This window comes from Sphaerodactylus townsendi, linkage group LG03 (genome assembly GCF_021028975.2).
Source record: "Sphaerodactylus townsendi isolate TG3544 linkage group LG03, MPM_Stown_v2.3, whole genome shotgun sequence".
NCBI classification, from domain to species: domain Eukaryota; kingdom Metazoa; phylum Chordata; class Lepidosauria; order Squamata; family Sphaerodactylidae; genus Sphaerodactylus; species Sphaerodactylus townsendi.
The window spans coordinates 15,511,946-15,583,727 of NC_059427.1; the positions used below are offsets into that span (position 1 = coordinate 15,511,946).

Sequence of the window (71,782 nt, forward strand, 5' to 3'; positions counted from 1 at the left end):
GAGCTGGTTCTTATACCCTGCTTTTCTGTACCTTTAGGAAGTCTCAAAGCAGCATACAGCTACCTTCCTTTCCCTTCTATGCAACAGACATCTTGTGAGGTAGGTGGGTGAGGCTGAGAAAGTTGACAGAACTGAGATTGATTCAAGATCACCCAGCAGGCTTCATGTGGAAGAGCAGGGAAAACAAGCCCAGTTCACCAGACTAGAGTCTGCCATTCGTATGGAACAGGGGTAGGGAACCTGCGGCTCTCCAGATGTTCAGGAACTACAATTCCAATCAGCCCCTGTCAGCATGTCCAATTGGCCATGCTGGCAGGGGCTGATGGGAATTGTAGTTCCTGAACATCTGGAGAGCCGCAGGTTCCCTACCCCTGGTATGGAAGTACGGGTGGGTAGGGTGGTGGCCAAATTTGCAGATGATACCAAATTATGTAGGGTGGTGAGAACCACAAAGGATTCTGAAGAGCTCCAAAGCCGGACCTTGATAAATTAGGTGAGTGGGCTAAGAAATGGCAAATGCAGTTCAATGTAGCAAAATGCAAAGTGATGCACATAGGGGCAAAAATTCCAAACTTCACATACACGCTACAGGGGTCAGTGCTATCAGTCACAGACCAGGAAGGGATTTAGGCGTCTTAGTTGATAGTTCCATGGGAATGTCAACTCAATGCATGGCAGCTGTGAAAAAGGCAAACTCTATGCTGAGGATAATTAGGAAAGGAGTTGATAATAAAACTGCAAGGATTGTCATGCCCTTATATAAAGCTGTGGTGCGACCGCACTTGGAGTACTGTGTTCAGTTCTGGTCGCCACATCTCAAAAAGGATATTGAAGAGATAGAAAAAGTGCAGAGAAGGGCAACGAGGATGATTGAAGGATTAGAGCACCTTCCCTATGAGGAGAGGCTGCAGCGTTTGGGACTCTTTAGTTTGGAGAGGAGACGTCTGAGGGGGGATATGATTGATGTCTATAAAATTATGCCTGGGGTAGAAAATGTTGACAGAGAGAAATTTATCTCTCTTTCTCACAATATTAGAACCAGGGGGCATTCATTGAAAATGCTGGGGGGAAGAATTAGGACTAATAAAAGGAAACACTTCTTCACGCAACTGGTGTGATTGGTGTTTGGAATATGCTGCCACAGGAGGTGGTGATGGCCACTAACCTGGATAGCTTTAAAAAGGGCTTGGACAGATTTATAGAGGAGAAGTCGATCTATGGCTACCAATTTTGATCCTCCTTGATCTCAGATTGCAAATGCCTTAGCAGACCAGGTGCTCAGGAGAAACAGCCGCAGCAGAAGGCCATTGCTTTCACCTCCTGCATGTGAGCTCCCAAAGGCACCTGGTGGGCCACTGCAAGTAGCAGAGAGCTGGACTAGATGGACTCTGGCCTGATCCAGCAGGCTAGTTCTTATGTTCTTATATGCAGGAGTGGGGAATCAATGTGTAACTGAAACTACTAAACTATGGGCACAACACGTAACACCAGTAATTGAATAGGAAATATATCCAAAACAGGAAACAATGTGCAAACACAATAAGATGCCCAGGGTTGCCAAGTCCCTCCTGACAACTGGCAGAAGATCTGGGGGAGTTGGTACAGGGGGCAGCGATCAGCACACGCATGATGACGTCACTTCCAACGTGATGCAGAAGTGCCAAGGCGGAGGGGGAGACACACTCTAGCACCGTGGTGGCGAACCTATGGCACTTCAGATGTTCATGGACTACAATTCCCATCAGCCCCTGCCAGCATGGCCAATTGACCGTGCTGGCAGGGGCTGATGGGAATTGTAGTTCATGAACATCTGGAGTGCCATAGGTTCGCCACCACTGCTCTAGCACTTGTCCCCCAAAACTCTATGATTTCCATCACTGTGTGCGCTGATCACTTCTCCTCTTTCAGCCTGCCTGCTTCTGCCTGTCAATCAGGTGAGTGTTGGTGGACAGCAGCAGGAATCAGTGGCCAATAATCTGCCATGAGTGGGAACCTGGGAATGCTAAAAAAAAAATAACACACAATGCCATGTAAAATAGAACAGAATGCCAGATTTGTTTTGGCACAAGGTCTTCATCACTGGCTTATAACCAGTATATCAAACACATCCCATGAAGAACATAACAAATCACAAAACCCAGCAAAATTCAACTATGAAGAAGAAGAAGAGTTTGGATTTATATCCCCCCTTTTTCTCCTGCAGGAGACTCAAAAGGGCTTAAAATCTCCTTGCCCTTCCCCCCTCACAACAAACACCCGGTGAGGTGGGTGGGGCTGAGAGAACGCCGAGAAGCTGTGACCTTAAAGGTCACCCAGCTGGCGTGTGTGGGAGTGTACAGGCTAATCTGAATTCCCAGATAAGCCTCCACAGCTCGAAGCGGCAGAGCTGGGAATCAAACCCGGTTCCTCCAGATTAGATACACGAGCTCTTAACCTCCTTCGCCACTGCTGCTATTTTTAAATTATGGTTTTTATGTGATCATTTGGCAGCCCAATCTAGAGGGCTGCTGAATCCTGCTCCGGAGGCAGCGCGCCTTGTGCTGGTGTAGCTGCCCATTCATGAGCACAAGGCAAATGTGCGGCTGCTACTTCAGTGGCCAGACAGGTGCCACATGGCTCTGCGCCCAACCTGGAAGCTGCCATCCTCGCACAGGCCCACTGGGGCACAAAGCTGTGCTGGCGGCAGGCCCAGGGCATTCTAGGGGTGGCTCAGAGATGGCCACGCTTTTAGTGGCATATCTCCATATTTCCCTATGGGGGATTGTCAGCAGGACAGGAGGTCTGGGCTTCCTGCACCTCAGGGAAGCCCTTTGGAGTGGGCTGGGCAGCACTGGAACAGTGCTGTCCCCATCTGCCAGTCAGTGTAACCCCCATGCTCAGAATGGGTTGACCCAGAAAGGGGTGGAGACTCAAAGCAGCAGAAGGCTGCAGAGCTCATGTAGTTTGGAGGAGACAAGGCTACCAGACTCGGACCTTTATTTGCATAAGCCATTAACACCTTGTTAAGGTAACTGCAATGTTGTTGGGAACTACTGGGAAGATAGTTATTTATTTTTGCTATGTTGTAAATGTTGGAGTTTATTGTTTCAGGTTTCTTTTTATGTTTGTAATGGGTGAGAGTTCTCCTGGAAACCTTCATCATGTTGAATCCTGTTCACCAAGCCCTTGGAGTCTACAGGAGCCAAACCACTTGCAAAGAAGAATCGGACTTGGCAGTATCAGAAGACTGTAAATACAAGGACTTGAAAATGCAACCCGAACAGGACCTTGAAGTGTGATGTTAAATGTTGATGTTTGATGTTACATGTTAAGAAAGTAAACCATTTTGTTTTTTTAAAATTTGTTGTTGCAAACTCATTCCAAGTTGTGCCCCACAGAACCCACAGATTACATCAGCTCTGGATTTAGTTTGAGTATGTTTCTTCTCTTTTTTTCTGTGTTTCATTTGGTGGTGGTTCTTGTGATTTGTTTTGCTCTTCATGGGGTGAGTTAGATACGATTGTGCTAATTACACTTATAAGCCGCTGATGAAGGCCTTGTCCTGAAATTCGTTTGGCAGCCCGTTTTATTTTATCCAGCCTTGTGTGTTATTTTGTTGTTGGTGCACAATTTGTTCATGGTTTTGATTTGTTTACATATTAGACTATTGGTGTTGTTTTGTGCACACAACTGAGTTGGTTCGTTTATAGATTGCATCGCACTACTTTTTCTGTTGCGTGTGTGCATGTGTTCTACCTTTGGGCTTACCCTTTTTTTTTTGGCTGAGTATTTTTGTGGTGGGAAGAGTGTTAGGCAAGGGGAAGGGGAGGCTCAGGTTCAGTCTGCCACTTGGCATGGAACTGATTGGATGACTTGGACCGGCCACTTTGTCTCAGTCTAACCTACCTCATAATGTTGCTGTGACGGAAAAAATGGAGGAAGCGAGAACAATTTATGCTTCCCTGCAATCCTTGGTGGAAGGGCAAGGGATAAAATGCAATAAGTAAAGACAATTGGAGGACGAATATTTACAAAATGCCTTCCCTAGGAACACTCCCAGGTCCACAAGGCCTATAATCCTCTGTCACCCCACTTCCATTGCTGACTGATTCCTGTTCAAGGTCTGCCCAGCCTGGCTTGGCACCTTGAAGACTCTAACGTTCACAAACCATTGTGGTCCCAACATGGCCTCGACCCAGGCCAGGACCTTTACGGCCCTGGCCCCTGCCTGGCGGAATGCTCTACCTCCAGCTGTCCGGGCCCTGCGGGACCTTGGTGAGTTCCGCAGGGCCTGTAAGACAGAGCTACTCCACCGGGCCTTTGGGGGGGCTGGCCGCGGTTTTACCGCCCCCCACTGAGACTGAGGCTGCCTGCTTTCCATCTTGGTTGGGCCCTGATTCCATCTTGGGTCCTACCTACCCCCTCCCTCTGTTGGCCTTTAGATCGGGCGCCTGTTTTTAGCAACTTTTGTTGTTTTAATCTGTATTTGTTCTCATAACTGCTGCTTAAGTGTTTAATGGGTTTTAAGTTATATTTTTGTATTGATTTGCTGTCTTAGAGAACAGCCATATTGTGAGCCGCCTCGAGCCCTTCGGGGGTGAGGCAGCTTATAAATAAATAAATAAATAAAGTAAGTAAGTAAGTAAGTAAGTAAGTAAGTAAGTAAGTAAGTAAGTAAGTAAGTTTCCCCTACTTGGGAGTAGAAGTGACTCAGTGATGGCTTTTTTTCCCCAGTGAGTAAAGGGCAGGGAAGGAAAAGGTTAATGTTTTCCCTTTCTCCTTACACCATTTTTCTGTTTGATAAAGCAATCCATTCATTTCCAAAAAGAAAGTTCAATCTATCAACAGTAATTAAGCTGGCAGGTGATATAAAACAAGCATATTTTTTCCTCTGGAAATTGCTATTCCTATTTACTCATACCAATAAAAAGAGCCCCTTTTAAGGTTTCGTAACTTTTATTGAAAGTAGAGTCCTTTTATTTTAAAAAAAATCAAGCAAGCAGTGACCAGGGAGTCAAAAATTCAAACATTCACAAACTATTATGGTCCCCACACTATCTAAGAATGGATGTTACACAGCTGGTGATAATGCTAAGGGTGTAGCCAATGAAATCTTAAGTTTCTGCTTACCAAACTAGCCCGCTACATGCCCCAGCCTTAACTGGCAGAAAAAAAACACCCTTGATTTTCTCTTAGTTTATCTTTCTTCCATCTTCAAAATCCTACCAGAATTAGGAACAGAACCCCAAAGCCCGGCTTCCTTTTATTTGGCTGGATTTCCTCATACAGATGACATGTCAGATTGAGGAAATTGAACTCATAGCAAGTGTCATCCTAGATAAAGGTTACGCTGTGGGAAAGCAGTGTGTTTTTTAAAAAGCATTTGAGGTGTGCTTTTTTTTATACCTCTGAATGACTCCAAACATAAGCAATTCCCAGGAGTCGTCTAAAATACAGAGGGACAACGCCCCTCCCCCATCCTAACTGCCACCCTTCAGAGAAGAGTCCCCATTTAAAAATCTGTCTCTAAATCCTCATCAGAATTGGAGTCGTCTGGGGAATTTATTGTTATGGGGGGTTTATAAGTGGGTATTTTGGGTTTTGTTACGGTTACAGGAGGCACGGTTACAGTTGGAACAATATTCGTCATGTAATGTGGGGGAGAGGAGGGAAGGATCTCAGGTTCAGGTAGCTGTGCAGAGGCAGGAGGTACTTGCAGAGAAGGGTCTGAAATAACGGGGAGGCTGGACCTTCTTCCTGGTTGAGCAGCACTGTTGGTTGCCTCAGTTTCGCTAGGCTTGCTGGGCTTAAACAGGTCCTTCAGGCTCGGAAACCAGGACAAGAAATCGGCTTTCTTGGGAGCTTCCGAACCTGACGCATCTGAAAAAGCATCTATCAAGGGCTTGAAGAGTTTGGGCAAATCAGAAATTGAAAATGTATCTTCATCGACTGACTCTGTTTCCGATTTGCCTTCATTGCTGTCATTTATGGCCTCTTCCTCATCTTCCTCAATAGCTCTCTTGACGATGAGGCTGAAGAGGGCAAGAGCATCGGCCTCATCAACTGTATCATTTGCTCTGGTTCCTTCACTAACTACTGCAGGTCCTTCCAAGTTGGTCGTTTCGGTCTCATTGGTGTCATTCGCCGCCTCAATATCATCATCTTCCAGGGTACCATCAGGCTCAGATATGTCCTCCTCTTCGGAACCGGGTTCAAACTCGAATTTATTAAGGACAGACTCTTCTTCAAGGTCTCCAAGCTTTGACCCAGTTGTCACGCTGACGGACGTTGTAGCCGTCGTGGTGATGGATCGAGATGTCGCCCCTGAAAGGTCCATCAAAGAGAGATAGGGTGAAGCAGCAGATTTATAAGCCAAAGTACCCGGACCTCATCATGGGCTTTAAAAAGCAAGTATCCAATTATCCCCCAACCACACAAGAGCCTGAATTGCCACAGATCACTGCTATATCGGAGTCAAGATACCATATTTCTCATTGAGTGTATTCAGCGGTGGGATCCAAAAATGTTAGTAACAGGTTCCCATGGTGGTGGGATTCAAACTGTGGCATAGCGCCAATGGGGTGGGGCGGGGCACGACGGGGGCATGGCTGGGCATTCCGAGGGCGGGGCATTGCTGGGCGGGCTTTGTGGCAAGGGCGCGGCCTGCGCCCGATCGCGGAAGGAAGCGAATGCACGAGGCGGAGGCTGCGCCGGTGCACCTCCTGCTAGACTGCTTCAAGTTCTGCGTGCTACTGCTGAGAGGAGGGGCGTAACCAAGGTAAAAATCACGTGGCAAAATCACTAATTAGTAACCCCCTCTTGGCACACGCAAATAATTAGTAACCTACTCTCGGGAACCTGTGAGAACCTGCTGGATCCTATCACTGAGTGTATTTTATCCTACTTTTCCTCCAAAGGCTGCCAAATGGCCTAGAGAAACGTGATCTGTCCCTGTAATATTGTACCTATTGTAGTTTTATCCTGTCTTTCTTCCTAAAAGCTGAAGACAGCAGAGTGGATGGGCTTTGCCTCCTCCCACACCCCCATTTTCTCTGCCCAACAGTGCACTGAGGGTAGATAGTCTGAGAGTGAAAGGAAGTCATTTCCTCAGATCTGTTGCAGTAGAAGTGCATTCAGACACTCAGTCTCCCGCCTCTATACTTCAGTGGTAGGAGGCCCAGGAGGACTGTGCTACGACATTTCTCCACATAGGCAATTTGCTGTCTATTGCTCCATCTAAGGTGTTGCTCTTGTTGATGCTGCAGGCAGTAGCTCCTACACCTACGAATTACTCCCAAATTATAATCTGTTTAGGTGTCAACCTCGCCCTATTACGAGGAACCAGGTGACATCACTTCCATATCCATGCAGTGACACAACATCTGATAGGGCATGCTGTTCCCATTTAACAGATGGGAAACAAAGGCCAGCTGTCTGCCTACCCCACCCACCATCTCTCACCAAATCCTTCGCTTAGATTCCTACTGCGTTTGCCCTAAACCCAGTGTTCACACGCAGCCCTTTTGCTAACATTTAGAATCAATGGGATTACTCATAAACAGGTGGGTTGAGGTTACATTCTTCATTTATTGAATCCCTGGTTGGGAGGAATCTCATTTGCTGATTTCTTCATCCAGAAACAAGTTTAGAAAAGCAGAACGGATAAAGAGAGCTTTCCCCACTTCTTAAAGTCAATCTATCACCCACGTTGTTTTCTCTGAGTAAAAGCATTGTATAATCCCCAAGTAAGAAGTTTTGGCAGGACTTTTACAAACAGTCAACAGGTACAGCTTTCACCATCACGAGAATTCCATGCTGGGGAGGGGGGGAAGGGGCCCAGCATCTGGTCATGGCCCACCCACCCTGGGAGGAAAGGGGAGGGGGAGGGGGAGGAAGGGGAGAGGGCCAGCATCTGGTCAAGGCTCTTCCTCCCTCCCTCCCTCCCTCCTCCTCTCCATACCCCTTCCCCCCAGGATGGGCAGGCCACAAGATGATAAGGCCCCCGCCCTCCCCCCAGGGTAAATGAGCTGTGACCTGATGATGGCCCCCTTCCCCCTCCCCGGGGTGGGGCACAAACAGATGGGCCAGGGGCAGCACCCCTTTCTCCGTGGAGGGAGACTGTTGTGCTGTTCTCACCATGTATTTTTAAAAGATGCTATAGCAGTGTTTCCCAACCTTTTCGAGGTCAGGGTACCCTTCACCTCACTCTTCATATCTCACGGTACCCCTGCCGCCACCCTCCACCTTCCCCTCCCATTGCCCCTGCTTGCCACACACCCCACCTTCCCCTCCCAGGGTGAAGGGTAGCACTGGGGTGGTGGTGGCTGCTGACCTTGTGGCAGGCCCTGCCCCATGGGCCAGCTCCATGTCCTTGCTGGCACCGGTGGGAGACACCACAAAAATGGGGGGGGGGGCAGTAGTGTTGCCACGGTACCCCTGGGACATGCTCATGGCACCCCAGGGTACCAGGGAACCCTGGTTGAGAATGGCTGCGCTATAGGGTTTAACTAGGAACTAGTTTATTCACAAAACTAGCATGTTGTGGTGGTTAACAGCATGTGGACTCTAATCTGGAGATCCGGGTTTGATTCCCATTCCTCTGCATGAACAGCGGACTCTTATCCGGTGAACTGGATTTGTTTCCAAACTCCTGCACCTGAAGCCTTCTGGGTGACCTGAGGCTAGCCATAGTTCTCTCAGAACTCTCTCAGCTCCACCTACCTCACAAGGTGTCAATTGTGGGGAGAAGAAGGGAAGGAGTTTGTAAGCACTTTTAAGTCTCACAGAACAGAAAGGGGAGTATAAATCCAAAACTCCTTCTCCTCCTAGCTGGAAAATTCCCAGCAAAACTTACGTACTTTTGTAATTTATTTACACCACAGGTGTCAAACTTGCGGCCCTCCAGATGTCATGGACTACAGTTCCCATCATCCCCTGCCAGCATGATGCTGGCAGGGGATGATGGGAACTGTAGTCCATGACATCTGGAGGGCCGTGAGTTTGACACCTATGATTTACACAGTATACTTAAGATCAGCTTATCATTTGGGGCCTAGTTCATCCTATTTCCTTTATATGAAAATAGCGAACTGGCTATGACTTAAAAGCAATCTCTCCGTTGATAGCCCAAAATGCTAAAAAGCATACTGCTGGGAAAAACACATCAAGATACAACAGAGGGCAGCTTTGTCCCTGAAGTACTGCCTCCTACAACGCTGCTTTTACTTAACACATAAGTATACATAAGGCATAAGCAATCTGTCTGAGTTTTCATAGATCAAAGCCGTCATGAGTTTCAGAGTATATTAGACTTCTAACAGAGACTCACAAGAATTTTTAAGACTTGGCTCTGTATTACTTCAAGGGAATCCTGATTTAAAAAAAACACAATGTTGCTCTGTACATAAATTACCTTCCCTGTGATTGCAATTGTAAATTTCATTTATAGAGCCAATAGGCTCCACCTTGAAACCAATTAAATTGCTTGTCACCTGTAGCTCATCTTCAAAGGATTCAAACAGGCCTTGACCCCAAGAATCCTTAGGAATTAGCCTCTTCAGAATGCAGATGGAATACGGCATTAAAAAAATATATATCTTCTCCTTGTGTTGAAAAAGTCACCTCCATTAAAAAAACAACAACAACCTGGGATTGAAAAAAGATAAACGTATAACTCGGCTTTGTCCCCAATGAGCCAGTGTGGGACACAGACTGCAGAGCTTGTGAAGGATAGGGCAAAGCTCCGGGTAGCAGGGCAGCACAACTCACTGGAACTCAGTAGGAACTCAAACGCACACAGCAGCTCAGCTTCACAGAAGCGGTCCAACTTTTATTGTTCACCAAGTTGTTTGCACAGACAAAGTGCTCCGCCAGGCAGTGCGAAGACAAGTGTCTCTCAGAGCTACGTACAGTTCAGCCTTATATACATTATACTGTCCAATCATAATGCAGCATCAATTAAGCTCAGAATGAGGCTAGGTCATACGATAACTGTCAACTAGATTTTGCTGATCAGGCACCTGTTTGACAGTACTCTGACAGGGCTGATGACTCAGGGGTGGGATTCAAACATTTTAACAACAGGTTCCGATGGTGGTGGGATTCAAATAATGACTGTTAAAAAGTATCTTTAAAAATATTTTTCATATCACTTTTTTATTTTAAGTATTAAAAATATTAATATTAATAAAAATATTTTAAGTATTAAAAAAGTGAAAAAGGAAATTTTAACAACAGGTTCTACAGAACCTTCAGAACCCCCTGAATCCCACCTCTGGCTGATGTACATCCAGGAAGACCTCGATTCAGAGGCGTAGCTAGACCATAGTGCACCAGGTGCACACTCTGGCTTTTGCGCCCCCCCCCCCACGCACCACACCCCACTTACTTTTAGGAAAGGAGCAGGCCGGAGAAGAAGGCCGGAAGCCTGCCTGTGTTGCCTGGGCCTGGTGGAACTACCCCAGGTTCCCCACAAGAATGTAGTTCCCATGCCTGGCTGAAACTTCTGGCCCTCCATTCCTAAAAAGTAAGTGGGGTATTCGCATGAAGGAAAGGGCACCGCGTAAGGGTGCCATGGGGGGGGGGGCATGGGGGAGGGAGGGATTTCTGCTGTTATGACTAGAAATGGTGCTCGGTGCATAAGCAACCCCTGTCCCTGGTGGCCATCACTTCCTTGATTCAAAACCCTCTGTATCCGTATCCAGATGAAACAAACAAGCATTACACAGGAACATGGATGCTTTTTGCTGGGTAGGTTTGTGCCTCATTATTTTCTCTTCTAGCTTGTGATGAAGGAATTCTGATTAGAAGTTATCTATGATTACCCACGATATACTAATGGTGGTTTGAGAGTCAACCAGAGTTGGAGTCCCACTTTGAGGTGTGGGACTAAACTACTGTTTAATTTGGTTTAGAATCTCAGTTGTGGTGGTGGGGGGGACTAACTCTGCTTAACTCATGTACCAGTACTCAAGAGTCACGGGTATCTAGGACAACTTCATCATACTGCCAGGGAAGGAGTGTAGCTGGGATTCAAACCCAGCAACAAGCCATAAATTCCAGCTAGGGGGTTGGCTTGTTGTGACATCTGAATGCCAATTTGGGCAAGCTTCATCTGCCTCCCAGTTTCACTTGCCTCACAGAGGTGTTGTAAGATCAAAATGCTGCAGTGGAGCATGCCCAGAGTTCCTTGGAGGAAGGGTGGGATTTTTAAAAATCTAGTTTAATATATAAATATGAGGGATGGGGGGTTTCCTACAGAGAATGTCATTTCCAATATCCAACATGTCTGATCAGGAGCTAGCATGACCCATATTTCTATCTAAGTGAACTTTGAATCATAAAAGCTTATAACCTTGAAAATTTTGTTGGTCTTTAAGGCGTTCTTGGACTCAAATAACATGATTCATTTTGATTTTGGATGTCAATATCAGCTTTCCCACGAAGTTCACCAGACTTCTTTGGGGAAATCACCTCTACCAACACCAACACCGAAGAACTAACTGCAGCAGGGGGAGTGGAGCTTTCTGTACATGTTCAGGAGCATTCTGAATATACATTAGATGCCAGCTTTAATTCTATAAATTTGTGGGAGATATGTTTAAGGAGGGATGGAGAATTTTCACATACAAGTCTTCAATTTTTTAACTAAATTAGAGATAAGGTTACAATATAGTTATATCTGCACTTTGCTATTTTTTTAGAAATTGAATTTGGTTTAAAGTACTTACTAAGATTTTAAAGCTTTCCGGGTTTTGATATCAAGGAAAAGTTTATTATATTATGGATAACTTCAACGGCAGGTAATGGGCGGAAGTCCAAATAGTTATTTGTAGTTTTTCACCTCTGTTGTCTTTCTAGCTTAGAGTGATTGGATCACTAAAGTGTAATTTTTCCTATCAGTTTTGTTGTAGTTGTTATAAAATCTATCTATCTATCTATCTATCTATCTATCTATCTATCTATCTATCTATCTATCTATCTATCTATCTATCTATCTATCTATCTATCTATCTATCTATTATTGCTAAGGACGAATTAGGAACGTTAGGGAAGCCACACTTCACTTACTTACTTACTTACTTACTTACTTACTTACTTACTTACTTACTTACTTACTTGCCTTGCTTGCCTTGCCTTGCTTGCGCTAGCACTTACTTACTTACTTACTTACATTTGTAGCCCACCCCTTCCCAACCTGGGTCGGGGTCAGGGCAGTGCGTATACATTTTAAAAGCAATTTTACTTGTATATAACATTCACTGGCATCTATCATTTAAAACTCAAAGATGGTAGAGGTGTTTGAACAGGCCTCATGGAAGGCAAAGCCCAACCCGAACTTCTGGATATGAGCCCTCATTAAAAGAGCTGTTCAAGCTTAAGTGGCAGAGTCAAGGGGAACAGCGCCAGAGATGTCAACGCTTTGATTATTGTCCAGGAGGCCAGGCAGATGACAATACGGACATAACTGGAGTGGCCTCAAGCAAAGGCCCGGTGGAACATCTTGTGAAGCGTTTCCCCACTTACCCACTTTGACCCCACTTACTCAGATGCTTGGCAGCTGCTCTCAGAAACGCCGTTTCAGCGTTATCGTGCATTTGGCTGGCAGCGTGCCGGGCTTCCCCATCCAAAGGCGCTGTTTGGAAGAGCACCAGGAATGGCGCCTGACGCTTGAGAGGCGTGACAGCGGCAGCGCCAAGCGAGGCTGACTGCATTAAGCGCCCACCCCCCCTGTAGTAGAGAGTGCGGGGGGACCCAGCGTACCTTGCCCATACAGTAGCGGCGGGGCGGAAAGGTCAGTGGAAAATGCCCGCAATGATGCCTTTACAGGGCCTGCGGAAAGTTTATTGCTGGGATTTGGGGAAAGTGCCAGTCACGCACAATCCAGTAATGAAGAGGAGTTAACTGTTGCATGCTAATTGGATTAGTGAGGTCAGAAGTCAGTGACCAAGGTAAAGGGTCGAAGTACCTATTGGTTAAGCAGACTGGCATCAGTTAACATGCAGTCTCACACGTAGGCATTAGATCTATATTCTTTCTTACACTTTGCACGTGTTCAGTAGCTTGTTAGCCATGTGATAGTCAAGTAGCAAGCTGGTCGAAGGAGCTTGCTAGTTGGAGATATGTTTACTTGTTTTCTATCCAAGTTACCCTTTCCCATTTTAGTAGCTAGTAAACTTTATTTTCAGTAAGCAACTGTCTCTGCATTTTTTTATTGCGCGTACCACAGTTTGCAACAGGAGGCAGGATGTAGGTGGTTCTGATTGACTGGCAGGCCGTGGTATCGTCAAGAAATTCAGTAATCTCACTTTCCAAGCTACTAAAAATTTCCTTTAAGAAAGCAGTCTCCAATCCCAATCTGGCCAGGAGAACCAGCTCCAAGATCGCCAGACCAGGCACCCACCCACCCCACCCTGCAGCCAAGGTAGCTACCTCCAGTGCCGCTCTGGACTGGAGAAGCTGTTGTAGGCTTACTAGTTCAAGCAGCTGCCACCCGCACTGTCAATCTGGCCCAAGGTCACCCAGCCGGCTACATCTGGATGAGTGGGGAATCGAACCTGCTTCTCCCGAATTAGAATCTGCCACTCTTTAACCACTACACCACGCTGGATACATAGATAGATAAATGAGATAGATAATATAATCCACCTTTCTTAAAAAGGCTTAAGGTGGTGATCCGCAATGGCTTTTCTTAAATCTCATCTCAATCAAACAGCAGTGGGAAAAATTCAATTATCAGCACAGTGCTTCACAAATAAACAGCAATCTCATCCACTTCTGCTCAAAGATACGTAGCGCAAGCTCTTTGAAACAAAATGGATTTGTGGACCCTCCAAAAAAGCCAAAAGGGAAGAAGCTTGACACACATCCAAAGGTGGGATCCAGCAGGTTCTCACCAGTTCCCGAGAGCGGGTTACTAATTATTTGTGTGTGCCGAGAGGGGATTACTAATTGGGTCCGATTTTCCATCTCCACGCCCCTACAGCCTCCTCGAGAGGTATGGAGCTGCCCCAGAGCGTGAAGGTTCCATATAGCAATTCGCGACTAATACTGCTTAACTCCCTGAACTGGGTTAATCCCGCTTTTCAGGTACTGCAATTCATGGATTCTCAGCCTTTCGTACCTTTTCTCTCACCAGTTTCTATCAAAGAACCTGTGTGTTTCACCATTGCTGTGTTCAGATTTGTGAGTTGGGGCATTTTCTATAATGGGATGATGATTTAGAAATGACCTGGTGCAAAAAAAAATTGGGGGGTTGTGGTGGGGAATTTGGCTGCCTGTGGGGGGATCCAACTCAGGTTTTGCCCAGGGCTCAGGTTTGCCTAGGTACGCCTCTGCCCCCTTTGCTGAGGGGGGGCTGGCGAGGGAACCTGTTACTAAAAATTTTGGATCCCACCACTGCACACATCCTTTAGAAATCTGTTCCGTAACATATGAGTGAAGTTGGAAAGGCCAGATTCCTCGTAGAGGATGGTCATAAAAGCCGCAATGGTGAAGAGTTAACAAGGAGTTTTGGGTGGATCTCAGTGGATGCACAGATGCATGCAGACTGGCCAAAACAAAGTGAACTGTCTAGCATCTGCTACTTGCTCTATGATCAGTGATATCCAAAATTTACAAGGCTAATTCAGACAGGTTATTTTTCCCACACTGATGCTGCACGGGCTGGATATTTCGCCATCACTGCAGTATAATCACCATTCACAGCTGAATCAGCTTGTTCATACAAGAAAATCTATGTGTGAATTGTTGTTGTGGGCACATCAATTCTGCAATATTCACCAATATGCGATAGAAAAGTCATGAAGAGAAAAAGGGGGATAGAAACGCCATCTCTTCTGAAATGTGGTCCCAAATGTTGAACTCTTGATTTGGTGGCATGGCCTTGATCAGGGAAAATAAAATGGTACCTGACGACGTTAACATACAGCTAGATATGTGACAAAACACATAAAAGGCTGTAACATTGCCATCAATTTGAGTCTGAGGCACAGGTCACTTCACACAAGTGACATGTTTCAAGTGTGTGATGATTTGCTGAAACAGGTTAGCTTGTGTAGCATGAAGTGTGCTTTGTGAGAGGATCAGTACAAAAGCATCTAAATTACACGTTTTCACTCTCTGAACTAGTAATGTCCATCCATGGGAGAAGGAACAGCTGGAATCTCCCAAACTGTCCCAGAATGCATCAGACCAGAACTAGCAAAAAATTGTGCAAAAAAATATAGTAGGCTCTAGAAAACTAATCCTCCCGAGGCGAGAGATGTGGATGGAGCATATCAACAGGACACGGTATCCAACACTCTCCATCCTGCCACCCCTTCTCTTAAGGAGCAGCAGTGGCGTAGTGTTTAAGAGCGGATGCATTATCATCTGGAGGTACTGGGTTTGATTCCCCGCTCTGCCGCCTGAGCTGTGGAGGCTTATCTGGGGAATTCAGATTAGTCTGTGCACTCCCACACATGCCAGCTGGGTGACCTTGGTCTAGTCCAGTGGTGGCTAACCTTTGGCACTCCAGATGTTATGGACTACAATTCCCATCAGCCCCTGCCACCACGGGTCTAGTCAAAGCTTTTCAGAGCTCTCTCAGTTCCACCCACCTCAAGGGGTGTTTGTTGTGAGGGGGAAGGGCAAGGAGATTATAAGCCCCTTAGAGTCTCCTACAGGAGAGAAAGGAGGGATATAAATCCAAACTCTTCTTCTTCTTCTTAATCTTCTCTACCCCAACTCTCTTTCTGGCCCCCTACTCCAGCTCTCTCTTTCTGCCCCACGAGCCTTTCTCCTCCTCCCCAAACATCCTAGGTTGTGGTGGCCTGTTCAATCTTGGCCACTGGCATTGGGCTTGTTATTGATTTACTCAAGAGTTGGCTCAGGCAAGGAGTAGGACAGCCCTGCAAGGACCCCAGACCTTCAAGAAGTGTAACGGCTGAGGAGGAGTTTGGGAATTGTAGTCCTTGTCAGCAACTCTGACATGAGAAATGGCACCCTCTGGACTACATCTCCCAGAGCCGTTCACGTTTTCTGGTACGCTGTTGGGAACGTGCTGCTCAATTATATAGTAAGATTAGGCAGAATTGGAGGGAAACAAGACTGTGTCACCTTGCAGTTCTGTGCTGAAGCAGCTGTGTGACACACGGTTGATATACAATGCTTCCAAGGCAACTGATTGTTAAACATGGTACACACTGGCTCACATAGCAGCTGACATTTGTTCACAGTGAGATCCATTAGGGTGTAGTGGTTGAAATCAGATTGTAGAGGCTGAGGAACAAACCCATCTTCAGTCAGAAAAATTAACTGCGACTTGACAACATTTTACACGCACAGACACACACACAGTTTCTCAATGTAATCTACCTCTGAGGGTTGTTGCAAGAGCAAAATAGAAGAGGCAGCTGTGTAAACTACCTTGGAGAAAAGGTGAGATAAAAATACTAGAGTGCTTCAAGGCAAATCTCACAGCTTGGGTGCCCTGACTGAGCACTCTTCCTCTCCTCTCTTGGTACAGGAAGCATTCTTGAAATCCCCCAGGTTAAGGAAGCCCTCAATCAGACTGTAGTTTGTCACAATGCCCGTATACAAATGCCTGGGCAAATTGGAGTCCCCCCTTCCAAAGTGGGACACTAAGGCATTTTTATTACGTTTCCACAAACATTTGCTATGATTCCTTCAGCAATGTGGCACAAGAATGAGGCAAATTTTCCAGCTCAGCATGTCAGCAGCTATTAGATGTAACTGCTAGCCCCTGTGTACAAGGTATCTCAAAATCTTAACCTGATGGAAGCTGGGAGTGGTGAGAAGGAATGGGGTACTCAGCTCTGTTTAGCGTTACCATGAGTGTCCAGACTTGGCAGTTGTCGGACAGGTGTCTGGAGGGCTCAGTGGTAAACACCTGTCCTGCATGAAGGCAGTTTCCAGACTCAATTCCTGGCTTCTCCACTTATAGGCTTTCGGCAAGCAGGTGTTGGGAGAAAGCTCTGCTCTTATGGAGCCCCTGAAGAGCAGCTGCCAGTCAGACAAGGCAGCACTGGGCAGGCTGGGAGAGTAGTCTGAATCCACGATGGTTGTTCTGGGGCACAGGTGTCAAACTCGCGGCCCTCCAGATGTTATGGACTACAGTTCCCATCATCCCCTGCCAGCATCATGCTGGCAGGGGATGATGGGAACAGCGAATCCAGCATCTGGAGGAGCAGTGAACATATGTTCTGAACATTTGAAGCCAGTCATACCTTGAGAGTCGAGTCTGTCCCACAGGGCACATCCTCACCGACCGTATTTCCCAAGCTACCCATTTCCATTGCGTCTGAATCTTGTTTACATTCCCTTTTTTTTTGGAATTGCCCCTTTTGTTGACCTACCTGGCAGAAGCAAAGTCACCGCCAGGATGAAGGCAAACGTCACCTCCATGGGCCTGGCGCCCAGGATGCACTTCATCCTTCTGTCTTCAGGGAGATCAGGCCCGCGTTCCAATTGCCAGGACAGCCTCGGCACCCAGATAAATTGCTCCAGACACTCTCAAAGGGACAGTTTATATCCTTGCTGCTGGTGAGAAAAAAAAAGGGCTCGGTTTCCCAGGGCGGGGAACAATGCAATTACCTGCAGTGGGAGTGCCTGACTGTTTCAACAGGGCTGATGTTGCTCACGACGGCCTCCAGTTGGAAGTTTGGCACAGCAAGATGGGAATGAGAAAAAGGGTCTAACCAGTGGACTCTCTGTTCCCTTGCTAATTGAGAGAATATTTTTCCAGCACCCCATGTTCTGTCCTAGAAGACGCCGCCACACCAATCCCAAGTCATCCATCTCTCCTCCCAACAACTATACTTGGCTCACCCGAAGGGAGAAAACAAGACAACCGGGCTCCTTTCACCTTGAGTTGTTACAACATTTTTACTCTGAAGAGCTTTGAGGGAATAAAAAGAGTGTTCACTTAAAGAGCATTATGGGATGTTATGGGGATGTTTGTTTAAATCATGAGATGTCCACACTTTTAAGGTTTTTCCCTTTTCTTCAGCCTAGAGCAGGGGTCTGCAACCTGCGGCTCATGGACTACAATTCCCATCAGCCCCTGCCACCATGGCCAATTGGCAGGGGTCTGCAACCTGTGGCTCTCCAAATGAACATTTGGAGAGCCACAGGTGGGCATATGGTGTGAATCCACTCTGTTGTGGAGAATCCACAGGTTGCAGACCCCTGCCAATTGGCCATGGTGGCAGGGGCTGATGGGAATTGTAGTCCATGAACATTTGGAGAGCCACAGGTTGCAGGCCCCTGCCAATTGGCCATGGTGGCAGGGGCTGATGGGAATTGTACTCCATAAACATTTGGAGAGCCACAGGTTGCAGACCCCTGTCAATTGGCCATGGTGGCAGGGGCTGATAGGAATTGTAGTCCATGAAGATCTGGAGAGCTGCAGGTTGCAGACCCCTGGCTAGAGGATGCTGAAACAGTTCACATGTAAAGTGTTCTGAATATTTATGATACACAGGGAGGTAATGGTGGAGAGAGGGTGAATCCTGTCTCTATCCTATTACTCTGCTGAGCAAGATTGGAAGTCTTCCTAGAGCCCTAGAGGAAACTTCTTCTAGCTTAAGTGCCTTTTCTGCTGAAGGAAGAGTCACTCGAGTTGAAGGAGGTCTCCTTGCAGGATACCTGGGTCCACCCTATTAATGTGAGAGTAGTGTTGATCACCAAACTTCTTATAGAAGAAAGCAAAAGTTTGCCCCCTACAGTTCCAGAGGACAAGACTAGATCTAACAAGTTCGAAGTGCGGCAAAGCCATTTTAGGTTAAACATTAAGGTAATATTCTTAATGGTAAGAAGAACAGTTTGACTAACAGTTATCTGACCATGGATTTTTCCATCACTGGAGGTCATCGAGTGGAAGTTGGACAGCCAGATGGATGGAATGTTTGTGTTTCCTGAATTGAGAAGGAGGTTGGTCAAGATAGTCTGTAAGGCCCCTTCTAGTTCTAGTAATCCTATTTCATTGTCACTACATCCAGACACATGAACACACCAACAGCAGCTGGCACTTTTCAAGTGACTGGGCAGCAGGACACAGGCCAGGAGGTGCTGTCGCATTGACAGTGTGATATCATTTCTAGGGTACATTGACTGATATCATTTCTAGGATGATCCTGGGAGTGATATCACAGTATCAGTGCAATGCTCTAGGAATTCCCCGGAAACACTATGGTTACCATAAAGTTTCCTTTGGATCCTGAAGTAGAGGAGGAGGAGGAGGAGGAGGAGGAGGAGGAGGAGGAGGAGGAGGAGGAGGAGGAGTTTGGATTTATATCCCCCCCTTTCTCTCCTGCAGGAGACTCAAAGGGGCTTACAATCTCCTTGCCCTTCCCCCCTCACAACAAACACCCTGTGAGGTAGGTGGGGCTGAGAGAGCTCCGAGAAGCTGTGACTAGCCCAAGGTCACCCAGCTGGCATGTGTGGGAGTGCACAGGCTAATCTGAATTCCCCAGATAAGCCTCCACAGCTCAGGTGGCAGAGCTGGGAATCAAACCTGGTTCCTCCAGATTAGATACACATGCTCTTAACCTCCTACGCCACTGCTGCTCCAAAAAGGGTTCTGGGTTGCCACTGGGAAGTAATCCACTATAACAGGAGACATGGCAGTCCTACTGAAAAATGATTAAGAGGAAGGAGAACCTACCATCTGTATGACGTGGAATCACAGGGAACGCCAATTCAGCAGCATGCCTGCACATAGCTGCTGAGCGGGTCACAGCATCCAGCATGGACTGCTGGTATCAAGGCTGGAGAGTACTAGTCTCTAAGTCATCACCCTAGAAATGATACCCACACTGGGGAGTACAAGTCTCTAAGGTCGATTCCGCACTTGGGTTATCGACCTAAGTTCGAGCTGCGTTCGACCTAAGTGCTCTGCACAACCACTGGGATCGACGTGGTTTTGTATCAGCTTCGCCCCGTGTAACGGTCAAATTTCCGACTGCAGTTGGGAACTACTACTTTTTCAGGGAACCACGCTCGAACTCAGCTCGATTCCAGTAAAGTGTGAAATCTCTGTTGCCAGGAGTCCCCCATTCAGCCAATCACAGCTGAGTGTTTCGGGCATGCGTACAGCTGGCCAATCAAAAAACGCCACCTTCGTCCCTCCATTCCTGTGGCAGTTTTTTGTATAACGTGTGTGGGGATAGATGGAACATGGCCGTAGAACAGTAGCCAATCGGAATGGAGCGGCGAAGAGGCACAGGATGATCCCGCCCTCCGAGCTGGGATCAAGCTGGTTGCAGTGGGGAACAACAATGGCTTCGACCTAGGTTAGTGCCCTTCTCAGGGAATTGGGTCGAACCTATTTTACTCGTGTGCGGAATCGCCCTAAGAAGTCACACATCCTCAAGCAATCCTCCAGAAACAGCAATAAGTTCCCCATCTCTTTTCATCACCGCTTGGAAGCAGAAGCCTCTTACCCTTGACCGAACAGCTGCTGGGCTAAAAAGCTGATTCTGCAGCTGACAGGAACAACTGTAATGTGGTCAACGTCACCAGCTGAGTGGTGCCTTCACTTCTCCCTCACAAACCTGCTGGGTTACAAACCTGTTCTTTGCTAGGGAGGAACCATAGCTGAAAGGTAGCCTTTGGGCTTTGTGCCAGCACTATCTTTGGCATCTGCATTTATTTAGAAGACTCACCTCAGACTGGAAAGCTGTTTTCATCCACAGAATTAGACTTCCCCCCACCCCTAGATCTGACAAGAGCTTTGTTGGCAAGGGGTGGTCAAACAGGTGGGTCAAGGACCACCGGCGAGTTTGTGGTGGATCACCGAATTCTTCCGAGTTGCTGGGATCCTTGCAAAGTATGCTGGACTATATTTAAAAGGAAGTGCCCTTTTCCATCAGTTGCACAGGCTAACTTTTCTAGGGCCATTTGCTCCCAAGATGAGGATCAGGCCCACAGGACAGTCTTTTATTTATTTTTATTTTTATTTATTATTAAACTTGTATACCGCCCTCCCCCGGAGGGCTCAGGGTGGTTCACAACAGGTAAATAAAATAAGCAGCTAAATAAATAAACAAATTCCATACATTTAGTACTGGTTCTTATTAAAATACAGCGTTCAAATTATAACATACCATTACAAAAGCAACAGATGTCATCCAACAGCTTAAACTTCTCTGGGGGGGGGGGGACAGCAGGGCCCCTGCTGTTAAAGAGGGGGGCGCACATCAGCGGCTGGCTTCCCCCAAAGCCCGGTGGAATAGCTCAGTCTTGCAAGCCCTGCGGAACTCATTAAGGTCCCGCAGGGCCCGGACAGCTGGAGGGAGAGCGTTCCACCAGGCAGGGGCCAGGGCCGTAAAAGCCGCATCATGGAAGGGCCGGGGACCACTAGCAGATTGGCCTCTGCCGAATGCAGAGGCCGAATTGGGACATATGGGGCCATACGTTCCCGTAAGTACAAGGGTCCCAGACCGCGTAAGGCCTTAAAGGTTAACACCAATACCTTGAAAACGATTCGGAACTCAATGTTCCCAAGCATTAGGATGCTGTTAGAGTATTACTAGTGTGCTACAGGTAGTGAAATCGCTAAAACATTTAAGGTTCCTGTATGCACAATATATTTCATAAAGGAGGCTGCTTGTTGCATTTCTGCATGAGTCGCTGCTCTGCTTTCCTTCCTTTCAATTGGGAGGCATGCTAATATAGAACAGCAGCTCATACAGAAATACAAGGAGGGCTAGTCTGAAGCAGATCATTCTTACTCTTCTACTCCACATGATAGAAGTGAAGGCTTTTGAGAGCATTTGAGTGCTGTTCTAAAGTGGGTCTTCAATTTAATTGGCTGACCCCAAGTTTTGGAGCTTCCAGAGAGAGGGGAAAGGTTTTCTCTCTTCAGTTTCTCTGTACCTTGCATCTTTTATCATATAGGGTGGGGGTGGGGTGGAGTGGGGGGGTGTAGTATGAAAGATCAGCAGTATTCAACTTGGGGTGGATGCTTAGATGGAATGCATAGACCCAGGTGCTGGACTGAGGAGTCCTGTAGAACCAACATTTTATTTTTGAAAGGTCCTACAAGAGTTCCATGTAGGGGTACCGGGTCTCCTGCTAAGGTGGGAGACCTCCTAGGCGTATACTGCTGCTTGGTGGAACAGCAGGAGCAAAATAAGGTTGGGAGAGGCAGCAGCATTGCACAACATACCTTACGTACCCCCAGAGGAGACATCACAGAGTTGCAATGATGCTCTAAGAATTTTCACGATCTCTGGGATTTTACACCAGAGATCTGCCGTGACATCACTTCTTGGTACTTAACTGGAAGTGATGTCACAGCATTGTGCACCGCAACATCCCTGTGCTCCACACCCAAACGTTTCTGGAAATTGCCAGCCAATCATAACCTAATTGTCTTTGCATACATCCTGAAAGGGGTTGTTGAATAATACCACTTGTCAATGCAGAATATTTCAAGGGCCCCTTCCGCACACGCAAAATAATGCATTTTGAAACCACTTTCACAATTGTTTGCAAGTGGATTTTGCCATTCCGCACAGCTTCAAAGAGCACTGAAAGCAGTTTCAAAGTGCATTATTCTGCATGTGCGGAATGAGCCCATGCCCCCACTCCAAGTTCTCCCTTGAATTTTCTCTCTTCCCTCCGTAGCTGAGCCTGTCTATATCACTTCCCTGACAGTCAATCTTTCAATGCTCCATCAATGCTCACAGGGTGAAATTTCCTACTATCATAACACCTCCTCTTCCTGTGATGTGTAGTCTACCTTGAGTCCCTAGGAGAAAGGTGGACTATAAATAATGTACATAAACACATAGTGCTAGAACTCAGTCATGCCAAGAAATTGGCGGCGTATTCAGGGCAGCCAAGAGCAAACTTCATCCAATGTGTACTTAATGTACAGCAGCCACTGCTAAATAACGATGTGGTAATAGCCATCAGCCAAGATGACTTCAAAAGAGGATTAGACAAATCCGTGGAGGACAAACCCAAGTAGCTATGAATTATGAAAGCTTACTGGAATTTCCATGTCCTGAGCTGATTGCCACTCAGTACTAGTTGCTGAGAACAACCGCAGATGAGAGCTGTTATTGTCTTGCTGTGAACTTGGACTTTGCACTTGGACTTTGTGAACTTGGACTTTGTTATTGTCTTGCTGTGAACTTGGAACCATAACCTGCAGGCCAAACTACAAGCAACCTGCAGGTCAAACTACATAGTGGGCCTTTCCCCACTTACCTTAAGCCCCGCGCTACTCTCCTCAAGTAGCATGGGGTCCCCAGGCACTCCCCACGACAGGGGCGGCGACAGCGCAGCCGCCCCGACACTGCCGCTGTTGCACCCCCTCAGCACGCGGCATCCCTGGCACTGGAGAAAATGGCGCCTTTTGATGACCCCGCGTCGGGGGTATAGGGGAGAGTGGGGAAACGCCCACAGATTGTGCATATAAAGTCACAAAGCAGGACACCCTGCTCCTCTTTTGAGAGTGGGAGAGAAGAATGAAGTCCTTTCCTCACCTTTATCATGCTCTGGATGTTACCCCCCTGATATCATGTCTGTCTGCAAAAGGTGAGGTTGCGGGAACTGACTTCTCACACCATGGGTAACTTGTCCCTGAGGCGGATTCCGCATGGGCTAAAAACAGCGGCGTGAAAACAGTGTGAAAATGATGTAAACCCTTTTACACCGTTTTAAGCCATTTTACACCATTTTCACACCGGTTTCACACCGCTGTTTTTGGCCCATGCAGAATCTGCCTGAGAGCAAACAGGGTGAGATAAGCCTTTGGCTTAATTCGAGAAGGGCTCATCTAATGAATGTCTAAGAGGATTTATCTTTGAAGGCCAAGCAGGTAGCAGAACTTCCCATACCAGCTTTACTGCCCACATAGCATAACCAGAATGCCCTAAAGGAATGCGAGAAGGCTACAGCGTGTCCGGGATGACTTATGTCTGAAATGCTTTCTGCATCCTTTGGCCAAGCAGGTTTCCTGATTAACAGGAGGATATTAGGCAGTGTTGGCAGTTATCTTCCACATTCCCTCAAATCCATGAGCATTCCTGAATTGGCCCCATGAAAAAAGGCTTTATACAGAGAAAGACAATGAACAGATAGAAATGCCCTCCATTGCAAAAATAAGAAGACTTAAGCGCAATGTTTTTGAACATTTCTCTAAAGTATATGATAACCTTAGCCTGTACACTCCCACACACGCCAGCTGGGTGACCTTGGGCTAGTCACAGCTTCTCGGAGCTCTCTCAGCCCCACCTACCTCACAGGGTGTTTGTTGTGAGGGGGGAAGGGCAGGGAGGTTGTAAGCCCCTTTGAGTCTCCTGCAGGAGAGAAAGGGGGGATATAAATCCAAACTCTTCTTCTTCTTCTTCTTCTTCTTCTTCTTCTTCTTCTTCTTCTTCTTCTTCTTCTTCTTCTTCTTCTTCTTCTTCTTCCACAAATTAGCCATCCAGGGGGAAAGTCGTTCTAGAGAAATACTAGGGAATCGGGGAGAAAGGGGGCGTCTTTTCCAACTTGTCTCTCTGTGTGTGGGTTTTCCTTGTATGCTTCCAAATTTTCAGACAGTCTGGTGCTTGGATGTTCAATATGGGAAATCAAACTGCGGGAGCAGGGCCAAGCTTTGTTTTCCCCGAGTTAAAAAAGAAATTAAACATTTCAACAATAAACCCTTCATAACTGACGATAGGGAAACCATGTTTATGTTCAAGTTTTTTAACATGCCCTAGGTTGTCAATATATTTTCAGGTTCAGGGAGTTTCTATGGGGCAATAATTCCACTCATCTGATAGAAACCTCGCTGTGATTAATGCAGATTAAATCAAGTTCTGATCACCAAAGTCAATCATCCAAGAGGACTTAGCTGCAAATAACATCTATGACTGGAATGCTGTAATTAGACAAAGGAGTGCAAATCAGATTCTTGGCTCCCATGAACTGAAGCAAAGCAGCCAGATTTTAAGGCAAAGGTTTTAAGACCCATGTGAGATTGGTATGGTATGGTATGGTATGGTATGGTATGGTATGGTATGGTATGGTATGGTATGGTATGGTATGGTATGGTATGGTATGGTATGGTATGGTATGGTATGGTATGGTATGGTATGGTATGGTATGGTATGGTATGGTATGGTATGGTATGGTATGGTATGGTATGGTACGGTACAGCTTGATCTTGTTAGATCTCAAAAGCTAAGCCAGGTCAGTACTTGGAAGGGAGATCACCGAGGAAGTCTTTACAAAGCATGGCAATGGGAAACCACCTCCCTCGCTTTGAAAGCCCCTTGCCCCTTGGTAGCACATAAATGCATGCTTGTCAATACAGCCAGAAACTAAAGCTCATTCCGCACATGCAGAATAATGCACTTTCAAACTGCTTTCAGTGCTCTTTGAAGCTGTGCGGAATGGCAAAATCCACTTGCAAATAGTTGTGAAAGTGGTTTGAAAACGCATTATTTTGCATGTGCATAAGGGCCCAACTGTTTTGTTCAACGTACAGTAAAGTGTTCATCTTAAATGTTCAGCTCGTTCAGATAGTGTAGTGGTTAACAGTGTTGAATTATGCCCCAGGAGACTCGAGTTCAAACTCCCACTTAATGAGCAAGCCTCGATAAGTCTATTCAAAAGTAAGTCCCAGTTTATTCAGTGGGGCTGACTCCCAGGAAAGTGTCAGTCAAAAAGCTCTCGTCCAAAAGCTCACTGAATGATCTTGGACAAGATACTCTCTGCAGCAGAAACTGTTGCGTACAGCACTGGTTGGGTGGGAAGCAGCCTTTTTTCTCCCCAGAATACTTTAAACATTTTTTTAAAAATAGGGGGGGGGGATTTCTTTTCAATTGAACGAATAAGAACTTTCAGGGCAGCACCAAGCATGAACATGTGCTTGGTCAGGGTGGAAAATTTAGTTGTTGTCGCACATATCTGCAAAGTGGAAAAACACAGTTTTGGGGAGGGTCAGGACAAAAGGCAGTGACTAATGTACTCCCCCCCCCTTTCCAGAGAACCAGCATGGTGTAGGGGTTAAGAGTGATGGAGTCTAATCTGGAGAACTGGATTTGATTCCCCACTCCTCCACACGAGCAGCGGACACTTGTCTGCTGAACTGGATTTGTCTCCCTGCTCCTACACATGAAGCCTTCGGGGAGACCAGCTGCTGATGTGGGTGCCCATAACAAACGTGCTGTGAAACATTCTAGACCCACTGTCCCTCCCTTAAGAGGAGTTTAATAGTCGGATGCCATCTATTTTAAACTTAAACTTAAATCGGGTTTGATAGCTGAAAGCTGCTGCATTTTAAGTCTTAATTCAACTTTATTTGTTTTATTGTCTGTCTGTTAGTGTTGTACACCGCCCTGAGCCCTCTGGGGGAGGGCGGTATAAAAATACAATAATAAACAAACAAACAAACAAACAAATAAATACAGCATTATTGGTAATTTTTAAAGTGCCCATGGCATGAAGGAGTCCATCCCCCCAAAAAAACTGCATACCTTCTCTTTCAGAGGTACTATAACCCCATCTAGAACAATTTCTACCCCTCTTCTTCCATCAGCTGTATTTCCAGCCCGCAACAGTTCCCATATGGCTCGATTAGATTTCATTTTTCCCCTCATCCATCTTTTCACTACCTCCCAATCTTGCTTTAGTATTTTCCCCACCTTCCTGAATTTAGATAGAAAGGAGAGATAGAGCTTCATGTCACCCTTACATAGATGATGTTGTGCTTCAAAACTCAGGGTGATCTCTTCCTGTAGCTTTGCATGGGTGTTATTATAGCATACGAGCAACAGTGAGAATTTCCAGGAGAAGCACTTATGTGGGTGGGTTCCCTTTGGAGGAGAGAGTACTGGAACGTTCTGATATTATTGTACTATTTCCTTTGCTGACAAATGTACAGGTGGAGGCACAGGGGCATTCCTGCAGGGCAGCAAACCTACTGCAACACCTCACATCTCCAGAGAGAGAGATGTTACAAGGTGCTTTAGCCAACTCACAAAATCGTCCGTCACTTCCTGGTGATTTAATATTAGCTAAACTAAAACTCAAACTACTGTAATCCTAAGAAACTTATTCTATTAACACAATAAAAAAGAAATAAAAAGAAACATTTCTACTTGACTCCTTGTTTTCTATCTTAGGCCCCTTCCGCACACACAAAATAATGCATTTTCAACCACTTTCACAACTGTTTGCAAGTGGATTTTGCCGTTCCGCACAGTTTCAAAGAGCACTGAAAGCAGTTTGAAAGTGCATTATTTTGCATGTGCGGAATGAGCCTTAATGTAGCCCTAAAGAATCTCTTACTCTTATAGCAATATAATCACATATTGGGAAGGACAATACCAATTATACATTTGTACTACATAACCACGTGGTTAACATCACTGGCAAAGCAATATTAATGTAATACCAAGGAATCTACAGTGTGTCTAAAGGTATACATATATCAAAATTAAAGACAAGAAAGGAGTTGAGTAATATCCTTATTTCTATGCCTACTTCCTTAAAGGTTTACACAATTGCATTCTTCCAGGCCAAGGCTTGGTTTGGCTTTGGGGGGCTTAAAGGCATAAACAAATCATTTATTAATACACATATAAGGTCAGGGTTCAACAGGATATATTTCTAATACATTCTGGGGGTCCACCAGTAACAATCTTGGGGAGAAAAAATCAGCAGCAGCTGAATATGAATGACCTGTGCATCCGCCTTCACCCTGGAATTATTGCCCAATAATACCACCCAAATGCATTCAGAAGAAAGCTACTTCCAAACAGGGCTTCAGGCCTGGTTGTACAAACCAGGCAGGAGCACAGTTGTTGTTGTTGTTTGACTGACCATACTATGTTCTCCAATAATGCTCCAATCATTATTTTCCTATTTTCAATACGCTCTTGTCCAAACCTCCTTTAGTATAATCTGTCCAGAAAGACTGAAATTCAAGTGGGCTTGCCTACCATGTGCACTGAAAGGTCCATATTTCCAAACCTCCACCTATACTGGTATCGTTTTCCCTTTCTATCCCCTCATGCCTCCCTCCCAAACGGGCTTCTGGGTGTCTTGAAAAGCATTGGCAGTTGCTAATGTCTCTGCAGCAAAAGGTAGGGTTGCTAGCTCCAGGTTGGAAAGTACCTGGAGATGCCCTTATTTAGAACATTTTAATTTGAAGACACTTTTTACTGCACAGCCCGTCCATTTCCTTTGGCCGTTTCCGCACGGCCACGCTGGGGGTTGGGTACATGACGCCAACCCAAACACACACACCCCAGGACCGTTCGCACAAACGGTCCCGGTTGCGGTGGGGAAGAAGGCGCAGCCTCCGCACAGATTGCGCCGTCCACCAAACGCCTTACTGTGTCCACAGCTCGGAAGTCGCAGGGCAGGGGGGCGTGTCCCCTGGCCTGTGTGACGCGCCGGAGGCCGGAGGACACGGTTAGGCGTTTGGGAAGGGGGGATGGCACCTTCCAGCCGCTGCCATTTGCATGGCAGCGGTTGGAAGCCGCTGTTTCCCAAAAACCTCACTCGGGGAACGAGGTTGGGAAACAGCGGCTTCGCGCCGCTGGGGGGGAGCGAGGGCGACGTGGCTGCGATGCAACTGCGTCCCCCATGCAAACAGCTCCCTAGGGACAGCGTTTTTGCCGTCCCTAGGGCACTGTTATTGGCCCATGCAGAAAGGGCCTCTGTTTCAAAACACCTAGCAATTATTTGTTGCTATTGATAGGTACTTCACCCCCACTATTTTCCATGATCCACGTCCCCACCCATTTTAGCACTGCTTCGTTATCTTCATATCTCATTGGCAAATGCAGTGGGAAACAAATGTTAATTACTGAACTCTCCAGGATGGTTAATGGAAATCAAATAATTGATTTAGTATGAATGCCTGTCTGCCCACGCCTGGAAAGGAGCACCGAAGAAAAGTGAAGACATCATCATAACAGAATAGGGTTGCCAGCCCTCCAGGTTGGGAAATACCTGGAGATTTTGGAGGTGGAGCCTGAGGAAGGCAAGGCTCATTCCGCACATGCAGAATAATGCACTTTCAAACTGCTTTCAATGCTCTTTGAAGCTGTGCGGAATGGCAAAATCCACTTACAAACAGTTGTGAAAGTGGTTTGAAAACGCATTATTTTGCGTGTGCGGAAGGGGCCCAAGACATGGGGAGGGGAAGAATTTGGGGGGCAATGCCATACAGTCTACTTTCCAAAGAAACCATTTTGTCCAGGTGAACTGATCTCCATTGCCCGAAGATCAGTTGAAATTGTGAGAGATCTCCAGCCATAACCTCGAGGTTGGCAACTGTATATCAGGAAGGGGCTGCCAGCCAGGTGCAACAGGTTTATGTTTGGGAACTTGTCCTCCTGAACAAAAAAATATATGATATTTTCTTTTTCCTTCCTAGAAAGTGTTTATAATAATGGTTTCAACAAGCTGTGTTTAGGTGTAAGGGTTCAAACCTCTCTCTGTGCCCAGTCCTAATCCAAACTGAGAGGTCACACAGCGGTAATTTCGCCTTTACAGAATTTTTGAAGACTTAAGTTCTTAAGAACAGTCATGTTGAATGGGACCAATAACCCCAATTCCACCCACAGCCCAACAGAGGAGTGGAAGGAAAGAGGAAGACGGCTCACTCCAGCCCTACCTCCTGATGTCCACCATTATCAAAGTGGGGGGGGGAGGTGCACCAATACATGAAACAATAAATATAACACTGCACCAATTACCAGTATGCTTAAAGTACTATTGTACCATATATTTATTAACATTAAAGATGCTTTGTCTAAATCATTGGCCCCTTCCGCACACACAAAATAATGTGTTTTCAAATCACTTTCACAACTGTTTACAAGTGGATTTTGCCATTCCGCACAGCTTCAAAGAACACTGAAAGCAGTTTGAAAGTGCATTATTCTGCGTGTGCGGAAGGAGCCATTGTTTCAGTCTTTTTTTATCTCATTTATAAATGTATTGTTGGGCACACATAAATTGGATGACCACACTACTTAACATTCGCTTACATAAAAACAAATTAAGATATATACTCTACTTTGCATACATGTTGTACAAACTTAGTACTCCATTTCATGGAAGAATCCAACTCACATAGCAACGATGAAATGCGTATGAAATGATAGCCATTTGGGCTCTAAACGTTGCTTTAGGGACCGCACTCTATTCAGTGAGCTGCAGAATAACAAGCCCTATATTCTGGGCGTTTTTGTGCACTATCACAGGGCCTTTCCCCACTCAAAGGGATCCCCCCCCATGCCGCGCGCTGCTCTCAGCGCGCAGCATCCCTAGTGCGCGCCCCGGCATCCCCACGACCTCTGCGCGGGGTCATCAACAGGCGCCATTTTTTCCAGCGCCAGGGATGCCGCGCACTGAGGGGGCGCGACCACGGCAGCATCAGGGCGGCTTTGCTGTGGCCGCCCCTGTTGTGGGGAGTGCCCAAGGACTTGAAGAGAGTAGCGCGGGGCTTAAGGTAAGTGGGGAAAGGCCCACGGACAATTTTTTCTGGCCTGATTGGCTACATATTATTTATTTGTTTGTTTGTTTATTGGTTCAATTTGACAAACCGCCCACCCTCACAAGGCTCTGGACTATTAAACAATAGTAAATAAATATTTTTGATTACGGTAATTCTTTATTCAAGTACAAGACTATTACATAAAATTTATCATTGTGATCTTCATGAATTACATACAAAATATTAGTCCTTATGCATACTTAGTTACAACTCCCAAATTGTATATTTCTTCTTATAATAACTGAGTACTTGACCAATTCTTATGTTTATCTTACGCATTCTCATAACTTTCTTAATTAAGATGTGAGATACTTAAAGGTAATTAGCATTCATCCCGTTCAAGAGGAAGAAATAAAAAAAGAACATGTCCTGAGGAAGAAATATATATATATGTGCACGTTTTATTGATATTCTCAATTTTCCTGTTATTTTCTTTGAAGTCAATGTAAAAACAAAATAAAGAAGGAAAATTAGAACAATCCATAGTAGGGGTAGTTTGCTGAGGAAAGAGAGAACAATTTAGCTACTTATTACCATAGGTAAGTATTTAAATCATCTTGTTTTTTAAAAAAATTAGGAATGGTTCCCAAGTATGTAGAAATTCACTTAAATTATGCTATTCCAGTAAATTAGATATTTTATCAATTTCCAGATAATCAATTTCAGCAAGAATTCTTTGTTTCACAGAATATTGTCCATTTTCCACCTTTTTACATAATATAATCTAGCAGCCGAGACCATATAAAGAATTAATTTCACATGCTTTTTGCTTTTTAGGAAATTAGTTATATTCAAAAGAAAAATTTCTGGTAAATACTTAAATTGAAAATCCAGCATTTTACCCATAAATTGGTAGATGCCTCTCCAATAAGTTTGTGCTAAATTACATTGCCACCACATATGGAAGTATGTGCCTAGCTCGGTTTGACACTTCCATCATAATCCAGTTTCATTTTTATTCATTTTGGCCAATCTTTGAGGATTAATATGTTACCTAAAGTACATTTTGTAGAAGTTTTCTCTTAAATGTTGACAATTGATAAACTTTATATTTTCTTTCCAAATATTAGTCAGACATAAGAACATGGGTAGTGAGCCAACGGCTTCTAAGAAGAAGTCAGTTTCAAAACTGAATGTCTGTTCTCACCTTTGTGCATGCATACCAGCAATCATTCCCTTGTGTCTTTTTTTCCACGTCAGGAATGGGAACATCCTCTCTTGCTCATGTGTTGCATCAGTGTGCTGTTCTGACATTGCACAAGTGTACAATAGTACAACTATTCTTAGGGATTATAAAAATAAAGGTGGGTCTGGATGGAGAGGGACTGACACATAACCCAACTGTTTAGTTCCTGAGTAAGGAGCAAGAACATGATAGAGGCCTAGGAAAGAAAGGACACAACACATGAGCTCTTCAAGAACATTTGTAAGCGGAACACTAAAAATCCCAGCTAATTTTTCTCAACATGTCTTTCTTAAGAAGAAGAAGAAGAAGAAGAGGAGGAGGAGGAGGAGGAGGAGGAGGAGGAGGAGGAGGAGGAGGAGTTTGGATTTATATCCCCCCTTTCTCTCCTGCAGGAGACTCAAAGGGGCTTACAATCTCCTTGCCCTTCCCCCTCTCACAACAAACACCCTGTGAGGTAGGTGGGACTGAGAGAGCTCCGAGAAGCTGTGACTAGCCCAAGGTCACCCAGCTGGCATGTGTGGGAGTGTACAGGCTAATCTGAATTCCCCAGATAAGCCTCCACAGCTCAGGCAGCAGAGCTGGGAATCAAACCCAGTTCCTCCAGATTAGATACAGGAGCTCTTAACCTCCTACGCCACTGCTGCTCCTTTAGAAATGATTCTATCATAATCTTTAGCAACAGAGTAATCCCACAGTGATCTTTTATTACACACAATCTCTGAGTTTCTCACAGCTGCCAAAGAAGAAGTGAAGGCAGAGGGCAGGTCAATCCTTCCACCCTGAAGCACACCAATGAGAACATTGGAGTCTTCCAGAGAGAGATGTTCGTAGTATTGAATTTGTTGACGCAGAACTATAGAGGAAGAACAAACTAAAACAATGCTTCGTTCTGGGGTGAAGGGTGACTCCAGGAGGTGACTTGGGATGGCTGTTGAGCTTTAGAATGCCCTGTGGACAGAAAATAGGCCCTGAGAGGAAAGGATACAAGTCAGAAGTGTCAGGAACGCAGTAGAGTTGCCACTACCCCTGGATTGCACCACAGAACTTCCAGCAATTTTTAGAGAGGCATAACAAAACTCTCCAGTTTTCTCCAGAAGTGTCATAACTCAGTCACCAAAAGCAGCCTTCCGTTTCTACATCAACTGTCTATCCTGGGATATTACCCCTCGCTTGATCAGCAGCAATACTTGCTGCAAACAGTACCAATGCTCCCACTCCCTGTCAGTTATCTCCATGTAGGGCTCACGTGTTTCAATTTCAATTTTTTACCATATTTTTTAATCCATCACTCCCTTGCTGATACCTGGGCAGGAGTATTTATTTATTATTTTATAGGTTGACATTTTATAGCAAATTCAAGGTAAATAATTACACTGTTCATTCCATTATTATTGTTGTATGTGTAAAGCGAGGTCAAGTCATCGCTGACTTATAGCGACACCAGAAAAAGGTTTTTAAGGCCAGTGAGAAGCAGAGGTGGTTTTCTGTTGCCTTCCTCTTCAAGAACCTTCCTCAATGGTCTCCCTTCCAAATACCAACCCAGCTTAACTTCCAAGAATTGATGAAATCAAGCTATCTCGTGCCACCTTTCCTCCCCTGTAATTATTACAGCAATCAAATTGGTGTCAGTGCAATCACATAAAATTAACATATAATGCACACGTGGTCACAGTTGCAATATATTTGGCTGTACTTTCTATAAATGTTCTTGGGTTCATAGGGGTCAGATGGGAAGATAATTATTTCATTCCTAAAATATTTTTAGCTTGACGAGGAGGATAAAACATAGGTTGTTGTTCTCCTTCACATTCATGGCCATATCCACAACACAGCCATAAATTCAGAGCTTAACTTTACATTAACTGTTCCTCAAGGACATCCCCAAGTCAGCTGGAGAGGTCCATTCTGAAGTTCTGTGCTTATATGTGTCAGCCTGATTCAGTGCACACACGGTTTATTCTTGATTTAATATATGAGGTTGTCACGGTTTCTGCCTTTTTTCGCACACACTTGAGCCGTAATGTGGCCCGACCCCTAATCTGTCGCTCATTTCAGCCTTTGTCTCACATTTTTCCTGTGCCTCGATAATTGTGCAACTTTCTTGGATAAAACGGATTCCGCCCCCACAATCTGGTGCCTAGGTGCAAAACGCAACTGGAACAAGCGACTGTGAGGGATCACGCCCACTTTGTGATGCGATTTCCTCCAACCAATCAGGATGCGGTAGAGCTTGCCAGTTGCGCGCACACATTTCACTGTTTCGTTTCCGTCTCACTCTCCTCCCGCCCCTCCTTGCGGTTGCTCATGCAGTGCATTGTTTCCAACGCCTCCCCGATATCTCGAGATAGCGAGTTCTCAACGCAGTGGTACACTGAGATAGTGAAATCACGCTGACTCGTTAGCCCGTTAGCTTGTGATGACGGGGGCCAAGCGTCACACGGAACACACCCTTGGACGGCACAACAGCCAATCGGAACTCTTGTTTGTACCTCAGTCCAGGGCAATGCAAAACCAAGGGGTTTCTGAAGCAACAAGAACATCCACAACAACCTGGTGATGTGTGAATGGTCTCGAGCGACAAAACAGCAACAAAAAGGTCAGGATGTCGATGCGGATTGCCTTAATTCAAGAACAAACCGTGTGTGCGAAAAAGCCCAGAAAGTACTTAAGATTCACTTTCCTGACCTGGGATGTACTGATGAGCTTCATGTTACTTTTCATCAATGGGGCAAATAGCATCCCTGCAGCCATTTCAGGTTGGGGAAAAGGCATGAAGGTAAGGTCTTCGCCTCTTCTCTTTGTGCATTGATCTGAATTGGGTCTGCGCAAGCACACAGTTTCAGAACATTCCTCTCACCCATTCAAACAAGGAGGCACACAGATACTCCCTGTTTGAAGAGAATTGTCACGCCCCAAACTATTCAATAACAAGGCTCTGTTTTCAGTTGATTTCTTTATTATGAAACAGTTTCAGGAATAAGCATTTAGACTTCTATTGCCAGAACTAAGCATAGCCAATAGTGCAATCACCATTTTACCCCATATCACCCCACCCCAAACCAACTCCTTCCCAAGAAGGGATGGCACCTCTCCAGTCCCATGATCTGTTGGAAAAAGAAACCACCGACCTGCCCCACCGGGGTCAAAACAACCTACATTCCACACCACTGACAGAACTACAATAGCAGGTGGCTAATGAACTGATAATGAATCTGAGAAAAAGCCAAGTGGTGTAACTGAAGCAGAGCAAGGCTGGGGAATGAGCACAAACAGGTTCCCAGATCCCGCCCAGGAGCTTTAAAAAGGCAGGATCAAACAGAGGCTGATCATGACAGGAATCTGGGGAACTAAGAATGGAGAAAGGAATCTTTCCAGAGAATTCTCAGCAGGCTTCACCAAACGACAATCTCCAAGCGTCACTGGAAGAACCTGCAGCAGATCAAAGGGGAAAGAACCAATATATGCTTCCAAAGTAAACATATACATAAACATAAGCACATACAATCCAACTTGCAGACGGCATATCATGCTGTTGTCTCCGAAAAGTTCTAATTACCAGAACCAGGAAGGACATGAGGAAAATGTCATGAGTATTTAGGCCAGTGATGGCGAACCTTTTTGAGACCGCGTGCCCAAATTGCCACCCAAACCCCACTTATTTATCGCAAAGTGCCAACCCGGCAATTTAACCTGAATGCTGAGGTTTTAGTTTAGAAAAAACTGGTTGGCTCCCTCTCCCTCCGCCCCTCCTGCTCGAGAAGGGGTCAGCCAGCTGTAGCCTCCAGTAAGTCCCGCACACACCGCTCTGTGCCTCTCTAGCATCTCTGCCTCCTCTACCCCCCACCCCCGGGCACCAGCCACCCGGAGCACAGGCACCAGGCCCGCCAGCCAAGTCCTCCCTACCCACTGCGATGCGTGCACATCGTGCTCAGTGGCCCAGGCCAGCCAAGATGTGTGTGTGTGGGGGGGGGGGTTGATTTTCCACCCCCCACATGATGAACTCTGTGGGTGAGTGCCCACAGAGAGGGCTCCGAGTGCCACCTCTGGCACCCGTGCCATAGGTTCGCCATCACTGATTTAGGCCCTCAATATGTGGGGGGAAGACAGAAATGTCAGCTTCTGGGATTCTGTCTCATGTTGAATCTCAGGATTGAAAGTTCATTCTCAGGACAGCAGGCTGAATTTTCAGAGGGCCACAGTGTTGCCCACACCAGGGGATATAGTCTAGTAGGGAAGGCAGGTTTGGGGAGGGCAGAGGCCTAAAGAGGTATAATGTCATACATTTCTCCCCCCCATCCCCCAAAGTAGCCATTTTCTCCTGGGAAACTGGTATCTGCCTTCTGGAGATCAGTTATAATTCTGGCTTCTGGTGATCAGTTATAATTCAGCAAGGCGGATTCCGCATGGGCCAAAAACAGTGGTGTGAAAGCAGTGTAAACCCTTTTACACTGTTTTAAACCCTTTTAAACCGTTTTCACACCGTTTTCACACTGCTGCTTTTGGCCCAAGCGGAATCTGCCCTAGAGAGCCTCCTAGCATTCCCTCATTACCTGCTGGCACCTCGGGCACTAGCAAGAGTAAACGGGGGGGAATGAATCCACACCAGCATCGCACTGGCACACTTATGTCACTTCTGGTAAAAATGAGAAATAACATAGGGGACTCTTTAGTATTTTGCAGAAACTCTAGGTCCTAGCTCCATCAGCTAACTCACCCCCTTGATAGTTTCTTCTAAGATTTCTGTGCATGTCTGCTGTCTTCTGTTACCTGCTGAATGTAAATTAGAAAAGGGTGGCAATAATCTACCACCCTTTTCTAATTTACATTCAGCAGGTAACAGAAGACAGCAGACATCTATCTAGTACCGGTTTTTCTCACCCGTTCTCCAAGGACCTCGGAGTGGAGGAAGCGGTCCCCGCCTTCCTCATTCCATATACACAATAACAGTATGAGGTTATTCAGGTTGAAAAAAGACTGGCCCAAGATCACCCAGAAAGCTTCAAGGAAGAATGGGGATTTGAACCCGGGTCCCAGAATCCTCTAATCACTGCACCCAACTGGCTCTGACAAATTGCTGACATGTACAAACGGCATTGGATTTAAAGAAAACACACACTGAGAAAACTCCCTTCTCTTTCTCCCAGAAAACTGGAAGCCAAGTTGGATAACAATAATAAAAACAACGCGCCGTAAAAACATCAGTGAATAACCATTAAAATAATCAGCAGTGACAAATTAAAAATTTAGCACATCATTAATTTATATTCAGCACATAGCTAATCCTGCACTATCAAGCCCGCCACTTCCAGCCCCACACTCTGTGCCCCTGCCTGCTGAGGTAGGTAGCGGTGAAAGGTAGAGTCTTTTCAGAGCTGGCATCTAATCTTTGAAATGCCCTCCCGCTTGAGGCTCACCTCATGAGTTTACTTATCTGCCACAATATTTATTTTTACCTAGGTTTTTAATTGAAAAGGTCTATCATTTTAAGCTGTTGTTATGGTCTGCTTCTAGACTGAGGGCCACTTTTGGATGTTGTTTCATGCTGCGGTTTTTATCACCTTTTCTTTTCTTTTGCAGCTTGTTTTAATGCTTCCATGAGTGTGTTTTTTTTAATTTGTGTGGTGAACATCTTCTCAAAGCCGCATGATTATGGGGCTTTCCCCACTTACCATTTGCTGCGCGCTACTCCGGGAAAGTAGCGCGGGGTCCAGCGGCACTCCCCACTTGCAAGGGCGGCAACCACGCAGCCGCCCCGACGCTGTCGCTCTCCCGCCCCTTCAGCGCGCGTCATTTCTGGCGCTGAAGGAATGGCACCCTCTGCGCGGGGCAATGGGAAAAGCAACCCCGCGGCATAAATCACTCGTGCTGGGAGCGTGCTGGAAGTAGCGTGCCGCAAATGGTAAGTGGGGAAAGCCCCTATGACCGTGGTCGTGAACCTTTGGCACTCCAGATGTTATGGACTACAATTCCCATCAGCCCCTGCCAGCATGGCCAATTGACCATTCTGGCAGGGGCTGATGGGAATTGTAGTCCAAAACATCTGGAGTGCCAAAGGTTCGCCACCACTGCCCTATGACTATGCGCATTCAATGATATCATTCGGGACAGTACCTAGCAGTATTCAGAAGTGCTGTCATTAGTGCTGCTGTTCAATGTGACGTTGCTAGACACCATCCCATGAGTCTCAGGGTTTGGAAGTGGGCCCCTGGCAACCTTACCTCATACTCTGGTCTGATCTAGATGAAGATCTTTTGGATAGGACTGCCAGGCAAATGCCTGGAACACCCAAGGGACTTTGAAGGGTGGAGCACTGGGAATAAAGACATTGATGTATCAACAACACTCTGTGTTAAAATCATAGAGTTAAGGAAAACCCTATAGAGCACAGGTGTCAAACTCACGGCCCTCCAGATATTATGGACTACAGTTCCCATCATCCCCTGCCAGCATGATGGGAACTGTAGTCCATGACATCTGGAGGGCCGCAAGTTTGACACCTATGCTTAGAGTGCAGGTAATGCCAAACCCAGAAGTGATGTTGACACCTATGCTTAGAGTGTAGGTAATGCCAAACCCAGAAGTGATGTTTATTGGGATATTTGGTTAATACAACTATTTGGTTAATACCCAGTCATAGAAGCATGATGTTGAATGCAGTAAATAAATTTTCCAAAGAAGTATATTGTAAAAAGAAAAACGTATATTCACATTTAGGCTGAGATGTGAGATGAAAGAAAGAGAACTCTAATCTACAGAGTACTTTCCCTATTGCAACTATACTTTCCCTATTGCCTATTCTCTATTACAACTATGAGGACATTGTTGCTACAGGACAGACCTGTAGATATGCATGACTCCATAAAAAGCCATCTGGAGAGTGGAAGGAATAATGGACACAAACAGAGAGGAGGGGTCAGAGGGCAGCTCCCAGGTTAAGACAAAGAGACAGACATCCCATTCAAACAGATAATACCTGTACACACTTAATGTGAAGTAGAGCCCCAGTGTCCAGGCATTCAGAGTGGCTGTCTCCAACAATATTGACCCCTTCCGCACACACAAAATAATGCATTTTCAAACCACTTTCACAACTGTTTGCAAGTGGATTTTGCCATTCCGCACAGCTTCAAAGAGCACTGAAAGCAGTTTGAAAGTACATTATTCTGCATGTGTGGAATGAGCCATTGACTCTTCAAGGATGTTTCCCACTTTCTCCTTCTCCTGCCACTCAGTTGAACAGAGATGGGAGATCACCCACCATAGCAGGTAAGTTGGCAATTCTACTTCGGAAATGGTATTTACAATGGAAAAACGTGCAGAAGTCTCATCTCAAATCTTCCAGCATATTATCTGGTAAAGTTCCAAATACTGCCCAGACAAATGCTGTAAAATTAAATTGGAGCATCACTGTGATTTTTCTCCCAAAACTTCAGTTTCTCAATGGTGGGACATCTGATCTGGTGGCAAGAAATTCCGCACCGGAACCTGGCATCTGGGAAACCTACTACTTGGTTAGGCTTTTAAATGTGCTGGAAAGTTCAATGCCAGCACTAATGAAGAAAGACCCAGAATAGAGGGCATTTGCAATCACTCCTCAGCTCTTCTTCAGGTCCATGTCAGAGACAGCAAGAAGTGATGACTCACAGGTTATGTGCAGGCGAAAAGCCCACACACGACTGAAGGTGCTGGTTCAACCGGTTAGGCTAAGTGTAGCTAAACTTTCCATGAGCCAAATGACCGGGCAGGTGGGAGGGTTAGAAAACTGGTGGGGGGAGGTTGTGATAGGCACAAGGGCAAAGGCCCTGTTCACAGAGCAAAAGCTCTGACCGGTTACAAAAATAACCATCCAAAAGCTTCTTCAGTGTTCAGAGATTTATTGTTTTCTTTCAATTCTGCGCAGAAGAGGGAACTCTCCTCTGTTAGCAACAGGGAGGAGGTTCAAAGGGGCTGTTGCTTGCGTAACATAATTTATACCCTCTTACAAACATCCCTCCTTGTCTTCTCACCATTGACTAGATTTGGAACACAAACACATTGCCATTTGAATCTCCACTCCTCTCCAAAGCCCACCTTGCTTTCCACAATTGGGTGTGTATTCTCTATGTCATCTTGCCCCGTTCAAAGATCTTGGTTGCTATATCAACCAAGTTTTACTTCGCCCTTATTTGTGTTTTTCTGTACACTTTGTCTCCTTTATCGTTCTGGTGAGAGGCCGTACCCAAATTCCACAACATATGTATCAGACTTTACTGAAAAGTACAGAAATCTCCACCCCCCCTTCTTCCAAGCAAAGCCTCTCTACTAATTAAATTACAGTTCTTTGTTTAACTAACAGCATCCTACTGATCTTTTATAAATTACCTCTAATATACTTTATATGATTAAATACATGGCTTAAAACATTATAAACTATATGTTCATATCAGTTGGCATAGATGCCATTGTGCCTTGGGAACAATAAACTAATTCCTCTTAAAAACAACAACTACACACAATGTGGCCATCATTCCAGGTGGGTAGCCATGTTAACTAGCAGCCACAAAATAAATCAGGAATCCACTGGCCCTTTAGAAGAAGAAGAAGAGTTTGGATTTATATCCCCCCTTTCTCTCCTGCAGGAGACTCAAAGGGGCTTACAATCTCCTTGCCCTTCCCCCCTCACAACAAACACCCTGTGAGGTAGGTGGGGCTGAGAGAGCTCCAAGAAGCTGTGACTAGCCCAAGGTCATCCAGCTGGCGTGTGTGGGAGTGTACAGGCTAATCTGAATTCCCCAGATAAGCCTCCACAGCTCAGGTAGCAGAGCGGGGAATCAAACCCAGTTCCTCCAGATTAGATACACGAGCTCTTAACCTCCTACGCCACTGCTGCTCCTAACCTCCTACGCCACTGCTGCTCCTAGAGAAGAACAATATCTATTTCAGTATAAATTTTGAGAATCAGAGCGGGGCTGGCTCTAGGAGGCAAGAGGGGTTGGTGCCCCGGGTGGTGGACAGAGAGGGGGTGGTAACAGGAGGTGAGGGGGCTCCATCGCCTGGAAGAAATGGTTCATTCTGCAGCATACACCCCTCTTTCCCTCTCCTCTGTCTTGTGCTCTGCTGAGGTGCTGCAAACCCTAAAGCAACCCTGGAATCGAGTAGGGCAAAGGCACTTTTAAAATATTATCGTTTTATTTTATCATATATATATATATATAACTATCAATATTAATACGTATCAATATCTTATAAACAGAGGTGGGATCCAGCAGGTTCTCACAGGTTCTCGAGAGTAGGTTACTAATTATTTGTGTGTGCCGAGAGGGGGTTACTAATTGGTGATTTTGCCACGTGATTTTTGCCTTAGTTACGCCCCTCCTCTCAGCGGTAGCGCGCAGAACTTGAAGCAGTCTAGCAGGAGGTGCACCGGCGTGCGTGGCAGCCTGCGCCTGCATGCATTCATTTCCCGCCCAAGGACCGGCGTAGCGGCTGTGTCCTTGCCAAAGCCCCGCCCAGGAATGCCCCGCCCCAGAATGCCCGGCCATGCCCCTGTCTTGCCCCGCCCAGCCCCATTGGCGTTACGCCACAGTTTGAATCCCACCACCATGGGAACCTGTTACTAAAATGTTTGGATCCCACCACTGCTTATAAACCTAACTCAGACTAAAAGGGGGCTCCCATACTCAATTTTTTTCCATCTTTCGCATTGGTAAAATCAGTACATTGCAGCAGAAGACAAAAAAACCCTAATATGACAACAATCAGATGCCTAAAAGAGACCGACAGAGTGATCGGGAGTCCAAGGAAGAGTTCCGTTAAGAGAGGCAGCCGTTGCGTAACACTTTCACTGCCATCAACCATGAGCCTGGCAGAACATCTCCGTCCTACAAGCCCAGAAGAACTGGACTGAGTCCCACACGGCTTGAGTCTCATTGGACAGAATTCCCCAAGATAGGGGCCACTGCCGAAAGGTCCTGGCCCTTGTTGAAGACAGCTGAATAATCTTCAAGCCAAGGACCACCAGGGAGATCTGAGACCATTATCTGCTCTTGACTAGCAGCAAAAGCTCTCTGACATCTCAGGCAGAAACTCTTCCTGGCCCTAATACTGTAACCTCTGCTTGTGGGTTCTATGGGGCAGAACGTGGAATGAGTTTGCAACAACAAATTTTTAAAAACAAAATGGTTTACTTTCTTAACGTATAACATATAACATCAACATTTAACATCACATTTCAAGTCCTTATATTTACAGTCTACTGATATTGCCAAGTCTAATTCTTCTTTGCAAGTGGGTTGGCTCCTGAAGACTCCAAGGGCTTGATGAACAGGATTCAACATGATGAAGGTTTCCAGGAGAACTCTCACCCATTACAACCACAAAAAGAAACCCTGAAACAATAAACTCCAACATTTACAACATAGCAAAAACAAACAACTACCTTCCCAGTAGTTCCCAACAACATTGCAGTTACCTTAACAAGGTGTTAAGGGCTTATAGAAATCAAGGTCCGAGTCTGGTAGCCTTGTCTCCTCCAAACTACATGAGGTCTGCTGCCTCTTGCTGCTCTGAATCTCCACCCCTTACTGGGTCAACCCATTCTGAGCATGGGGGTTACAATACCACTGATTATTTTGATTGGAAATGATGGGCATTAACTGCGTTAATGGTTGGAACTGCTGCTTACAGGACCCCCACAACTGACCCCACCCATGCCGTGATTTCAACCATTACCACAATGGCACGTGACAAGGAGCTATTGTTGCATTAATGAACAAAGGGCTACTGGATTACTCTCTTCAGTCGGCAAACATGAAACATACATTCAATAATCCTGGAGACTTTTTAAAAAAAAGACCACATCCCCATTTTTGCAAAGTTGGCATGCCTTCAAAGGAAGGGATTTTCCCATCTCTCCCACCAATAGCCTCTCCTGCAGGAAGTGAACAGATCACTATGAGTTCCTGTGGGATTTTAGGAGGACCGCATCATTGGAAGAAATGCTGCTGGATACGGTTTATACGATTAGGTGATACGCCCTGAAATGATGGAGGATTTTGTGTCAGCCCTGACATTTGATCTTGCACAGGTAACTGTTGCAATCTCCTCTGAGCTGGCAGCTGTGACATTTGCTGCTTACACAAGTAGGCAACTAGTGTGTTGTCATACTTCACCTTGGGATTTCAGGTTCTGAGTGGGAAGGCAATTAATAACTTTTAAAAAAATAAGCCATAAAGAAAATGTGAAGCAAAGACTGATTGTGGAAACTGACTCTCAAATTATCACTGTGTACCAGTTAGGTTTTGTGATGGTCCAAGCCAAAGATTCCCAGATCCCCTACAGGATTCCCAATCCCAGAAGAAGGTATTGCTCAACAGTGGTCTTGTTACCCAGGATAGAGATGTGGTCTCTCAATACTGTGGGGACAATTAGCCCAGAGCAGACTGCTTATTAACATTGCAAGAGGCTGGGTAGGGAATCTTTACTACCAGTGAATACAAAGATAAACTCTTAGAAGAAAATCCACAAAGAGGAATATAATGCAAATTTGACAGTCTTTACTGTAGGGATAAGAGGTTCACAAGCACTTGATTCTATGCAATAAACACACACACATACAGAGTTCCTGAGATATAAATAGGTTTAGAACAGAAAGGGTGTGTGTGTGGGTGTGGGTGTGAGTGTGAGTGTGAGTGCGAGTGAGTGTGTGTGTGTACATTGACATCTTTCCGTTGTCACTGTGCCCAACGTGTTGCCCCCTAGAACCAGACACTGTCTGTTTGGTTCTGAACCCCGGATCTTCTTTACATTGCGATCAGGTCGTATTACCCATTTACAGGAGAGAAAGGGGGGATATAAATCCAACTCTTCTTCTTCTTCAACAGAAGTATTAGAAATGACGACCAAATAAGAGGTTTGAATGTGGGTAAACAATCCTATAAACTGAGAGCCTTTGCAGATGATCTAGTATTAACATTAGAAGATCCACAAGAATTTGGTGATCTGGCAGGGTTCAAGTTAAACAAGAGTAAAACAAAAATCTAAAACAAAAAAAATATGTCCCAAGAATTATAAAACAAATTATCCCAGCTGTCGGGATTCACAATAGTAAAAAAGTTAAATATTTTGGAGTGTGGTTGACTAATAAAAATTGTTTACTATTTCAAAAAACCTATGTAAAAGTATGGAATGAAGTAAAGAAAGATTTGTTAAGATGGAACAGAATGAATTTATCTTTGTCAAGGAGAGTATCTGTGATAAAGATGAATGTGCTTCTAAGAATGCTATTTCTCTCCCAGGTGTTGCCAATAATTAATACCATAATATATTTTACCCAATGGCAAAAAAGATATCAACAATTTTATTTGGCAAGGCAAGAAACCAAGAATAGAATATAAGAATTTACGAGATGCAAAAGAGAAAGGAGATTTAGCTCTGCCAAATCTAAAACTGTATTTTGATGCACCTGTATTGGTGTGGATCAGAGAATGGGTGATGTTGAAGACTACTAGAGGGTCTGCAACCTGCGGCTCTCCAATTGGCCATGCTGGCAGGGGCTGATGGGAATTGTAGTCCATGAACATCTGGAGAGCCTCAGGTTGCAGACCCCTGGCTGACCTGGAGGAGGTTGATAGAAGATTTGGGTGACATGGTTACTTGTGGTACAATAAAGCAAAGATTCATAAAGAATTTACAAATCATTAAGTTAGAAGGAATCTGCTCTGGGTATGGTTGAGATAGAAAAGATTTATTGCAAGTGTAACTCCCTTACGGTTGTCCCCAATTGAAGCATTTTCAAGAAAAGAAGTGAATATGCAGGAGAAATTGCTTACTTACAGAGAATTGTGGTCTTACCAGAATAAGAAATGGAAGCTTAAAACCACCCAATGAATTAAAAGATACTAGTTAAAAATTGATTTCATTATTATCAGTTACTAGAAACATTCAAAGCGGACAACACAAATACAGGTTTTGCCACACAGATGGCAGAATTTGAAAGTTACCTATGTATAAGTGATGATGAATTGATTACTAAAATGTACAAGATGTTATTAAAGTGGGATACTGAGGAAGAGGGAGTAAAATCAGTGATGGTAAAATTAGCTGCAAATGTGCAGAGAAGCATACAAATGGAACAATGGGAAAGGTTATGGGAGAAGGTCCATCATCTGGTTGTGGCCCACCTACCCTGGAGAGGAGGTGTTATAGAGAGGGGAGGGAAAGGGTTAGGGAGGGTTGCTGGCATCTAGTTGTGGCCCGCCCACCCTGGAGGGAGAGGGGGAGAGGGTCTAGCATCTGGTTGAGGTCCATCCCCTACTCGGGGGGAAGGGGGAGGAGGGGGAGGGGGAGGAATAGCCTGGCAGAATAGCTTTGTCTTGCAGGCCCTGCGGAACTATACCTGAAGGCCTTGGTCTCATTTGACAGAGCATTCCACCAGGTTGGACCGCTTTTGGGTCAGAGATCAACAGTAAGTTATTGTTTGCTAAGCATAAAGCTCTTTGGGAAATGTATTTGGAGAGGCAGTCCTGCACATAGGAAAGCCCCAGATCACGTAGAAGTTCCCAGAAAACGCAGGAGCGTGCTGCTCATGGGGAAAAGCAGTCACATTTTATTTTGTCCTATGGGGCAGTAACTATACCATTTGATGGGCTGGAAATGGAATGAAAGAATCACGTCTCCAATTTTCTTGTCCATTTCATGCATTTCTAAATACCTTCAAAGCCATTTTTTTCTACATTCTGTTTCCAGGGCTGATAGCTTAAAATTTTCTTTCAAGCGAAGGCTCTGATTAATATGTGACCATCGGTCAGCGCATCAAACTAGAGCTACTGTTCATATAGAGACACATTATGTGATTCATTTGCTTGGTGTACGGCTGCAATTTGCAGGTAATCCTTGAACTTAATACTTTAATTCACTGCTCTAAGATATTGACTCATTTGCCTGCAAAAAATATAGAAGGTTGAATGTAGGCAGATCACAAGCTATACCATAAACAAGATTCAAGAGTATCTCACATCAAGATGTTATTCAACAACCGGTTTGGGGACGTGACACAAATATGGTGAATCAGAAGAAAACAGGCCTTACACTTTTTATTCCTCCCAACTTCGGCATCATGTCTGTAGAAGCTTTAAGAGAAGTTACGGTAATGATGTACAAAGATGTACTTCAACGCTTAGCATTCCCTTATCAGGCATTCTGTTCCCCAAAGACCAGCATACTGTTTCTCTGCATCCTAACATCCATAAAGTCACCCCATGATCTGATTTCCATTGCTGGCAAGTCTATGACAACAAAATCCCATGTCTGTGTAACCTCAGCTTGTGGGTTCTGTGGGGCAGAACTTGGAATGAGTTTGCAACAACAATTTTTAAAGACAAAATGGTTTACTTTCTTAACATATAACATATAACATCAACATTTACATCACACTTCAAGGTCCTCTTCAGGTTGCATTTTCAAGTCCTTATATTTACAGTCTACTGATACTGCCAAGTTCAATTCTTCTTTGCAAGTGGGTTGGCTCCTGAAGACTCCAAGGGCTTGATGAACAGGATTCAACATGATGAAGGTTTCCAGGAGAACTCTCACCCATTACAACCACAAAAAGAAACCCTGAAACAATAAACTCCAACATTTACAACATAGCAAAAACAAACAACTACCTTCCCAGTAGTTCCCAACAACATTGCAGTTACCTTAACAAGGTGTTAAGGGCTTATAGAAATCAAGGTCCGAGTCTGGTAGCCTTGTCTCCTCCAAACTACATGAGGTCTGCTGCAGCCTCTTGCTGCTTTGAGTCTCCACCCCTTACTGGGTCAACCCATTCTGAGCATGGGGGTTACATCTGCACAAAAATACCTTTCTTCAACTAAGATTTGAATTGTTGCATCCTCCCCCTTTATTTCACTTTTTCATTCTCCTTTTCCATCTTCTTTTTTAAGGAGTCATACACTAAAAAATTGCAGAGAAACAATCTGTGTATGTAATATCCTTTAGAACCAAGGGAGATGTCATGAAACAGTCAGCAAGCTTACAGATTCCACAGAACTCTTGACTAGATGGACCACTGGTCTGATCCAGTAGAGATCTTCTTCTTTATTTTTTTTATGTTATTTATAGTCTGTCTTTCACACTGTCTTTCATACTGAGGTATATTACATGCCATATGCCAATGCAATTAACAAGATGGAGCATAAAATAAGCAATGCAATAGGATTTGGATTGTAAAAAACTGAAACCCTGCAGAAATTTTAAATAGAACTGAAACAAAACATCAGCATTAACACATTAAACAATGCAGAAACTGCATAGTAGGATCATACTTTACAACAACGCACAGCGTATCAGTGTTGTTGAAGGTTTTCTCGGCCAGAATCAACTGATTGTTTTAGGTTTTGTCAATGGTGATATGAGTTTCTCTCAGTGGCACAGCACATATTATACATAGCAGTACAGTCCACAGTCTCTGTCTCTGTACCAATACATTTTTCTGAAATATGTCACTCTTATAGTTCAATTTATTTATTGCTCTTGAGTGTCTGCTGACTTAGGGCAACCGTGCAGGATTTTCAATGCAAGAGACCTTCAAAGGTAGTTTGCCATTGCCTGACTCCACATCCTGACCCTGGTATTTCTTGGAAGTCTCTCTTCCAAATACTAGCCAAGGTCAGAGCTGAGAGTGTGGGAATAGCCCAAGGTCACCCAGCAAGCTTCCATGACGTGGGTAGGGATTTGAACTTGTCCTATGTCCTAACCTGACACCTTAACCCACAGGTGTCAAACTCGTGGCCCTCCAGATGTTATGGATTACAGTTCCCATCATCCCCTGCCAGGATGATGCTGGCAGAGGATGCTGGGAACTGTAGTCCATAACATCTGGAGGGCCACAAGTTTGACACCTATGCCTTAACCACTCCATCATGCTGTTAGAACGCTGCTTTTAATGGGGTTGGTTTTAATGACGTAGAGCCATTATTTAATGTTTATCTAAATTTGGTTTTATTGATTTTAATGTGCTCTACCTATTTGTCTGTACCTTTAATGTGCTCTACCTATTTGTCTGAGCCCTCCGGGGGAGGGCGGTTTATAAATACAACCATAAATAAATAAATAAATAAATAAATAAATAAATAAATAAATAAATAAATGAATGAATGAATGAATGAATGAATGAATCAATCAATCAATCAATCAATCAATCAATCAATCAATCAATCAATCAATCAATCAATCAATCAATCAATCAATCATGTTGGCTCTCGGTGTCCTATTACCTATGTTTAAAAAGCCCTCTTTAATTCAGTTTTGCACAATTCATTGCATGCCAGGAGCCTTGTCAGGTAGGCCATTCTACAAGGAACAGAACAAAGAATGCATTTCATGGGCAGCTGTGTTTTGCCTGTTTTTCAGGGGGGCACTTGAAGATGGCATGGCTCAAATGAGTAAAGATATCATTACAGGACACAGGAAGAGAGACAGTCCTGCAGATACGAGGGACCAAGGCCATTTATGTGATAGTCAATACGTTAAAATTAACCTGATAACTGATGGGCAGCCATGGAAAGACTGCAGAAAGGGAGTGATAGGCATACTCCACCTGAGACGTCAAATCACAGCTAACTTATGGCGACCCTGTAGGGTTTCAAGGCAAGAGACGTTCAGAGGTGGTTTGCTACTGCCTGCCTGTGCGGGCTCTGAGAGAACTGTGTCTGACGTTTTGCCTAGCTCCTGATAAACACCAAGCTGTGGCATTCCTATGTTGTCATGGATTCGCTTTCATTTCATCAAATCTATTAGAGATCGCTTCATCGGTGCATCTGTTAAAATGTACTCTGAGTTATGAAAGCTTATGTTGGAATAAATTTGCATTCCAAGGGGCCACTAGCCCACGCGCGCACAGAGTTTGTCAGGGGGGGCTTGCTTCTGAGTAAACTCTCCTAGGGTCGTGATTCACCCGTTCAAAGCGTTGCACGGTTGCTTCAAAGCAAAGCCACCGACTACCACCAAGCTTACTCACGAGTAATGTGTGCCTCGGTGTCAACTGTTTTTCCTAAACTAAAACCTCAGTATTCAGGTTAAATTGCCTTGTTGGCACTTTGCAATAAGTGGGTTTTGGGTTGCAGTTTGGGCACTCGGTCTCAAAAAGGTTCGCCATCACTGCACTAGCCTTACTACAGATTTAACATAGCTATCCATCTGGAATTACAAGCAACAGCAACATATCGTTTCAAACAGAAGAGAGTAAAAGGTAAGAATGGACCCAGCTCCCCGTTGCAGAGAAAGACCGATATGTCAGCGACTGTAGCATGCCCCAAGGAATGCCAGATAAGTAATCATAATGGAAGAGGTAATAAAAAAGGAGACAGAAGAGATTTAAACGCGCTTAGAATATATATCCTCTAATCAATTAGTTTATGTCGGTCAGACAGAAGTCTGGCAGGTGCCAATCAAGACTCCTACTTGCGCCTACGCCAGCGCCGCCCACTAATCTGACAATTCGACTCCTTTTCGTCCGGCAGCCGTTGAAGAACCCCAACGTTCCGTCGCGCGAGCCTCTGTCAGCCAATCACATGCCCAGTAGAAGACAAAATAAAGGTGCCTTAAAATCACCGCGGGGGGAGGAGGAATCGGTTTGTTGTGAGCGCGTTTTGGTTGCGCTTGCGCAGTAGCGGTTACCGCTTGTCCCCTTAACGTTTCCTTGCTCGTCCCCCAATAAGATGGCAAGTCCTTGAATCTAGAGAAAACAGCGGGGGGCGGGCTTCAGTTTAAAATAGAAAACTAGCGGGGGACGTTTTGCTCAGGCGGTATTATTTCCCTCCCTTTTTCCTGTCGTCGTTGCAGCCGTCAGGGTTTTTAACTCGTGACTTGCAATCTCACGCTTTCGTTTGGATTGCCAGCGTTTTAATGCAAAGGGGATCCGCTGCTTACCACCCAGTTTGGAATTCCCTGCATTGCGGTTCAGGTAGCAAGTGGGGGGGTGGGGGGTTTCCATATCGAAGACCTTGTTGTTTTGGAAGCTGTCAAGCTCTGCGTAATTTAATCACTCAGTCAGATGCACTTGGATTCAGTGCAAGGTCGAGATTGGAAAGATTTGTGGAAGAGACTCCGTGGATACATGCAGAGTGCTTTTCTAACAGGCATCCACAGAACTTGAACAGCTGGCTCTCCTTAGGAACTGACTGAAGATATATTGAACTCCCAAGATTGCCAACGGAGTGGAAAGGCATGCCAGTTTACATAACCGTTTGGCATATTAATTTACAATCATCTTGTGTGTATTTTCAAGATTCTTTCATTCCAGCTCTCCAAATTCTTCTGGGATTTTACTATAATAAATTAGTTTTCAAGAGGCTGCTGGAGTCCTGCTTAATTTTGCCTTAGCAAACCGCCCAATCCAGAGGGCATGGCAGCCGGGGACAGCACCACCTCAATGCCGCTGCGCCAAAAATCCAGCTGTCTGAAATACCCCCATTGAAAAAAGGACTTACCCCACACTTTCTGCAGGCCAGAAGGGAGGGCGTTCCCTGCTACACCCCTGGGAAACACCCCCCCCCCCGGCCTGCCATCTGCTGCACCAGCATGCTCTCCGATACCAGTGTAGCTTTGGAGCAGCAGATCCTTGCGGGTTTTGGTTCTGTAGATTTGTGTGGCACCCACCCGCCAGTGTATTTGCTTTCTATGCCAGAATAGGTGCCCCCGACGCCGGCAGGGTAGGCAGCCATATCATTGCAAGCTCCCACAACCCATTTTGCCCCACCTCCCCAAATTGGGCTGTAATACAGCTACCCCTCTGGATGTACTAGCATAGAAGCACCTGTCAGGTAGGCTCTCTCACCTGCTGTTCTTTTGCGGCAGATTGAATTTGTGGTCATTTCAAATGACGTAGGCAGCCATTTTAGCCTCACAACAACCTTGTGTGGTAGGTTAGGCTGAGAATATATGACTTAATGTCAGAATGGGGATTCACTCCTGAGTCTCTCAGATCCTCGTCCAATATCCTAACCATTAACGTGTGCATGGATCAGCTGGACCCCCTCTCAGGGAACCGAGTTTACTACCATGCTGTTAATGTGGCTCTACAACCAAGCATTAGTTATAAGAGGGTACTCTGTTACATTTATATTTTTGAGATTGTTCTCGCCGGGCTACAGTGAAGTGATACTTTGAACCAATTGATTAAGTACCTTTTGATCCATTACAAAAGTCCTGTCCACACATGCAGAATAATGCACTTTCAATGCACTTTGCCCTTTACTGTGCAAAACAGCAAAATCCACTTACTCACAATTGTGAAAGTGGATTCAAAGTGCATTCTGCATGTGCAGAAGGGGCCTAAGACAGTCACAATCAGTGCTGAAGAATTTTGAACTGTTCTTTTTTTTTAATACAAGTATGACAAAATCATAGGTAACCAGAGCGTGAGGCAATGACTCTTCCCTGCTTCCTGCATGCAAGAGCAAGCCAGAAGAATACCTCTTCTGAGACGATGCTTGCACTTCTGATAGGCACAGGGCAAGGCCCTGTCCACAGAGCAAAAGCTCTGACCGGTTACAAAAATAACCATCCAAAAGCTTCTTCAGTGTTCAGAGATCTGTTGTTTTCATTCAATTCTGCGCAGAAGAGGGAACTCTCCTCTGTTAGCAACAGGGAGGAGGCTCAAGGGGCTGTTGCTTGCGTAATATAATGTATACCCTCTTACAAACATCCCTCCTTGTCTTCTGACCATTGGTTTGAGTCAAGAAGACGTACAGACCTGGTCATCTCATCCCACCTTTTACCACACCTTGCCCATTCCCATATTTGGTGAAACTTAAGTCAAAAACACCTTGCGTAAAAGGTTTCTATAACAACTACTGGTCTCTATTTTACCTTTATCTGTATTTGTGAGCTTCTGCTAATTCCTTATCTCCTTGGTGGGGCCCTGTTTTCCCAAACCACCTGAAAAACTCAGTGTCAGGCTGCCCCATGAGTTTCGTTTCTTCCAACTAAAGGAAGCTTCTGAAGTGCTTGGTGCCCAGTGAATTACTCTCATATAACTTGTATGATTAAATCATAAACTATATGTCTATATCGCTTCCAACATATGCTCTTGGATTCTGCATATATGAGCAGATCAGGTTGTTTAAAATTCCAGTTGACGAATGTCTTGTAAATATTGCAGCACCAAAGTCCTGAAAATTTTACAGTTGATCGCTGCCCATGAGAGGCTTCCCTGGCCCAGTACTATTTTGGTTCTGTCAAGAAAGACTGAATGTTTTACCAACTAAGATTTCTTTAATCAAGTGGTGTGTGTAGCACCGTGTTTCCCCAAAATTAAGCCCTACCCTGAAAATAAGCCCTAGCATGATTTTTCAGGATTTTTGGAGGATGATTGAAATATAAGCCCTACTCCAAAAATAAGCCCTAGTTACAGATTCCCGTTCAAAACTGATCTGGTCATGTGGAGGGTTCAAAATCATGGGGAAAAAATAAGCCCTAACAAATATTTTGGAGCAAAAATTAATATAAGACCCTGTCTCATTTTTGGAAAACAGGGTAGTTATGCTGAGCAGTGGTAAGAACTTATCTGGATTCCAGTGTGATGTTTTCTCTTCACTTCTCCCTCCCTTCTCACTCTTGCCTCTCTCTAGAGTGATGTCGAAGGTCCCGTTTCTCCCACCAAGCTGTCCTGTAAGACTAGGCTACTTTCCCGAAACTCTGGAGGGGCAGTTACTGAGGCACACCGTGGAGGGAAATGTCAGAGAAGCCAAGATTCTGCTGAAGAGAGGTGAAGTCGAACTGTTTCAGCTCAGTATTGAGACTTTTACCACATGGATTACATTGCAGTGCCAGTGATATTATGATGGATTGTGAGGACTGCCTATGGTTGATTGTTAAGGGAAAGCAGATACAACATTGAGCTTTGCTTTAGCAGCAGCAGTGGCGTAGGAGGTTAAGAGCTCATGTATCTTATCGGGAGGAACCGGGTTTGATTCCCAGCTCTGCCGCCTGAGCTGTGGAGGCTTATCTGGGGAATTCAGATTAGCCTGTACACTCCCACACACACCAGCTGGGTGACCTTGGGCTAGTCACAGCTCTTCTGAGCTCTCTCAGCCCCACCCACCTCACAGGGTGTTTGTTGTGAGGGGGGAAGGGCATGGAGATTGTGAGCCCCTTTGAGTCTCCTACATCAGAGAAAGGGGGGATATAAATCCAAACTCTTCTTCTTCTTCTTCTTTAGTATGTTTATTCTCCTCTGAGGCGGGGCAAAAGGTTTGTTTTGGTTGACCCTGAAGCTGCGTGTTCTAGCACATGCAGTCCTTACGTTGCATGCCTTTCGCAAAACCATGTGCTGTTGCTAATGGGCGGTGTGTGTTCTTCCTTCCTTCTACAGGTATAGATGTAGACTGCCACAGTGCAGCAGGACAGACTGGTCTGTATCTTGCTGCCTTGTTGGGACATGCCGCTGTGGTTGAGATCTTCTTGCACTTCAGTGCTAATCCCAATCAGTAAGTGACCAGAACTCCTAGAGCTTGTCTCACACCAGTCCCTGTTAATTTTTTGAGGGCACTGGCACTGAATAAGTCTTCTGAATTTCCAAAATTAGGACTCTCTCAGATGGCCTCTGTCATTTGCATTGTGGCATCTCTCTCCCTTTTTCCTTACAGCCGTTGTTATGATGGTAGCACCCCAGTCCATGCAGCTGCCTTCTCTGGCCACCAAAGACTTCTTGAAAGCATTCTACAAGCTGGAGGTGATTTAAGATTCCATGATGAAAGGGGCCAGACCCCCAAAGACTGGGCTGAACAAGTTGGAATTGAGCAGAACACTGAGGTAACAACTTCATTGTGTTTTGTGGATAATGCAGCTATGCCTAGTTAGGCTGCTTGTACATAGAGGCTTTGCTCTGCCTTGGCTTCCTTACTGTAGTGCTGTTCTCACCTTACCCCAGAAGAGTTTTTAAAGACCTATTTTTGCTTAATTGGTAATAGTTAGATTACTATACCAGTGTATACCAGTGTATAGCTGTACTATACCAGTGTATAGCTGTACTATACCAGTGTATACCTGTACTATACCAGTGTATAGTAATATATTGCTACAATCTGCTAGCTTCCAGCTCTTTAAAAGAGGAAGTTTTGCCCCTTTCCTTGCAGAATTATAAATGGAAATGTTCAGGCTGCACTTTTCCTCTTATAACTAGGCAACGAAAAGCTAGACTGATAACCCCACCCACAATACAATGGACTCAACCACACCTTTGCATAGCAAGTTCCACCCAAACACTTACTGACTGGTTCCCCACCCTGGGACATGGACAATATACCCCACTAAACTTTCCCTTCTCCCTAGACAAAGTGTGAAGCAGACTTTTCTCTGTGATACACCTCTGAAGATGCCAGCCACAGATGCTGGTGAAATGTTAGGAACAAGATCTGCCAGACCACGGCCACACAGCCTGGAAAACCCACCACAATCAGAAAAGCTAGAGACTTACTTTTTTTAATGAAATGTGGGACCTGGTAGATCATGGTAACAGACTTTTGTAATATTATATCAGGTGAGCAGTTCATTATTTTCTTAAAGCTCTCTAGTGGAATGGGAATTTGATAGGGGGCTAAGACTGGGAAAGCTAAGACAAGAAAAAAACTGCCACGTGGATGCTTTGCTTTCAATGAGAGCTACACAGTCACCTTGTGGAAGCTGCCTTGTTGTCTGTTTCTGTTGTTTATAGGTCATAGACTTCATACACCAGTGCTATAGCCATATGGTTATGCTGGTCCATCATCAGTTGCTGTTCTCCAAAGGGTCAGGAGCATCTCCACGGAGCCTGTATTCTTCTTTCAGATCACACTTGTCTACCTCCTTCTGGTAATTTTTTATTTCAGCTAGGACTGGGGGAATACACTATATTACCCATACCTGATTCCGTCCCGTTAAAATAGAAGACGTCATTGTGGAAAGCCTATTTGATTGACATTATACCTTTCCTTCATGTGATTTTCATCTGTATCTGCGGATGCTTCTGTAGAGTGGAGCATTGACTTGATTCATATTGTGACAAGGCTATATAGAACAAAATTTACAGTGTCCATTCTTTCTTTCAAGCTGCAGCAGAGAATTTGTTTCATGTTTATTTTGCTGCAGGTCTCTGGACAGCCCCAGGCTGTTGGGAAGCACAAAGGAGCCGGCTATTGGATATGGACAAGTAACGGAGCTTTTCTAAAGGATGGTTCAGGGTGACCAGGGTACACTGTGTTCCCTGCGCTCATAACTCAACCCTTTCTTTCCAGCCCTGCCTAAGTAAGCACCAACAGGCTGTGACTGCTGCCTTCACGTTTATTGCAGACAGCAACGAACTCATGCGAGGCAGTGGAGAACCAGACTGGAGCTATCCAAATGGACCATACACCTTCATGAAGAAGTAAGAGTGTACAAGTGATCAGAGTTGCGTGTGTGGCCCTTCCCTTCCCACAGCTTGTCATGCTTAGAAATAACCACAGGCTCTTATCTTAGCAGATGCAAGGCCTACAGTGGTGGTCACATGTCATTCTGCATCCTGCAAGTGTGTGTTCTGAAACGTTGACATAATCCACCCTCATCTGTCCTCTTTCATTCCACCTGTCTGGTCCCATTATTATTATTATTGTTATTGTTATTAATTAGGTTTATATACTGCCCTCCCCCAGAGGGCTCAGGGCGGCAAACAACATATAAAATAGAGCACATATATCAGATTAAAATCCATTAAATATCAATTAATACAGGCTCTAATAAATATATAAACCCTACCCCATTAAAATGCAGCGTTATTAAGATCAACATAAAAATGGCACCTACTATCAATTCCCTTAAAACCCCAAAGGGAAGGGGCGGTAGGATCCTCTTGATGTTATAAGGAGGAGTGGGGGCCCATCAGCGGCTAGTCTCCCCAAAGACCCGGCGGAAAAGCTGAGTCTTACAGGCCCTGCGGAACTCGTTAAGATCCCGCAGGGCCCGGACAGCTGGCGGAAGAGCGTTCCACCAGGTGGGGGCCAGAGCTGTATAGGCTCTGGCCCGGGTGGAGGCCAGCCGCATCATTGAGGGGCCAGGGATCACCAGTGAGTTGGCCTCTGCCAAGCGCAGAGACCGATTCAGGACATATGGGGTCTTTTCCATCAAGCATGTTTCCGTGGCAATCTTAGGGAGTCTGGTGCCCTGGGCCAAACTCCTGGAGCCAAAAAAAGGGGATGAGCCTCACCCTGTGCAAGGTGGGTGGGAGCTGTCAACAAAAAGCCCCAGACAGGAACAGGCACAAGCAGCAACAGGAGCCTGCTCTTTTTTCTTCTTTCCCTCTCTTAGGGTGTGTGTGCAGAGAATTCCCCACACCCACTCAAAAAATGCGGGACCTTGGCAGCTGCTACTGTTGCCCATTGGCTAAGACGATTTCCTGATGCATCTCCTGTATTCATTCACCCAACCCCATCTCTGACCAAGACTATTAAACTATTTGCAAGCTACTTTAAGTATCTCAATAAAAGGGCAGAGAAAAGCATAAACATTGTTATGCCTCGCATGAGTTTTCCCAGTGGCAGTGGGGAAACTTTTAATGTATGATTTATTAGTCACCACTAGGAGATCATTAAGGCGCCTACGTGTATTGTACCATGTGGACTGGCTTCTGATGTCCTGCAGGCCACTGTCTACCTACTTATCTTCTCTTAAGCTGCCTATTTACATATTTTGTGCCTGCACAGAGTCTATTCCCACATATGCTCCTTGAGCTCTGTGTGCCCATCCACCCCTTCAAACGCCTTTTCCTTTCATTTATTCTTCCAGTCAGGGTTCCTCCCAGCTGATTGTCCTGGTAATCCCAAATGTGGTAGCCTTCTCATCAGTCCAACATAAGCATAAAATCCACCGACGCTGGGCTGATGTTTAGCTAAATACAGGCCCTGTTGGAAAAGGAGCGGTAGTTGTGATGAGCAACACCAAGGAATTAGAGCAGCAGTAATCAGAACAAACGAGTTAAGTCTGCGTGTGCATGGAAACATGCAATTAATTTCGCATGCCATGTAGTCCTTCAATCATTGGCTTTGGTCCTCTAGCATTCAAAAACTTTCAATATGATTTGCAGGAAAGAATGCACAAACATAATGCCTCGGGAAACGTAGCAACTCTGCAGTAACATCAAGAGGCATTGGAGAAGATGGGTAGAGCATGCAAGGCTAGTGAACTGGGGATTAAGCAAACTAATGAAGGACACAGTTATGGTTAGAATTCCTCACTGCAGATCATGATGAATCCAGCTCCCCGTTCTGACACTGCTCATGCCTGTTTCCAGCTTGCTATGGAACGGGCAGTTTGTCACTGTGCGAAGCTTAAAGCCAGAGCTGCACTCCAGCTGCAATAAACTTCGTGGTGCGATGGACTTGCTGCTAGCAGAACAAGAATACTGCAGGTAACGTCAGCTGGCGAGTCTTAAGAATCAGGCCATGGAGATTTGTGTTACACCGGAGCCGAGAGCAGATATTTAGCATCTCTTCCCTGTTTTCCTGTAGCCAGCTCCACCACCCCCACCTTTTGCTTCTCTTGGCTGTGAGCCCCTCCCTGGATTTGCAAGGTCTCCAGCTTGTCTATGAGAGAGTAGAGATGTGCTCCCTCTACTATGCCTTGCACTGTGAGGTAAGCAAGGCAGGCTGGGAACAGTGGGCAGCCTTCCTTCACTTTCCAAGCTCACCCTTTCTTCCTCCCTCTGCAGAATGCTGGCTCTCCAGCACCCTCCACAACACTGTGCCTCCTGCTGCAGATCTGTGAAGCTCTCCTGTTTCTGCATTTTCGTGGTTATATCCACCGGGCTGTAACTTCCCATGCAGTGCAGCTGGTGAGACCTGGGCTGGCCAAGCTCAGCAACCTAGAATACATGCAGCAGAGGTTGGTATAGTGTTTAAGCAGCAGTGGCGTAGGAGGTTAAGAGCTCGTGTATCTAATCTGGAGGAACCGGGTTTGATTCCCAGCTCCCGCCTGAGCTGTAGAGGCTTATCTGGGGAATTCAGATTAGCCTGTACACTCCCACACACGCCAGCTGGGTGACCTTGGGCTAGTCACAGCTTCTCGGAGCTCTCTCAGCCCCACCCACCTCACAGGGTGTTTGTTGTGAGGGGGGAAGGGCAAGGAGATTGTAAGCCCCTTTGAGGCTCCTGCAGGAGAGAAAGGGGAGATATAAATCCAAACTGTTCTTCTTCTTCTTAAGAGTAGCACACTTCATTCTGGAGAATCTAGTTAGATTCCCCACTCCTCCACATGAGTGGCAGACTTTAATCTGGAGAGCTGAGTTTGATTGCGCACGCATCCACATGCAGCCTGCCGGGTGGACTTTGGGCTAGACCAGTGATGGCGAACCTTTTTGAGACCGAGTGCCCAAATTGCCACCCAAACCCCACTTATTTATTGCAAAGTGCCAACCCGGCAATTTAACCTGAATGCTGAGGTTTTAGTTTAGAAAAAACTGGTTGGCTCCCTCTCCCTCCGCCCCTCCTGCTCGAGAAGGGGTCAGCCAGCTGTAGCCTCCAGTAAGTCCCGCACACACCGCTCTGTGCCTCTCTAGCATCTCTGCCTCCTCTACCCCCCACCCCCGGGCAGCAGCCACCCGGAGCACAGGCACCAGGCCCACCAGCCAAGTCCTCCCTACCCACTGCGATGCGTGCACATCGTGCTCAGTGGCCCAGGCCAGCCAAGATGTGTGTGTGTGGGGGGGGTGATTTTCCACCCCCCACATGACGAACTCTGTGTGTGAGTGCCCACAGAGAGGGCTCCGAGTGCCACCTCTGGCACCCGTGCCATAGGTTCGCCATCACTGGGCTAGACACAGTTCTCTCAGAACTCTTTCAGCCCCACCTACCCCACGTGGTTCTTGCTGTGGGGAGGAGAAGGAAAGGTGACTGTAAGCCACTTTGCGTTTCCTTAAAGGTAGAGAAAAGCAGGGTATGAATCCCAACTCTTCTTCTGTTTGAAGGGATTGTAATGAGTCTTGAGTGGGTAGGGTTCCTCATCAAGTTTGACTTGGGGGGGGGGTCTGTTTCAGGATGCAGAAAGTCAGCGCAAACTGGCCAATCCCACCTCCCCCACCTCTCTACAACTGGCTGCCCTTGGAAGTCATTAGGCAGCGTCTGGCCTCGGTGACCTCTGACCTCTACAGCTTCTGCACTGTTATCCAGGAGATCTTCACAGGTTGGAATCTGGCTGGTGTTTATTTATTTTATTTATTTATTTAATTTAATATACCGCCCCATCCCCGAAGGGCTCTGGGCGGTGTACAACATAAAACCACAAATAAAAACATCATACAAAACTTCCAGAAATATAATAAAACAACGATTATGTCCTAAGATGGCCTCCCACCTAAAACCTAATCCTCCTAGGAGAGGGAGGGAGAGGTAGCAGGTCCTAGTAGTATTAAGGACCCATATATCCCAGTAACGGGTCCCGATGATATAGGGGAGGGGGCACACTCAGCGGCTGGTTTCTCCAAAAGCCCGGTGGAACAACTCAGTCTTACAGGCCCTGCGGAAATCACCCAGATCCTGCAGGGCCTGGACAGCTGGAGGGAGAGTGTTCCACCAGGCAGGGGCCAGAGCCGTAAAGGCCCTGGCCTGAGTGGAGGTCAGCCGCATCATTGAGGGGCCAGGGGTCTCCAGTAAGTTGGCCTCTGCCGAGCGCAGAGGTTGAGCTGGGACATATGGGGTAATGCGGTCCCGAAGGTACGAGGGTTCCAAGCCGCGTAAGGCCTTAAAGGTCAAAACCCACACCTTGAAGATGATTCGGAATTCAACCGGGGGCCAGTGCAGGCGGCGCAACATAGGTTGTATATGATCTCGGAAGGCGCCCCCTGTGATCAGGCGGGCCGCCGCATGCTGGACCAGTTTCAGTTTCCGGATCAAACGCAAGGGAAGGCCCGCGTAGAGCGAGTTACAATGAGATAGGGAGGGCAGACCTGGCACCATGAGTTCCTCATGCAGTCTTCTGCAGAATGGGTTAGTATGGGTCCTGAACCCATACAGGACAGCAATAATATATGCCTTCAACATCCAATTCTGGAGTCTACATCATTTAAGAGATGTAAGAAACAGGTGCAAAAATAAGCTACAAGGACTGCTTGAAGGCTGGAAAAATAAATGTGGGGAGAGAAGTTTTGGGTTTAAGTGGAGGTTTGATTGATAACATGCAGCCAGAGTTGGACATAGCATATTGATCCTGCTTGAAATAAGATATGTTGTTCACAGCAGTGGGGTTAATTGGCTCTTAAGGGCTGCTAATAAACATGGCAAGCGTGCATTCGCTAAAAAAACAGTGGGTTGGATCCAGTGCAAAATTTCTGCTTGTTGTACAAGTGGAAACCAAGAAACCGCTGTTTTTTCACCAAATCAAAATAATTGTGTGCCTATTTGCCTTTCGGCTTATGCAACCTGTCTTTGGGTTTCAGGAGCAGCAGTGGCGTAGGAGGTTAAGAGCTCGTGTATCTAATCTGGAGGAACCGGGTTTGATTCTCCGCTCTGCCGCCTGAGCTGTGGAGGCTTATCTGGGGAATTCAGATTAGCCTGTGCACTCCCACACACGCCAGCTGGGTGACCTTGGGCTAGTCACAGCTTCTCGGAGCTCTCTCAGCCCCACCTACCTCACAGGGTGTTTGTTGTGAGGGGGGAAGGGCAAGGAGATTGTAAGCCCCTTTGAGTCTCCTACAGGAGAGAAAGGGGGATATAAATCCAAACTCTTCTTCTTCTTCAGGAAATCAACCTGGCAGCTCCTTCATTTTCAAAATGGCTCCCCAATATGGGAGAGGGCAGGAGGAGATTGTTCCCATTCTTAAGACCATTAAATCAAGCCTAGTAGTTTCTGTGCTAACGAGTAGCTCTTCTATGAGTCCTACTGTGCAAGATAAGGGACATAATGTTAGCTTGGGTTATCAAAGGACTGACCTCCAAATGCATTCCAGGTGGAAATGACTAAAGGTCTTGCATCTCTCTATCATTGGGTATATGAGCAAACACAGACATGTGCAGGAGAGATTGCACAAGATCTTGCATGTGAATGGGTCTACGAGCGTGAGCCCTGAACTGAATATCCCAGACTTGCTCGATCTCATCAAATCTCAGAAACTAAGCAGGGGGGGTATTTGGATGGGAGACCTCTGTTGTGACGCAGAGTTAAGAACATAAGAACAAGCCAGCTAGATCAGACCAGAGTCCATCTAGTCCAGCTCTCTGCTACTCGCAGTGGCCCACCAGGTGCCTTTGGGAGCTCACATGCAGGATGTGAAAGCAATGGCCTGCTGCTGCTGCTGCTCCCGAGCACCTGGACTGTTAAGGCATTTGCAATCTCAGATCAAAGAGGATCAAGATTGTGACACAGAGGCAGGCAATGGCAAACCACCCCTGAAAGTCTCTTGCCTTGAAAATGCTATGGGGTTGCTATCAATCAGCACTTTTCACCATCACCATGTGAACACAAACACGAGAAGTTGTCTAATTCTTACTCAGACCATTGGTTTACTCAAACATGCTGTAATTCTCTAGGGCAGTGGTGGCAAACCTTTGGCACTCCAGATGTTATGGACTACAATTCCCATCAGCCCTTGCCAGCAAGGTCAATTGGCCATGCTGGTAGGGGCTTATGGGAATTGTAGTCCATAACATCTGGAGTGCCAAAGGTTTGCCACCACTGCCCTAGGGTCTCATGAAGAGGTCTTTCCCATTGTCTCCTCCTTCATCCTTTAAACTGGAAATGCAGGCAATTTGAACTGGGTTCTTCAGCATGCTAAGCAGATTCACTGCCACTGAGCTATGGCCCCTCCTGACCAGACCAGGACAGAAATGGGAGCGTACTTTGTCCTTACCCTCTTGTCACTTAGGGGGAGAAGGGAAGGCCCAGCATTCTTTCACCCTTCAGGCCACCACTGGGAAGAAAGAGGCTTTCTACTTGTTACACTGGCTAATGGCTTCTCCCCACCCACTCTTGGAGTTGAACTCCTGATAAATCTGCAGGTGGGAGACATACATGGAAAGCTGGAGTGTACATCTCTTGTTCATTTGAATAGGATCCCCGTTCTAATATTAGTCAATTGAGTCGTTTTAATGCAACAATAACTAGAGGTTTATAAAAGAGAGAAAAAGTTAGGATAAATTAGAGATTTGTCATTTGCTGGCATAACCCACCTGCATATCAGTGTAGCAAGTGTTTTCCAGGTGAAGTCCCCTGGCATGGATTGGATGGCCTTGCTGTGAAAGAGAAGATGGAGTCAGGGCAAGCTCTGCTGGCTGATAGCCAAATTCCACAACCTTTCTACGAGATGATCAAGAGTGGCCTGGGTTTGAAGGAACAGGACCGGATGGGCACTTTTGTTGACATCCGCTATGTTTTGCGGGCAGCTCAACAGGTGAGAAGTTCAGTGGGACTAAATTATCATGCTTGTTTTTGGATATCAACTTTAAGTCAAGCCTTGACCAATTCCCTCTGGCTGCAGGAGTTGGCCTAAACGTTTAGGAGCTAGACTAATTTTTCATCCTTCAGATTTTGTATTAATGATCAAATTTTCTAATTATTCCTGCTACTGAGCTGTTCACGCTTTCTCACAACTTTATTAAAACTATGACAGAAAAGTTGTGCAGCATGAATGAATATAGGTGTAACCCTAGTTGTAACCACCAAAACAAAAAGCTAACCTTTAAATGCTAACTTAATCTCTCCCCTGGCTCCATTAGGAAGTCATTCAGAAGTTATCCAGGAGTTCCATTTAATTGAATATTGAAGGGACTATAGAAGAAGAGGAGTTTGGATTTATATCCCCCCTTTCTCTCCTGCAGGAGACTCAAAGGGGCTTACAATCTCCTTGCCCTTCCCCCCTCACAACAAACACCCTGTGAGGTGGGTGGGGCTGAGAGAGCTCAGAAGAACTGTGACTAGCCCAAGGTCACCCAGCTGGCGTGTGTGGGAGTATACAGGCTAATCTGAATTCCCCAGATAAGCCTCCACAACTCAAGTGGCAGAGCTGGGAATCAAACCCGGTTCCTCCAGATTAGATACACGAGCTCTTAACCTCCTACGCCACTGGTTAAGAAATGCATTTTTCCACCACCACAGAATGATATTAAGTGGGGATACTCACTCTGCAGCATACAAAGAACCACATTCACAGTCATCATCAAACGAGAGTATTTGGCACAAGGCCTGCACTTCAGGGAGGCTCACAGCTTAGCCATTTCTCTGACAGTGGCTGTTTCAAGGTGGGAACCTCCCTGCCAAGCAGAAACACTATCAGGCAAGGGCCTTCCCAGTTTCCTGGAATATGAGGCAGATACCACATTGGGAATGGTCCTCTGAAGAGCCACAGGTGGCTCCCAAGCCAGTGAGTGAGCATCGCTAGTGTAAAGCTAAGTGTACATACCCTGTATTGTCGAAGGCTTTCACGGCCGGAATCACTGGGGTGCTGTGTGGTTTCCGGGGTGTATGGCCGTGTTCTAGCAGCATTCTCTCCTGACGTTTCGCCTGCATGTGTGGCTGGCATTTTCAGAGGATCTGATGGTAGGAATGGAAAGCAAGTGGAGTTTGACCTCACAGTATATATACTCCACTTGCTTTCCATTCCTACCATCAGATCCTCTGAAGATGCCAGCCACAGATGCAGGCGAAACGTCAGGAGAGAATGCTGCTAGAACACGGCCATACAGCCTGGAAACCACACAGCACCCCTGTACGTACCCTGTTTCCTCAAAAATAAGACCTACCCCAAAATTTTGGAGGAAGCTTGAAATATAAGCACTACTCCAAAAATAAATCCTGGTGAAGCTGATCTGGTCAGGTGGGGGGCGCAAAATCATGGGGAAAAAATAAGACCTCCCCTGAAAATAAGCCCTAACGCATCTTTTGGAGCAAAAATTAATACAAGACCCTGCCTTATTTTTGGGGAAACAGGGTACAAATAAACAATGACAAGAACTTTAAGACTTGTTCTTTTTTGAAGTGAAAGGTATATTGTCACGAATTCTCCACAGAGCTTTCTCATCAGAGGATGTGCCTTGAGCTTCTCCCAGGGCAGCCGACAAGTTGTGGTTACAGCTCTTTTTTCCATTTAATTGCAAGGATCTGAAGCATAATTTGATTGTCTTCCCAGGATGCTGCAGGGAAGTCTCCCATGTTTTCATCAGCAGGAGCATCTCCCAAAAAGTTTTGTATATGGGCAGATCAGACTCAGCCGGGTGGTGACTCATCCTTCCCAGCCATGCCTGAAGGTCAGTTTGATGCCACACGGTATAGATGGGAGCTGCCCTCAGGGTAGGTTTGGAGCTCAGGGAAAGAAAGGGCCAAACCTGAGGTTTTGGTTGCTGGGACTTGTTCAGATTTCCACAGCTCTGCCAGTTAACTCTCCCCCAGCCTAGCATCACAAGACAAAGAAATTAGTGATTCCAGGCTATGGTTGTTGGGCACCTAATACAGCAATTTTGCTGACGCTAAGAAGGTTTGTGTCTGATCAGACTAAGTCGGGTGGTGACTCATCCTTCCCAGCCATGCCTGAAGGTCAGTTTGATGCCACACGGTATAGATGGGAGCTGCCCTCAGGGTAGGTTTGGAGCTCAGGGAAAGAAAGGGCCAAACCTGAGGTTTTGGTTGTTGGGACTCGTTCAGATTTCCCCAGCTCTGCCAGTTAACTCTCCCCCAGCCTAGCATCACAGGACAAAGAAATTAGTGATTCCAGGCTATGGTTGTTGGGCACCTAATACAGCAATTTTGCTGATGCTAAGAAGGTTTGTGTCTGATCAGTGCTTAAGTGGGAGACCTCTTGGGAACATTGAGTTCCATGATGAAGGCAGGAGATAAGTATAACAAATGCAAACAAGTGAGCATTTCAGATTTTAAAAAATTGTGTAAGTATTTTATGTACTAAGAAGCCTTGTGATTAATCATGATATGAAAAAAGAAGAATGCGTAAAACATGCTTTAGGTGGACATCTGGCTGGAAGAAGAACGGTGGGTGTGGAGGAGCCGTATAAGGAGGGATTGAGACTGTGCTGCAGGCCCTGCAGGAGAAGGAAGTGTGGAGTGGATCAGTGCTTTACACTCTCCTGTCTTGTCTGGTTTCCTGCTCCCTAGAGCCAGCCTATTTTAAGGTGGAGTCCGCCGGCAGAAGTGCAGGACCAAGCATACATCCCCAGAGCAAGACATCCGTGCAGGTTCAAGTAATAGAAGACCCAGGCTCAACAGTGCTGCTTTCTAGAGTGCAGGTACTTGAAGCTAAAGGGATTTCTCTCTTTTTTCCTTTGATTTAGGAGTGTATCCTGGTAGGCTTGGTCACTACCTTAAATATTCAGTAAATGGATTTGGGCATAAAAATATCTATATGCCCGAATAAGCCTACATACCAGATTCGGTATGCCCAAATACATTCGGATATCTGAATATATTTGGATCCATCTGTTTTTGTTTGTATCTTTGGTGTTTTTCACATTTTGGCCTGCAGAGGGTGCATTTTTAAAGCTAACGGCACCAAAATTTCAGGGTCTCATCCAGAGATGCTCCTGATGATGTCACCAGAGTTTGGTAAAGTTTGGTGCAGGGGGGCCAAAGTTATGGAGTCCCAACATGGGTGCCCCATCCCCATTGTTTCCAATGGGCGCTAACAGGAGATGGGGGACCCTTTCAGGCTCCATAACTTTGGCCCCCCTGAACCAAATTTCACCAAACTCAGGTGGTATCACCGGGACCAAAGAATACCCTCCCAAAAAAATCTGAATGCCTTGTATTCAGATTGGCTCATATTTGGGCAGGACATATTCGGTCCGATTTTGGCCCAAATATGACTGGATATGCCCATATTCGGGATTTGGTGCACCCAAATCTTCAAGCCTAGGTAGGAGTCCTTCCACAAATTCTCCAAAGGAGCATCAAGTGTAGGCCTTTCTCTGTTCCACAATTGTCTGCTCTGTCGCAGCAGCACCCAAAATTCTATAGTCTTCATTTTTTGCAGCAGAGACTCACTGGGGACAGCATCCTTCTTTCCTCTGAATTAAGAGGAGAGAATACTGAAGGATGATCTAATTAGCAGTCACTTGATCATAGCTCAGTCTTCAGTTTTTGCCCCCTAATAATATCCTGCCTTGTCAGCATGGAACAGGAATGATTGGAAAATGCTAGCCATGAAGAGAGGCATAGCTCCTAGCCAGTTCTTCTGAGGAGACTTGGGCAATCTGGTCACAAAGTGTTGATCTCCTTTTAACATTGCTCTCCGCTTGTAGGATGGAGATATCCCACCAGGCCTATGGATGAGGCAGCAACTGCTGTCCAATCTAGAGAGTCTCCCAATCCACTCGCCCCCTCTGCTCCCTCTCCTGTCGTGATTCAATATTGGGGGGAAGGGGAGAGATTTTAGATCATAGGTAAAATTGAATGTTAATTGGCAAATGAAACCGAATGGAAACTAACGCCATGGGATTTTATAGGAATTTTAGATGTTTTTATTGATTTGATTGTTGTTTTATCTTGTATGTGCTGTATACAATGTCCCTTGAATATCAGTAGCTACCCTGAGCCAGACTTTGGGCCAGGAAAGGAAAAGATACTAAGATGAATGACCAGAGGTGGGATCCAGCAGGTTCTCACAGGTTCCCGAGAGTAGGTTACTAATTATTTGTGTGTGTCGAGAGGGCGATTTTGCCACGTGATTTTTGCCTTAGTTACACCCCTCCTTCGCTCCTCAGCAGTAGCACGCAGAACTTGAAGCAGTCTAGCAGGAGATGAACCGGCATGTGTGGCAGCCTGCGCCTGTGTGCATTCGTCTTCGGCTTCATGGACTGGCTTATGGGCTGCATCCTTGCCACAGCCCTGCCCAGCACTTCTGTAGAATTCCTGGGCTGGTTCTCGCCAGGCTCCGGCCTAGATCCCATTGGCGCTACGCCACTGTTTGAATCCCACCACCATGGGAACCTGTTACTAAAATTTTTGGATCCCACCACTGTGAATGACGAAAGAACAGAAAGAACCCAGCAGTCCCAAGGCACCAAAGTACTGTTAAAAAGAGCCGCCAAATGGAAGCAACTTCGAATTGAACCCAGAAGAGAGTGCAAAACGACAGCTGGACAGAATCTTCTTGCAAGCAGGGGGTTGTTGGACACTCCTCAGAACCAGTCTCTCTCTTCCTCCATCACTGATTTGGAACTTCTGGACTCAGAACTTTGTAAAGGGGTTATGAAAGTGATAGAGATAAATTTTTCTCTCTTCTCACAATGCTAGAACCAGGGGGCATCCATTGAAAATGCTGGGGGAAGAATTAGGACTAATAAAAGGAAACACTTCTTCACGCAACATGTGATTGGTATTTGGCCACTAACCTGGATAGCTTTAAAAGGGGCTTGGACAGATTTATGGAGGAGAAGTCGATCTCTGGCTACCAATCTTGATCCTTCTTGATCTGAGGTTGCAAATGCCTTAGCAGACCAGGTACTCGGGAACAGCAGCAGCAGAAGGCCATTGCTTTCACCTCCTGCATGTGAGCTCCCAAAGGTACCTGGTGGGTCACTGCGAGTAGCAGAGAGCTGGACTAGATGGACTCTGGTCTGATCCAGCTGGCTTGTTCTTATGTTCTTATGTCTAAGATTTGGTTGTAAGTTGGTGAATGCGTGGGAACTGACAAACTTTTGTTGATGTATTTAAAATATTGACATCCTGCCCTTCCAACAAGCACAGAGTGGCTCTTCATCACTTTCTTCTAGTTCCCAATAGACCCAGGATTAGAATTAAGCAGTGGGATGATTCATGCTGATGTTTGGCATCCCACAATAGAATGTGCTCCTCCGCTGATGGAGAAAAGAATGATAGACTGTGTGGACATTTGTTTCCTTCAGTGGGTGGAACGTATCCTGGGATTCCAACTCTCTTGATGTCATTGGATGAGGTAGGTTGGGAGTGCATCTCTTGATTTCCAGTGTCTCCAGTTAGGTAGGTTGGGAGAACATTTCCGACTTCCAATTAGGTATAGTCTGTGTCTGTATTTTTCAAAGTATTTATTCATGGGTATTGTGTGACTGGTTTAACGTTTTGTTTTTCCGTTCTGTGTTTTCTCAGCTGTGTCCCATCCTGTCGCTTGAGGGGTGGGGTATGTTCCTCCTAAGAGGTTTATAAACCTAATAAATAATAATAATAATAATAATAATAATAAGAGAAAGGACTACTCTTGAAGTTCGTTTGCACAGCCCTTTCTATGGAGCAAGTGGGAGTAGCAAGCCACGCACTCCAGCCACGGAAGAAAATAAGCTTTCATTAGTAAGCCCAACAGTCCTGTCTTACAGGAGGAAGATGGCCAACAGCCCAGCGGCCCCTGCACATCCTCTCTAGGGCAGAATAAGAGATCCGCTTGCAACATTACATCGGACCCAGAGAGCAGCGGTGACGAGTCTGTTGAGTTTGACAGGAGACGTCTAGGAACTGCAGATGTGGTATAGTCCCATCATAACTCATACGAGCCCCTAAGTCAGTGTTTCCCAACCTTTTCGAGGTCAGGGTACCCTTCACCTCACTCTTCATATCTCACGGTACCCCTGCCGCCACCCTCCACCTTCCCCTCCCATTGCCCCTGCTTGCCACACCCCCACCTTCCCCTCCCAGGGTGAAGGGAAGCACTGGGGGGGGGGGGTGTGGCTGCTGACCTTGTGGCAGGTGGGGGTGGGCCAGCTCCATGTCCTTGCTGACGGCGGTAGGAGACACCACAAAAATGAGGGGGAGGGGCGGTAGTGTTGCCGCAGTACCCCTGGGACATGCTCACGGCACCCCAGGGTACCACGGTACCCTGGTTGAGAATGGCTGCCCTAAGTTATGATCTGTATCACCCTGAATTCAAAGCGTAGGAATTACACAGCCCAAGCTAGGGTGGCCTCCCATTCTTTCAACCAGTTGTTCTGCAAGGCAAGCCCACCCGCCCGCCCCCTCCACAACCTCAAATAACAATCCTGATGCTGCCCCATTATTACGATGCCGCTTGGTAGGCAACTGAGCCTCTTGTTCTGACCTGTGCACTTGAGTTTTGCAATCTTGAGCCACCCCCATTATGCGTAACTGACCAGACAGATGTCTTTTCTCCAGCGTCCTGACCACCATATTTCAGCCATTCCAACATGCACGTATAAGCTTGTACTCTGACTTCAGTCTATGTGCCCGTGCCCGTAGCATCCCAACATCCCCTCCTCCACCAATACCTATTTCTAATATGGTGTTACCCATGCTGTCAGTTCCCTCTTGAATATTGTGCTTACTCATTGTTCATTCTCTACATAGTTTCTTAGTCATGCAACAGACCCCTTTTAGCACACAAATTCACAGGGCCTGAGTCTTGATCTGTGCTCCAAAGTCATTCTCACGCAACCCAATCCCCTGAAACCTAATGTATCCTTCTCCCGGCTCCTCCTCCTTTGCTCATTGCTCAGGCTCTCCTGTAGACTCCAGGCAGAGACCTGGTAGCCAACCAGGAACAGCCACTCCTAGGGACAGTCTGCCTTCAGCCTGCCTCTTGGCAAAGGCCCAGGCCTCGATGGAAAGTGCCCCAACGTCATGCTTTGGTCTCAGTATCCATGGCTTTTAGAGTCCATCGTCGGGCAGCCGGGAGAGGCGGGTCGAGACTGTCATGGCAACGGAGGCCTGCCTGAGCAGGCTACTGGGGGTAGGTCAGACATTTGACAGTGAAAAGGGTGTGTTCCCAACACAAACACTGATGGCATTTCCTTGTCACATTTCAAAAGTGAGGGTCCTTCCTGTATCTCTTGCTTTCTGTGTTTCTTTGGAAAGCAGTTCAAAAATGAGTGGTTCCTGAGGGCATGTGGTTCAGCAACCTTTCTGCAGGCAAATCGGTCCTGGTTTAGTCAGTAGTATCATTTTCAAGGTGTTAACCTTTAAGGCCTTGCGCAGCCTGGGACCTCCATACCTACGGGACCGTCTTGCCCCATATGTCCCGAATCGGCCTCTGCATTTAGCAGAGGCCAATCTGCTGGTGATCTCTGGCCCCTGCCTGGTGGAACGCTCTCCCTCCAGCTATGCGGGCCCTGCGGAATCTCAATGAGTTCCGCAGGGCCTGCAAGACTGAGCTGTTTCACCGGGCCTTTGGGGAGGCTGGCTGCTGATGGCTTCCCCCCCTCCCCCCCTTTAACATCGGTGGATCCTGCCGTCCCCTCCCCCTCTCTCTTAGGGGATTTGTTAGTAGGTCGCCATGTGTTGTACTTTGGTATTAGTATGCTGCTTTTAATGGGGTTTGGTTTTAATGTGTATAGAGCCATTTATTTAACATTTCATTTTAGTTCACTCTGAGTGTGGTTGATTCTAGCCTTTGAAATATTTTTCTATGTGGTGTTGTTCAATTTTTCCTTCCTGTGGTGTTTTGTATGCATGGTTTTAATGTTTTGAATTGGCTAGTGAGGACCTAGCTAGAACTTCCTCAGAATTCCCTTCTGCATGATGCCTTGGTTCAGAGATGGAAGTGGTGCCAGGAGCTTATTTTCAGTCTCTCTTCCCGCAATATGTGCTCCACACGTCTTGCAAGGGCGTGTGTGACAATTGAAAATGAATGAATGTGAGCAGCCATATGCAGCCAATTACACATTGCACTCAGGAACCAAAACCATCCCCAGTAGTTGTGTCATAAAACAACAGCTTGGGAAAATGAAACAGTTGTCATGCCTCACCCCAACTCCCAGGAAAGTAGGAGAGCAGATGAATGCTCTGGAAGATAGAGTTCCATAGGATGGAGCACTGCACATAGAATCACCACATACAACTGTTCCAGTCGCTACGTACCTGATGACCTCTGAAAGGTACTGCAGAGGAAGCCTTGGAAGATGACCGTGGTAAATAGGCAGGTTCATGTGAGTGCTCAGGGGTAGGGAGGACATGTCATTGTCTCAGGACCACCTGGACCATCCCTTCCCACAATGGAGTTCCGCTGAGCCTTTAAGAGGACCAGATCAAACATCTCACTTGAGCCCTGGTAAGAGTCCCCCTCTGCAGCAGGCGAGGGTGAGTAGTTTCTGGGAGTGTCCATGAGTTCTTGATCCATACTGGTGTTGTCACTGTCACTCAACACAGCAAATCTGTTTGCTGTTGGCACCCGGATAGGATAAAAGTCTCAAATTGTTAACTGCTTTGTAGCAGGTAGACTATAATCCTCAGAATCCTCCTTTTCTCGTTTGTGTTTAGATACGCCCATTCTGGCAGGTTGTTTTGAATAAAATTAGAATTAATTGCAAACTTATCAGCCAATAATGTGGGGGTAGCCAGACGCCATCCACATTTTAAATGGGTTCTGTTTTTATGTAATTAATATTTAAATTATGTTTTAATGTATGTTTTAACCTTGTTGTAAACCGCCCTGAGCCCTCAGGGGGAGGGCGGTATATAAAATTAATAAATGAAATGAAATGAAATCATCCCAAAAAGTGTTGTTCAGGGGAAATGATTGTTTACTAGCATTCAAATGCGTTAACCCAAAATATCCGGTAAATTGTGTGTCTTATGTCAGCCTGGGCTCGAGGCAAGTGGCAAGTGATCATTTAAAATAGATCAGTGTAGATTAAATGAATAGATTAAAATAAATATGTGATAATTCAAAATAGATCAGTGTAGAACAGTATAGAGAGCCAGTGTGAAGTTGTGGTTCAGGCGTCAGACTAGGATCTGGGAAACCCAAGTTCGAATCCACCCTTTGCTGGGTAACGTTGGGCCAGTCCCATACTTTCAGCTCTGCCATGGCAAGTGTTTGGATGGGAGTCCTCCTAGTTAGAATGTAGATGAAAACTCACCAAGGAAATCTAGGGTTGCTATTCAGAGCAGGCAATAGGAAAACCACCCCTCTTTGTCTCTTACTGTGAAAACTCTAAGGGGCTGCCATAAGTCACTTTAAGTTAAGTGCTGTAAGTTAAGTAAGGAGCAGCAGTGGCGTAGGAGGTTAAGAGCTCGTGTATCTAATCTCTGGAGGAACTGGGTTTGATTCCCAGCTCTGCCGCCTGAGCTGTGGAGGCTTATCTGGGGAATTCAGATTAGCCTGTGCACTCCCACACACGCCAGCTGGGTGACCTTGGGCTAGTCACAGCTTCTCAGAGCTCTCTCAGCCCCACCTACCTCACAGGGTGTTT

General features: G+C 45.8%; 2 protein-coding genes across 2 annotated transcripts; one reads left to right on the forward strand and one right to left on the reverse strand.

Annotated features, from left to right (window-relative positions):
• Window positions 1-4,916: 4,916 nt before the first annotated feature.
• Window positions 4,917-17,483, reverse strand: LOC125428972. The gene is made up of 2 exons (XM_048489665.1): window positions 17,337-17,483; window positions 4,917-6,303 (listed from the first exon to the last, which is right to left on the reverse strand). Exons 1-2 carry the CDS (start codon window positions 17,410-17,412, stop codon window positions 5,492-5,494), a joined length of 888 nt encoding a protein of 295 aa, XP_048345622.1. The 5' UTR covers window positions 17,413-17,483; the 3' UTR covers window positions 4,917-5,491.
• A 32,760-nt stretch (window positions 17,484-50,243) lies between these two features.
• LOC125427698 (inactive serine/threonine-protein kinase TEX14-like) lies at window positions 50,244-68,118 on the forward strand. The gene is made up of 15 exons (XM_048487250.1): window positions 50,244-50,329; window positions 52,295-52,431; window positions 53,038-53,152; window positions 53,312-53,477; window positions 54,379-54,515; window positions 54,792-54,852; window positions 54,938-55,068; window positions 56,968-57,084; window positions 57,185-57,308; window positions 57,385-57,557; window positions 58,708-58,853; window positions 61,865-62,055; window positions 63,790-63,907; window positions 64,767-64,897; window positions 67,958-68,118. Exons 1-15 carry the CDS (start codon window positions 50,244-50,246, stop codon window positions 68,108-68,110), a joined length of 1,986 nt encoding a protein of 661 aa, XP_048343207.1. The 3' UTR covers window positions 68,111-68,118.
• Window positions 68,119-71,782: the final 3,664 nt, after the last annotated feature.

Bases quoted from the DNA above. Each gene is read 5' to 3' on its own strand.
- LOC125427698 (XM_048487250.1), top strand. From the start codon at position 50,244: ATGCTCTCCGATACCAGTGTAGCTTTGGAGCAGCAGATCCTTGCGGGT. The intron at 50,330-52,294 runs GTATTTGCTTTC...GCCTCTCTCTAG, and splicing joins TGTGGCACCCACCCGCCAGT to AGTGATGTCGAAGGTCCCGT. The intron at 53,153-53,311 runs GTAAGTGACCAG...TTTTCCTTACAG, and splicing joins TTCAGTGCTAATCCCAATCA to CCGTTGTTATGATGGTAGCA.
- LOC125428972 (XM_048489665.1), bottom strand. From the start codon at position 17,412: ATGAAGTGCATCCTGGGCGCCAGGCCCATGGAGGTGACGTTTGCCTTC. The intron at 6,304-17,336 runs GTAGGTCAACAA...TGGACCTTTCAG, and splicing joins GGTGACTTTGCTTCTGCCAG to GGGCGACATCTCGATCCATC.